This window comes from Triturus cristatus, chromosome 2_2 (genome assembly GCF_964204655.1).
Source record: "Triturus cristatus chromosome 2_2, aTriCri1.1, whole genome shotgun sequence".
NCBI classification, from domain to species: domain Eukaryota; kingdom Metazoa; phylum Chordata; class Amphibia; order Caudata; family Salamandridae; genus Triturus; species Triturus cristatus.
The window spans coordinates 575796888-575868976 of record NC_140582.1 but is presented as its reverse complement, the minus strand read 5'-3'; positions in this window follow the sequence as shown (position 1 = coordinate 575868976).

The following is a 72089-nucleotide window of genomic DNA, read 5'->3' as shown; positions in this document are numbered from 1 at the left end:
TTGATTTTAATCATTTGTCTGCTTGTATTAGCCAAAGTACTGCATATTAGGACACGTGGTCTATAAAAATAAACTCTTTTTATTTTCACCGTGTCTCTGTTGATTCTTGTTGTGGACTGATGTGAGAATAATATACGAACAGGTATTTCCGATTCCCACCATTCCTGAGTGTGTACTGAGTCGCGTGTTCTGGGTTGTCTTTTCATTGGGACCTCTGAGCTAAATCTCGGATAACGAATGGGACACTTATGCTAGCCGGATACTGGGTTCTGGGTTCTGAGGTGAGTTTCTGGTACACCACAACTCACTGAGGTCCTGGGGTTCTACGCATAGTTCTGTGTATAAGCAGAATCCCTGCAACACTACTCTGGAAGGAGTAAGGGGACTGCACACAATCTACATATTTCAGTACTGCGCTTTAGTGTCAAAGCCTGACTCATTTTATCAATGCATAAGGAATGACTGGCTTCTAATGCTACTAAAACTTGACAACATGACAGGTTTTAAAACAGTTATCTGTCAGCAAATACACGATGTTAGCAAATGCTTCTCTCACAATGGTTACCCAAATGCACACAGACTCACAGTGTGATTCTAGACAAGCAACACTATCCCTAGAGAGTTTACCAAAAGTCATTCACTACTCTGGACTGGGTAAGTGGACTGCACACAATCTACATATTTCAGTACCGCACTTTAGTGTCAAAGCCTAACTCATTTTATGAATGCATAAGCAATGACTGAATTCTAATGCTACTAAAACTTGACAACATGACAGGTTTTAAAACAGTTATCTGTCAGCAAATACACGATGTTACCAAATGCTTCTCTCACAATGGTTACCCAAATGCACACAGACTCACAGTGTGATTCTAGACAAGCAACACTATCCCCTGTACTTTACCAAAACACATTCACTACTCTGGAAGAGGTAAAGTAACTGCACACATTCTACATATTTCAGTACTGCACTTTAGTGTCAAAGCTTGACTCATTTTCCGAATACATAAGCAATGAATGGCTTTTAATTCTACTAAAACTTGAGAACAGGAAAGGTTTTTAAGCAGTTATGTGTATGCAAAGATATGAAGTACCCAAATGCTTCTCTCACAGTGGTTCCCAAATGCACACAGATTCTTAGTGTGATTCTAAACAAGCAACACTCTTCCTTGCACTTCACCAAGACACAATCACTAGTCTAGAAGGGGTAAGGTGACTGCACACAAGCTACATATTTCAGTACTGCACTTTAGTGTCAAAGCCTGACTCATTTTGTGAATGCATAAGCAATCACTGACTTCTAATACTACTAAAACTTACAACATGACAGGTTTTAAAACAGTTATCTGTCAGCAAATACACGATGTTACCAAATGCTTCTCTCACAATGGTTACCCAAATGCACACAGACTCACAGTGTGATTCTAGACAAGCAACACTATCCCCTGTACTTTACCAAAACACATTCACTACTCTGGAAGAGGTAAAGTAACTGCACACATTCTACATATTTCAGTACTGCACTTTAGTGTCAAAGCTTGACTCATTTTCCGAGTACATAAGCAATGAATGGCTTCTAATTCTACTAAAACTTGAGAACAGGAAAGGTTTTTAAGTAGTTATGTGTATGCAAAGATATGAAGTACCCAAATGCTTCTCTCACAGTGGTTCCCAAATGCACACAGACTCTCAGTGTGATTCTAAACAAGCAACACTCTTCCTTGCACTTTACCAAGACACAATCACTAGTCTAGAAGGGGTAAGGTGACTGCACACATTCTACATATTTCAATATTGCACACTACTGTGAAAGCCTGACTCATTTTGCAATTGCATAAGCAATGACTGGCCTCTAATGCTACTCAAACTTGACAACATAACCGGTTTTAAAGCAGTTATCTGCCAGCAAATACATGATGTTACCAAATGCTTTTCTCACAATAATTGCCCAAATGCACACAGACTCACAGTGTGATTGTAGACAGCCAACTATCCCTTGTACAAAATACATTTACTAGTCTACAAGATGTAAGGTGACTGCACACATTGCAGAAAATCTTCTACTACACATTAGTACCAAAATGTTTCTCTCAAAATGATTCCTAAATGCACACAGACTCACTGTGTGATTCTAGACAAACAACACTATCCCTTACACTGTACCAAAACACATTTCTTAATCTAGAAGGAGTACTACATTTTAGTGTAGAAACGTGACTCATTTTGCAAATACATAAAAAATGACTGGTTTCTAATTCTATCAAAACATTAAAACGGCACAGTTATCTGTATGCAAACACATGAAAAACACAAATGCTTATCACAGAATGGTTTCTACATGCACACACACTGACAATAAGATCGTAGACAAAAAAAGTACTCCATGCACTTTAGCAAGAGAAATACATTAGTCTGATTAAAATCAAAATAGACCACATACATCCCCTCACAATTAAATAACTCACCTTTCAAGTTGTTTTGTAGATTAAGAAGTATGTCAGTCACACACCAGATTTTCTTATACAGAATCTCTGCACTGTGCACCTGCCAGCAAAACCAAAGAATGGCAAAGTTTCCCTCTCATTTTGCACACATATACATGTAAACATCAAATCACATTCCTTCCCACATTAATTCAAAAGCTAACACACATTTCTATTGGTTAAAACAATTAACCCTTTCCAAATGACATAAATTGGAACCCGGCCCCCAATCTGCCTTCTGCCTGTTACCATAGAAACAGTTCATGGAACACTGAACTGAGCACACAGGTCACAAGTTCAGCACACAATGTTGCTAATCAAAACAGCAAGTGTGTTTGACTTTTCAACATATCAGCTGATCATATATAATGTTCCTTTCAATCAGTTTTTGTTAACCAATAAGAATCATGCATTTAAAAAACAGAAACATGCACCCTAGTTTTCAGTGTAGAAGGTTGTCAAATAACCAATCATTTCTTTTCTTTTTTCAAAACTGCATCTTATCCACCATTTTAGAAAAATCTTACTTTTCAAACTGCCATTTCATTTACAGAGACCATCTGAGTGCATCCAGACCTCCCTTCAAGATGCTTAGAGTGTGGATTGTGGGACACAGCTATATTTTCTGGAGCCAAAGGTATGCAGAAAACAAAGGCATTCACAAAGACCTAGGTTTGCCAAATCTAGACATTAAATGGATTGGACAGAGAGGGTTAAAGTGGCTACAGAGATAGGACATGTGAAGAAAGAAGAAAGAACGCACAGAAAGAAAAAAAAGAAATGCAGAAAGAAGCAACAGAAGTCCTCAAAGACGAAGAAAAGTGCAGGAAGAAGGATAACATGCAGAAAGAACAAACAGAAGAGCAGAAAGAAGCCTTGTTGCAAAATCATCCTGTACCCTCAACTTTTTCAGACGGATACTGGTGGTAACTGAGTAACCAGTCCTAGAGCCAGTGCTATGTTAAAAGACACTCAGAATACAGTGAAAACACCTACATAAACTAGGGAACATTATGCGTTGGGGTCCTCCTGTGATTAGCATGACCTCCTCTGTAAGCCCTTAGTATATAATAGGGCAGGGGATTAAAACTAACTCTTAAAACGCGCCACAGGGCGTGTTTGCACACGTCACCTCAGACCCAGTCTCCTCCCTTCCCCACTGTGTAAACATGCCCTGTGGCCGTTTTAAGTTGGGAGATTAAGTCCCCTTGAATCCTGAGGGTCCCTAGGGTCCAACTAGACCACTAGGTACCTCCAGCAAGCGCCACAGAGCTGCGTTGCAGAGAGATGTAAAAAGGGGCACGGCCTAGACCACTTCTCTGCAACGCAGCGCAGTGGCGCTTACTGGAAGCACCTGGTGGGCTAGTTGGCCCCCAGGTTCCCTCAGGATTGAAGGGAAATTATTTCCCCAATTTAAAACGCGCGACAGGGCGTGTTTGCACACGTCACCTCAGGCCCCTTCCCCTCCCTTCCCCACTGTGTAAACACGTCCTGTGGCCATTTTTTAAGTTGGGCGATTAAGTCCCCTTGAATCCTGAGGGTTCCTAGGGGCAAAATAGCCCACTAGGTATGTCCAGTAAGCGCCATTCCAGAGAGGTGTAAAAAGGGGCATGGCCTGCACCACGTCTCTGCAACGCAGAGCAGTGGCGCTTACTGGAAGCACCTGGTGGGCTAGTTGGCCCCCAGGGTCCCTCAGGATTGACAGGGAATTCTTCCCCCAACTTAAAACGCGCCACAGGGCGTGTTTGCACACGTCACCTCACGCCCCATCCCGTCCCTTCACCACTGTGTAAACGCGCCCTGTGGCTGTTCTAAGTTGAGAGATTAAGTCCCCTTGAATCCTTAGCGTCCCTAGGGTCAAACTAGCCCACTAGGTACCTCCAGCAAGTGCCACTGAGCTGCGTTGCATAGAGGTGTAAAAAGGGGCGTGGCCTCAGAACACCTGTCTGCAACGCAGCTCCCTGGCGCTTACTGGAGATACCTGTTGGGCTAGTTGGTCCTCAGGGACCCTCAGTATTGAAGGGGAATTAATTCCCCAACTTACAACTGGCCAGGGGGTGCGTTTGCAGAGTGCTGCAAGGAGGGGGCGTGGCCTCTGGCACAATGCCGGTCTTTTATTTTTTTTATCTTTTTAAGGAGGGCTGTGTGGCCCCCCTTCTTTTTCTAATTTATTGGCCCTGGGGACCCCATCCCCCAGGGCCTGCACCCTAATTTATTTTGTTGAAAAAAAAAACATTTGGCCCTCTCAAGGCCTTAATCGGCCCCGGGGACCCCAACCCCCGGGTCATGGCCTTTTTTTTTTTTATTCTTTAGGAGGGGGGCTGCGTTGCCCACCTCCTCAGGCCACTTATGGCCCTGCGGACCCCATTCCCCGGGGCCGGCCTTTTTTTATTATTTTAAAAAAATATATATTTATAGAAACACCTAGGACATGCTGGACAAACCGTATGTACCTATCACCATGACGATTTGCGTGATATTCATTAAAAGGCGACTATGCATACAATGAATCCACGTGGAATGTATTTACACCGCTAGTAAAGCTCTGACGTGTCTGACGCCCTACCATGCCTAATCCCGGCACCCCCGCCGGTGGGTACTCTCCAAGTAGACACCCTTGTCATTTATTTATACAAACATGGGTAGCTATTGACGGGCACATTTAATACACACGCACACCAAGCCATTCAAAGGGCATTCGAAAAAATTCGACCAAACTATGCAAGAAACCCCCCTCACGATTAATAAAACACACATCCACCGCCGGATGTGTAATACTTTTTTTCATTTTACTCTCTGGAAAGGAGACGAACCTCACTTGAGAGTCACAGCGTGCTCCTGGCTGAGCCCAATGCTGTGTTACACCCACCAGTGCCCGCCGAGTGCCACACACCTCTCTGTTGTATTCCACCAGCTAGTGCATATGCTATGACACTCTCTAGCCCATGTGCACTGTAACACCACCCGTGAATATGTCATGCCACACTTGCCTTCGCACGGGTTATATTGCCCCATCTAACGTGCCTTCCTCAATGCCTATGTTATAACACACAGCGCTATGCCATACATATTACAATCTGGGATCCATATCTGTGTCACAGTGCAAATGTAACATTACACTCCACAGCCCATATTTTATATTACAACTTTAGAGACTAGTTAGGTTACACAACACTACCCTGTGCATATTACACTCCATGGCGCATATCGCATAGCACGCACTAGTGCCTGTGCTATCTCGCGCTCTCCAATGAATCTGTCATTGCGCACAATGTATTGCATATTAAATTTCATGCCCGGTTCATCTTATATCACACTTTTTGGTACATAGTTTATACCATATACTATATCTAGTTTTCATTTTCAATCGTGCTCTCAGGACTATGTTCTATATAACACTGCGTACACCTACCCTTTTCACGGGCATTACATTTTGCGATGGTGGGTGGAGGGTCAGGGGGTGTTTCTGCAAAGTGAGCCCGGAGTCACAGTCACAAACGTCCTCTTCTTCCTGAATAAAAGTGAGATTATGCTGCATACTTGTTCATATTTTAAGTAGTTCGCACAGACACACATTTAAAAAACATTTTAAAAACAATAAAGTTCCTAATACCCACCTTCTCTGAACAGTTAGCTTGCTGCCCCATCCACCTCCTCCCTATCCTCTGTTGTCTTAATCCATGGACTAGCCTCCTCCCTCCTGCCATGCATGGTCTGATGTGCTGCCACTGCCCTCCATTTAGCGTGATGTACCAGTCCACTCCTCCTGCCCTCCATTGCCCAATTCTATGGCCCATGATTGACCTCCTGCTTAGCCTCTGTGCTTAGCATGCTGCCCCTAATCTCCTTTCCCCTGCCCTCCGATGTCTTTGTGCATGCCCCTGCTCCATCCTTTTTGCCCACCATGTTCCATGGACCTGCCACTCCTATCTACTCTGAGTGTTCTGTTGAGCTGCCACTCCCCTCCCACCTGCCTAGCATTGTCAGATGACTGTAATCTGTCCCTGCCACCTCCACCCTGCCTGTCCACATGCCATGACCCTATCCCCTTCCTCCTGTCCTCCATGGTCCATTTTACTGCCACACCCTTCTTCCCTCCCTGGTCTGTTGTGCTGCAACTGCTCCTCCTGCCTGCCCCATGTGGTCTGTTGTGAGGCCCCTTCCCCTGAACTCTCTTGTCTGTTCCCAGGTCCTGACCCTCCCTTCTAGCCTCCATTGTCCTTTGTGCATGCCCCTGCACCCTCCTTCTTGCCCATCATAGCCATTGTGCTGCCACTAACCCTCCCGCTTGCCATGCATGGTCTTCTGTGCTGCCATGGCCCTCCCACCTTCCCTGTGTGGTCAGCTAGCTGCCCCTAACCCCCTGCCACCTTCCCTCCATGGTCTGTGTGTATGCCATCATAGTCTCATTGTTGCTCTCCATGGTGTGTCTTGTTTCTAGTGCCCATCCTGCCTGACCTCCATGGTCATCTTGCTGCTCCTGCCCTGCCCCCTTGCCCCCAGCCCTCTGTTTCCATGTGCAGACCCCTATTCCCTCCCTCCTGGCTTGTCTGTTCCATTGTAATTCCCCTGCTCCGTCCCTCCTACCCTTTATGGTCTGTTATGCTGCAGCTTTCTCTCCTGTCTGTCCATTATGGTCAGCTAGCTACCATTGCCTCTTTCCCCTCTGTTCTTTGTTGTCCATGTGCATGGTCCTGCCCCCTCCCTATTGCTTTCTATGGATTGTTGTGCTGCACTCCTGTCCCGCATGCTCTGTGTGGTGTATTGTGCTGCTGCAAACCCTGATGCCTGCCCTGTAGGGTCAGTTTGGTGCACCTCTCCATGTCCCTCCTGTCCTCTGTTATCCGAGTCCATGTTCCTACCCCAATTCCTCCTGCGTACCATGATCCAATGTACCATACTTGCTAACATTTTGAACTTGGTAAGAGGGAGATTTTGAAAAAAAAACAGGGGTATTGATTTTCCCCTTTGAGTTACATTTAAAAAGATTTGATTGTAGACAGGAGACAGATCAAATAAAGACCATTTGAGCTTAAAAACATTGGACGTTTCCTGGCTGAAACGGGTCTGTTGGCATGTATGGTTGTACTACCACTGCCTCTTCCTTCTGCCCACAATGGTCTATTATTGCCACAGCCTCTCTTGCCATTCCTGTATTGTTCGTTTGTTGCCCCTGCCCCCCTTTCCACTGCCCTCCATAGTCTGTTGTGCTGCCACTGCCCTTCCTGCCTGCCCAGTGTGATCAAATTGTTGCCTCTGCACTCTCCTACCTGCCTTCAATTTTCAGAGTCCATGCCCCTTGCCTCTGCCTCTCAACAGTATCCCAATGAACAACTAGATTGCAAACATTCTATATTTATTACAAAAGTGTGGAACGCCTGACGTCATCTTGATGTAATCAAAACTGTAATACCTAGAGCATTTCATTTAGAAATTACATATATGAGAGGGTCTTATTTGCATCAAAGTTATGGTTCGTGCTCTAAAAAACTAAAATGAGGACATATTTTCTGTGTTTTCAAATAGCGACAAAGAACTTTTAAATTATTTGTAATCTTTATGTTTTTTTATCCAGTTGACCACTTGATTAAATGTTACACCTAGGGGAGAGGATGTGGTGTTACTTCCAGAGCTGCAGACTTTGCAACTGGGGAACCAGGTTGGAGTTTCTGCTTCAGCTCAACATTCTGTGATTCTGGTCAAATCACTTAATCTCCCCATGTCTACAACCAAAATGAATTTGATCTTGTGTGATGTAACCAATGCTCATGTAAAGCATTCCAATACCTGACAAGTCTGCACTATATAAAACTGCAAATTCACAAAAAATAAGTGTTTTGCACACTTCTGTCATTGGGCTACATGTGGGCTACATCCGGGTGATATTTGTGCTGCATTTGGGCTCTTTTGTTTCTGTTGGCCATCTTGGGAGATTTATTTGTTATGAAGTTTCCTAATTTCCTCATTTACTGCAGTCTCCTCAGTAGGAAATGCTTTCAGTTTTTTGCTTTGATTCCATCAAGAAGGTATTCAGATATGTCACACATTTGCCATAAATTCTGAATGTTAGCACTCTAGTTGCTCATTAGATCACTGTAGTAAAGCTACTGCTCACCACGGTAATCTGCTGCTGGTATTAAAAGTGCATGTTTCAGTCTGCATATCAGAAGTTTTTTAATGAAATAGAAGAGGATTTGAGAAGTCACTCAAAATGTGCCCTAATTTTTCTTTCTTCAGCACTAATCATAATTTCTATGGCAAAAAGAACCCCCTCATTGTGTTCCTTTTTAAATTAAATGTTTTCAGTGTTACCAGTTTATTCCAATCAAGATGGCTTCAGGTGTGCCATACTTTTGTCATAAGTAAGACATTAAGCGCTCTAGTTGTTCTTAAGAACACTCTGGGACATTCTGTCATTGGGCTATACTTGGGCTACATCTGGGTGATATTTTGGCTACATTTGGGCTCTTTTGTCTCTGGTGGCCATCTTGGGAGATTTATTTGTTATGATGTTTCCTAATTTCCTCATTTACTGCAGTCTCCTCAGTAGGAAATACTTTCAGTTTTTTATTTTGGTTCCGTCAAGAAGGCATTCAGATGTGTCACACATTTGCCATAAATTCTGAATGTTAGCACTCTAGTTGCTCATTAGATCACTGTAGTAAAGCTACTGCTCACCAGGGAAGTCTGCTGCTGGTATTCAAAGTGCATGTTTCAGTCTGCATGTCAGAATTGTTTTATGAAATAGAAGAGGATTTGAGAAGTCAAAATGTGCCCTAATTTTTCTTTCTGCAGCACTAATCATAATTTCTATGGCAAAATGAACCCCCTCATTTTGTTCCTTTGTAAATTAAATGTTTTAAGTGTTACCACTTTATTCCAATCAAGATGGCTTCAGGTGTGCCATACTTTTGTCATAACTCATAACTCATTTACTGCAGTCTCCTCAGTAGGAAATACTTTCAGTCTTTTACTTTGTTTCCATCACGAAGGCATTCAGATGTGCACAAATTTGGCATACATTCAGAATGTTAGCACTCTAGTTGCTTATTAGATCACTGTAGTAAAGCTACTGCTCTGAGGGCGTGGGTACGGTCCGTACCACCATTGTAGTGGTGATGTAGGGGTACGCGTGGTACGGACCGTACCCATGCTCTGAGGGCGTGGGTACGGTCCGTACCACCATTGCAGTGGAGATGTAGCGGTACGCGTGGTACAGACCGTACCCACGCTCTGAGGGCGTGGGTAAGGTCCGTACCACCATTGCAGTGGTGACGTAGGGGTACGTGTGGTACGGACCGTACCCACGCTCTGACGGCGTGGGTACGGTCCGTACCACCATTGTAGTGGTGAGATAGGGGTACGCGTGGTACAGACTGTACCCACGTTCTGAGGGTGTGGGTACGGTTCGTACCACCATTGTAGTGGTGATGTAGGGGTACGCGTGGTACGGACCGTACCCAGGCTCTGAGGGCGTGGGTATGGTCCGTACCACACGTACCCCTACATCACCACTACAATGGTGGTACGGACCGTACCCACGCTCTGACGGTGTGGGTACGGTCCGTACCACGCATACCCCTACATCACCACTACAATGGTAGAATGGACCATACCCACGCCCTCAGAGCGTGGGTACGGTCCGTCCTACCATTGTAGTGGTGATGGGTACGCGTACACGTCCACTTCCGTTGTTGCGGTACGCAGGGATTGGTGGACACGCCCCCCGAAGTGACCAGACCCTGGAGGTAATGTATGTCCTCCATATTGTATGTTTTAATTTGTGTAGGGGGTATGTTTCATGCCCCTCACCCCCCCTTGACCCATGGTTCGGTGCACCAGGTCGTAGGCTAGGAGGGCCAGGATGACATGTAGGATGGGGTCCATGGCTGTCCGTCGTGTACCGGTGATCCTTAATCGCGTCTTCCTCAATTTCCCGGGAGTTTTTGGCTGCTGTAAAAAATGAGCCGTGCGGAGTGACGTAGGCACGAATCGTACTTGCTGGTCCATAAAACGCTGCCTGACTCCGTCCGGACGTCACGTATGCGATGTCCCGGATCAGAATTGTGGGTATTTTTTAGATGTTCGTAGTTTTTTATGAATCGTACGGAAATGGTATTTCTGTACGAATCGTACTTGCTGGTTTGTAAGGAGGATTTCCTGGGTACGAGTCGTATGGAGAATACGCTCCGTACGACCATTCGTACCCGGGTTTTACAGGATCGGAATCAGCACCCAAATGTTGGTTTGGTTTTCCCCGTCCAGTCATTTGTAAAGGAAGAGTAAATAATTTTTTCTTCTTCTGTGAGGCACACAATAACTCGGAAATCTCCAAAGAATACCTACAACTTAAAAAGAACAGAAGTGTCAAAGTATATCAATGACTACAATCCAGTCATTTTAAAAATGTGGAATGCGAACATGGAGATCCAGTATGTTGCGGATAACTCAATTGCTGTTGCACGTTATGTTACATCGTACGTAACAAAATCTGCAAAAACGGAGATGAAACAAATGTGGGATGAAATTGCACAAGAGAATAGTCTTAGCAAAAAATTGTACAGCTTTAGTTTGAAAATGCTTTCCCACCGAGAAATTGGACAGTATGAATGTTCAGACCACTTGTGTTCTTCAAGTTTATATTCAAAGTCACGAGGAATCATTTTGGTAAGTTTAGGTCTTGCCTGCAAATGAAATAGAGTGTTGAAATCATTGGAAGAAATTGAACAATTAGCAGCAAATGAGCCAGATAGTACAGACATTCTTAAAACTAATATGTTGGACACACACTATCTGAAAAGGAGTCAACATCTGGAACAGCTATGTCTGTATGAAGTACTTCAACATTACAGCTTCAAAACAGAAATGTTAAAGAAAATTTAAAAGAAGGAAAGTTTGAAGTAGTTGGATGTCATGGTTGTGTAGTAAAACATGCAGAGGGTAATCTTATAAACCACAAGAAACTTGGTTGTGAAACTCCAGATAAGCGAGCATTTTTATTATTTAGCACTTCTGCAGCTGTTTAAACCATGGCGAAGCGAAAGTGAATTACTTGGAGAGTTTGACTACTACGAAGATTCTTTTAATGCTTTTAAAGATAGTATTCGATGTTGAGAACCATTGTTTAAAACTCTTCTACATGAAGACACTAAGAAATCTTTGGGAAGTATTAGAAATGTGAATCTGTGGTTACATTTTGAATATGAAGAACTCACTCAGAATATGCGACAAGCAAGAGATGAAGATTATGGAAATATTCTAAAAGATGTAAGAATTGGTGTTCTAAGCAAACATGGTAAACAAGCTTTTCAACGTTGTCTACTAAAGAACTTGTTTACAAATTAAAACACACCAGCAGAAGTAATGTACAAGAAAATGAAAGAAAAAAAGTCCATTGTTTGCTTAATGCCTACAGTGGAAGAGTGTTATACGTTTAATAGAGAGCTTATGAAATTGGAAAATCAAGAAATAGTTCACATTGAAGCTACTGATAAAATAGAGCATCAAGGAATAACAATTGTTCTTTCAGAAAAACTACAGATTAAATTGGATTCTTTGGAAAAGTCTATATCAAAAACTGCTGGCTTAGAATTTTTTTAGATGTATGTTTAAACTGTCGGGTAATTTAATCTGAATGTAGAAGAAGGTTTAGTGAATGGCGCAATGGGGACAGTTGTTGATTTTGTGAAATATCAAAATAGAAATCCAAGTGAATTTTTGAAAGTTAAATATGATCAGATTGCAGAGGTAAGACAGATTGCACGTTCTGCCGCACGTTTTTTGCTTGTAAAAGACTTGTATGTTTGTAGAAAACAGTTTCCCTTCTGTTTAGCATATGCAATAACTATTCACAAATCACAAGGTTTAAGTGTAGATCATGCTTTGGTAAATGTTGGAAAAACTGTGTTTAAAGAGGGAATGGTATATATTGCATTATCTCGAGGTAGAACTTTGTTTGGTTTGTACTTAATTGATTTTGATGAGAACAAGGTTAGTGCTGATGTTAATTATGTAAGAGAATATAATCGTTTGAGAAGGCTTTATGCTCCCAATTTAGGTGAATATCCTATTTATGAGAAACGTGTTGTGTGTTCAAAATGCAAATATGTTGAAGAGTTAAATATGGTTGAAAAGCAGAAAGAAAATCAACAGAAAAGAAAAGATGTAAAGAAGCAGAAAATACAAACAAGTGATGATGTTGTTGGATACCAATTAGAAAATGCTTCTGGTGTCAAGTGCTATGGTAATGTCATTCTAAATGTTATATTTTATCTTGAAGATGTTTGTGGTGAAATTATGGAAAGTCAGGAAAAAACTTTATGTTCTGCATTCTACACTTTATTTCAAGAATTGAGAACTGATAGAGTAAGATTCATTCTGCTTCTGGTATTCGCCAACTGTTGGATACATGTACTGGATCTTTAACGTTCAGTGCTAATATACAACAAGATGCACACGAATTTCTGATGTTTATGCTTGGAGTACTAGAAGATGAAGGAATTCAGATTGAGAGTTTATTTGGACTCAGTTACAAATGGGAACATAAATGTGAACAATGTTCGTTAACTTCAAGCACTATAGTTGACAGAGAACGATTTCTATATTTGGCAATACCTGACTGCAAATCTGTACCATTTTCCAAATTACTAAAAGAAGCAGATCACAAGATGATCTGTTCTCGTTGTAAATCAACAATGCTATCTACGTTATGCCTACAAAGATATGGAAAATATTTGATTATAATGCTACAACGCTGTAGACCAAATGGAAGAAAAGTGGAAAACAAAATTAAAAATGTTGTTGCTAGTCAAGTATCTATTTCTGGAAGAACTTTTGCAACAGTTGCTATTGTTTTCCATGCTCGAAGTACTACCACAAGTGGACATTATACAGTTTATTTAAAGTGTAATAATGGTTGGAGTCACTGCAATGATACACACTTGGAAATGAAACCGAAATTGCCTTATGAATTACCCAACTCATACTTGATATTTCTGAAACAAAGATTTTAGATACACCATTCGGCTTTGTGGGACGGTGTAAAGATACTTTAAGGAATTCATACTGGATGCTTTCAAAGCAAAATTTTTCATACATTATTTGGTGTATTGGGAAAATGTTCACAGAAACTACGAAGTAAAGTTTAGAAATAGTATTGGATGTGTTAATTGTGTTGATTTTGTATTATATTTGTGAGAATTAGGGATTTGTTTTTTTTTAACAATCTAGTTGATTGCTTTTTTACCCCTGCTGTTTATGATGAAATGACTGTGACATCACTGTGAATAGTGAAGTTAAGTAGTAGCTGATGACAGCAAAAAAAGGGAGAAATATTGTTTTCTGAATGTTAAATTATTTTGTATTATTTAAAATTATTACATTACATAGTAGTTTTGCAGTTTATTTTATGTAGTTGAAAAGTTAGAAAAAACAGTAGTAATGACAAATAGCACAATAGTAGTTCGATATTTAAAAAACCTTTGAAATTCACTGAAAAAAACATAGGTTTTAAAGACGTTATAGTTAGAAATCTGCATTTAAAAAACATTAGAAATTCACTGAAAAAACCATAGGTTTCAGGGACGTTATAGTTAGAAATTAGCATTTAAAAAACCTTGGAAATTCACTGAAAAAACCATAGGTTTTAGAGACGTTATAGTTAGTTGGACATTTGACTCATAGAAAACCAGAGAAATTCGCCTGTTATAGTTAGTTGAGCTAACTATAACTCGCGCGCTCGCAATGCAGTGCTGATGACGTCACATATTACATCACTCATGACATGGTCAGTGACATCACTCATGACATCACTCATGACATCTCAAATGACATCATTCACGTGATAGTCTGACACACCTCTTCACACTCTAATATAACCTTTAATACACCCACTCTAAAATACAGACTACCATTCTCGAAACCTTAGACGCACCAATACCAGATACTAGATACCCATCCACTGATTCCTATCTATATATTGTGAGCCGGACATACACTGATACAGCCACTCATACATGCTGTCACTCATCATTGCATCAGTATAATATCCACTCATACACCTATACATACATTCACGCAGTGCTACTGATCCATAGAGTTACTCACACATCTAGTCAGTCATGCTCAAAATCAATCACACACCCATGTACTCACCTATGCAGATATATACAAACCACCTGACATATTTAAACACACACCACTTCCCTTATTTATATAGATACTATCACATACTTACTCTCTTATACAATCACTAATACAAGTACACATACGTGTATGTAGACACTCTTGCAATCACTCTCTCTCATGTATAGTCAATTATACACCCCAACACTAACATATACTGTCTAAAAACATATATAGTTACTCACATATATACAACTGAGACATCAATTCACTAATCAACACACCTGTACACACAGTTATCTACCCATTCAGTAGCTACTCACCAACCCATGCATCTGTTACACACCAACTGAGAGACTAATAGAGACATTCACAAAGTTTAGTCACTAATCCATGCATTCAGTAACATACATTCAATCAGTGACTTATAGAGTCAGTCATGCATCTACTAAATAATCCATTCAGGCACTTATACATTGATTCATTCTTCAATAGACCTTGGTATAGATATATAAGAAAAATATTTCCAGTTTACAGAAAAACACATTCACTGGATGATGTCATCAGTAATGTCAACCGTGATGTCATTTGAGATGTCATCAGTGATGTCATGAGTGAGGTCACTGACCATGTCATGAGTGATGTAATATGTGATGTCATCAGTAGTGCATTGCGAGCGTGCGAGTTATAGTTAGCTTAACTAACTATAACAGGCGAATTTCTCTGGTTTTCTATGAGTCAAATGTCCAACTAACTATAACATCCCTGAAAACTATGTTTTTTTCAGTAAATATAAATATATATATATATATATATACATATATATATATATATATGTATATATATATATATATTCACTTAAAAAACCATAGGTTTCACACAAGTTATAGTTAGCTGTACATTTCACTCGTAAAAAAACAATGAAATTCCACGTTATAATTAGATCAGGTAACTATAACTCGCGCCCCCGCAATGCACTGCTGATGACGTCACATATTACATCACTTATGACATGGTCAGTGACATCACTCATGACATCAATGATGACATCTGAAATGACACATTGTGCATTGCGGTCGCGCAAGTTATAGTTACCTGATCTAACTATAACGTGGAATTTCATTGGTTTTTTACGAGTGAAATGTACAGCTAACTATAACTTGTGTGAAACCTATGGTTTTTTAAGTGAATTTGCAAGGTTTTTTAAATGCTAATTCCTAACTATAACGTGTGTGAAACCTATGGTTTTTTCAGTGAATTTGTACGGTTTTTTAAATGCTAAGTTATGTATTTATTTTTAATTTTTGCGCGCACGGTGCGCGCACTCTGGGCACTCGGTGCGCTTCGTGCACCAAGCGCCCACGTTGCGCATTTCGTACCGTGCACGCCTCGCCATTTTTTACAAAATATCAATTGTTTTTTTCTCCCTTGGGGGTCCTTAGATTTATATATGAAATGTGATTGTTAATTCTTTTTTTTTTTTACCGTACGCGTACGGTAAGCTTACCGTACGCGCACTCCGCGATTTTTTTTTTTAATTATTAAATTTATTTTTCATACTTTTTGGTCCTTCGTGAACCCCCTGACGAACGCTAGGGGGTCTGCAACTCTCTTCGTTGCCCCCTTTTCATGTTATCAACCTTTGTTTTTCAGTGCGAGAGACAGAAAATGGCGGCCGATACTTTCTGATTTCGACCGATTCGAATGTTTACAGTCATGTAACCACCAATCAGAATTGAGCTTGCGCACGGCACCGTACGCGTACGGTAAGCTTACCGTAAGCGCACGGAGCACGCTTACAGATATATATATTGATTTAAATGCTATTTTCTCAGGACCTACTCAACAGATTTACACCTGACCTGCAAAAGGCACATCCCTGACCTGAGGACTACCTCTCTGCCCAATTTCAAGTAATTCTGTTCAGCCGTTCGGGCTGTAGCTCGGACTAAAGGTCCTATGGGAAAATGCATGGGGAAAACGCGTTTTGGGACCCCGCTTTTTTCTCAGCCCCCGCTTGACGAATCCCCCCGAGACTTTCAGGGTAGGAGCGGAGCAGAGCGCCCCATTAGTTTTGAAAAATTCGCGAGGATTCATCAACCGGCGCCAAAGTTATTCCAAATAGAATGTTGCGGATTTCCTATGGAAACACGGTCCTAACTATAACTATCTACTGGCGACCGCCAGTAGATAATATGACAAAAAAGTGTTACCCTCATGGCCAGCACTCTCAGGTAGGTAGGTTCAAGTGCCTTGCAAGACTTGCGGTGATTACCAGCAGCGCCCCCACTAACACGCTGATGCGACGCATTTCGGGTATAAACTCTTTATCATGGATCTATCAGAGAACAATATGGCATACAAATGGTCTACTCAAAATGCCCACTTTTATTTCAATAGAACAGGAAGTCTAGCTCATGTGAGCCCTCTGCATCATGGGACAGGTAGTCCAAAAAGTGAATTCCCAAGTGGGACACATGCCGATAATGCACCTTGAAGCAAAGTTCTTTTTGGAAAAAAGAGCCTGTGATCACCACTCAGCTATAAACAAGGCAGCCTCCAGGCCACCCATACCGCAATCCTGCCAAGTGGAAAACAGGATAAGGGAAAAATGGTCCCAGAGTATACAAGCTTGTGGAGAACTGGATGGTAAACTGAATATCATGGTCGCACTGGTTAAGCCATTCATGCAACAGATTAAGTTGAGCTGTATCGCCATTCCAAATCAATAATATATCATCGATATATCTCTTCCATAAATTAACATGTTGAGAAAAGGGGTTGTTGTTAAGGACATGGCGCTGTTCAAAATTGTCCATATACAAGATCGCTAGATCTGGGGCAAAGGCAGCTCCCATTGCTACACCTTTCTTCTGGACGTAGTAGTTGCCTTGAAAATAGAAGAAGTTCCTCTTCATTGCAATAGTAAGAAGTGCTATGATGAAATCTGTGGGTACCCTCATTGGTGCTGGTCTTGAATTAAGGACTTCTCGCATAACTTCCAAAGCTGGTTCCTGGGGGATGCTGGTATAGAGTGAAACAATATCACAGGTGGCAAGTAGTTGCTCACTGGAATTAAATGATTTTTGGTCGATGATGGTAATGACTTGCATAGTATCACGTAGGTATGTTTCTGTTTTCTCAGCCATCGGTTTTAAAAAGAAGTCTATGTACTTGCAAAGAGGTTCCAATAGTGAGCCACATCCAGATACAATTGGACGTCCAGGTGGATGAAGCATATCTTTATGTATTTTTGGTAGGGTGTAGATGGTAGGTAGTCGTGGACATTTCTGGTTCAGGTAGTCAAATTCCAATTTACTAAGAAAACCGGAGTCCAATGCATCAAGAGTGATTTGATGAATTTCCTCAACCAGATCCTTGGTGGGGTCGGACTTGAGTAGAGAATAACTGACACCATCTTGTAGTTGTCTCAGAATTTCAGATTTATATGCCATAGTTTCCTGGACCACTATGGCTCCCCCCTTGTCAGCAGATTTGATTACAATGTCCTTGTTATTTTTGAGGCTCTGAAGGGCAGCTTTCTCAATCTTGCTGGTGTTAGGTATAGTACATTTGTATGTTGATAATAAGATGTTAACATCACTCAGAACCATATTCTCATATGCCAAGATTCTATTGCTCATTGCATAGGTGGACGGTACGAACTTGGATGGAAGACGTAGTCCTGTGAGAGATTTGGAGGGATTCTCCTCAGAGTTCCTAAAGAAATACCTGAGACGGATCTTGCGGAAAAATCCATGGAGTTCTGTCCTGAGATTGAATGAGTTAGGATGGGCCGTTGGGACAAATGACAACCCTTTTGAGAGAACAGTTTGTTCATCTGTGTTCAAAGTGTATGAGGAAATATTGACCACTGGATTGTTGTTGGACTTCACCATCTGTACACTTTGCGTCTTGTGGAGATCTCCCCATGGTTCTCCGGTTGGAAACGGACCTGCTTGGGGATCGCACCTCTGCCTCTGTCCCAGTTCGTACTCGATGGGTTCTGTTGGCCTCTCGGTGGTACTCTTGGCCAGTTGCCTCGACCTCGAGGTGGTCTCCATTGGCCTTCCCCTAAAAAAGGAAAATAACCTTGAGGAGGATACCAGTTATCACGGTGATTATAGTCGTAGCTTGGGCCCGGAGCCTCCTGGTCACTGTCTGAGCTCACCTAGGAATCAGAGAAAGTAGTGAAGTTCCTCCTTCCCCTAAAGGCACCTCTGCCTCTCCCTGTAAAACGGCCTGAATTTTCTTGGAAAACAGGGACAGATCTGCAGAGGATATTGCAGCGGTGCCATGCTGTGGCTGGGTTAGCAACATATTTTTGACAAAAAAGAGTTACCCTCGTAGCCGGCACTCTCAGGCAGGTAGGCTCAAGTGCCATGCAAGACTTGCGGTGATCATCAGCAGCGCCCCCACCAACACGCTGATCCGACGCATTTCGGGTATAAACCCTTCATCATGGATCTATCAGGGAACAATACGGCGTTCAAATGGTCTACTCAAAATGCCCACTTTTATTTCAATAGAACAGGAAGTCTAGCTCATGTGAGCCCTCTGCATCATGGGACAGATAGTCCAAAAAGAGCAATCCCAAGTGGGACGCATGCCGATAATGCGCCTTGAAGTAAAGTTCTTTTTGGAAAAAGGAGCCTGTGATCACCACTCAGCTATAAACAAGGCAGCCTCCAGGCCACCCGTACCTGTCCCATGATGCAGAGGGCTCACATAAGCTAGACTTTCTGTTCTATTGAAATAAAAGTGGGCATTTTGAGTAGACACCAGTGGCTGACGCTATTAAATGTTAGCATGCCCAGTATCAAGGCTGGGTAGCCTGAATCCACCTCTGGCCTTTTTAATAAACTTCAATATACTCCCAGCAACTTTGGAGCATATTTACAATCCCCTATTACCACCACAACATCACTTTCAGTGGCGTTGTGATGGTGATAGGGGCATCGCATTATTTACAAGGCACCCTTTCACGCTATATTCAGCGGGAAAGGGGAGGGCAATGGGTGTTGTGTTGGGCGTTCCACTGCAACACCCATTGATTTTGACCCTGCCCCCTATTTACATGGGCAGCGTAAATAGGAGACAGCGCCAAAATTAAGACCAGGGAAAACCTGGTCTTAAACAAGCGAAACGAGGAGAAATGCTTTATTTCTCCTCATTTTTGCTGTTTCCATGTGTTCTGCCTTGTGTAGCACATATAGGAACAGCAAATTGCCTATGATTGTTTATGTGCAGGAAGGTCCCCCTTCCTGCACTGAAACAATCATTTTAAAAAAAATTTATTTTGCAACTTCTATGTGTGTTGTATTAAGCAGCACACATAGAAGTTACAAAACAGCATTTGAAGATGCAGGCACCCTTGCACTATGGTGCAAGGATGCCTGCATTGGCACTAGGCAGGTGAACAAAGCACCAGCTCTAGGGGAAACGCAGGGGTGTGCCGCATTCTTGTGAATATGGCATATCCATGCATTTTCAGAATGGAGAAGCGTGATGTTAGTAATGTTTGCTTAACGCCACTCTTCTGTAAAAATGCCCCTTCGTCTCTATCTTGCCAGTCCCTTCTTTCTCCCTGGGTGACAGTTTTTACATCTTTCTCTTCCTCCTTTCCCGTTTGTGTGTTCTCCCTCTCTTGATCTCTGGAAGGTCTTCGGAAATGCGTGCCATGGCCTCCACCGACAACAACAACTTCAAATTAAGCCCTGTAGACAGTGAAATAAAGATGCAGACCATTTGTCCTAAATATGCACATTTTACAGATACGAGGTGCCTATGATCAGAACACAGCACAGACAGGCTAAACATCCAACACCAACCATACCTACTGAAACACTGTAGCATAGGTTGCTACATGGTATGAGAGAGAGAACCTCTGCCTCCCACCTCAGAAACTACCTTTCAACTTCCAACATTGAGCCCATACATAGACTGTTCGTAGAGAGCAGGACAGAAAGGCCATCCTCCTTATATCAACTATAAATAAACAAGGGAAATACCTCACTCTTCGCAGATCACCTTGTCACTGAATTTCTGTACAGTGTCAGCCTCACCTCAGGATACCATAGCATCTGGCACAGAGCACAAACAGAATTCAGATGACAGACACCAGTACCCTGAGACCCAATCCTTGTCAGGGCAGACCTTATTTTTAGTTCCTGGTAGATTCTCAGGTGGTAATGAAGGTGCGTGTGCTTTTACCCCTGCAGACTACTTCAGAGCATACACAATATAGCAGAAAGCAGCACTGTTGTAAGCTTTTAGCTTTTGTGTAAATTAGACTGGGTATGTGTCGGAGACTTGCAGAACATGCTGCATCTGTGCTCTGATAGATGGTGATGACATAGGAGAGTGTTAAATGTGTGGGGAGAAATATGGAATTATAGATGTGTATCTGGCAGTAAATCGGTTATTTTTCACTGAGAAGTCCTGGGTGATTTTAACAAGACAAAAAGAGTGAAGCTTGAGTTGTGTGTGATATCACTTAGAACCCCTTGGTGGAAAGGTCCATGTTTTAGACAGCTTGTCATCTACAATTTTCTGTCATGTGTAACCCCACTCCATCTCTCTTCCCCTGTGCAGCTGATGCTGTGAGTCAAGGGAAAGTGATGCTTCACATGGACTCAACACCTTCAGTTTCCAACCATAGGTACCGTAACCATAATATGAACCTGAAATACTACCATTCACCTACTCCCACGTATAGTGTCCTGCTAACCTGTCTCTTTCTGCTATGTGGCAAACCAAGCAAGGGGTCAGAAGGAAGACTATTGCCCACCATTATGCAGCTGTTCCCAGGTCTGTAGCAACCTGGGAGATGTGGGGAAATCCGTTTGTAGTGAGCACTTCCCATGATGACTTTTATTTACCCAGTGCTGTTGCAGGATAGCAGTCAACAGCCAGATACAGAATCGATATTCACACTAATTGCTCACTAGGTGAGACATGCATAACATAAAGGATAATTGTGGCAGGGCAGAAATCAAGTTAGTAAACTAGCTGGTGGCAAAGGTAGTAGAAGCAGAAGGTAACTCGAGAGATAATAAAAGACTATTTGGCCCTAACGAGACGGGAACAGTGAATGCCAGTTTCATTTCGTTTCACCAGAGTAGATGACAGCAAAGAACTTTCCTGATTAACTAATTATGGAAGAATTAACCACGTCATAGTATTCAAGAATGGGACCCCCACTGTAGTGTCCTGCTGGACACGTTCTAGTGTCTCAGAAGGCACTGAGTTTACCAGCCACTCCCTAGAGGGCTGGACACACATGAACCCGCCACCCATCCATCACAGGTGTCACAAGTGACGTGACCCTGTTAATAAAATGCCCGGGGTGCACATGCTCGTGGCCAGTTGTCCAGTACCATACTACAGTGTCAGTGTGCACTATTCACAAGTATGTGGGCCTAGCACCCACTATTCTACAATTGCAACGAGTGGGTCGATCCCCGCATGTACGACGGTAGTAGCCTTCCAGTTGGTCACCGGAGAAGTGTAGTCTGCCAATACGGCACCCCCGCACCTTACTGCCAGCGTGACAACAACCGAGGCACCGGGACGTGGCACGCCCAGACAAGGCAGAGATAAGGCCTTCCAGTGAGGGGGCCCGACAGTGTTCCCAAGCAATGCCCCTGCAGCCGCCTCACGCCTGAACTACCGCAAAAGAATAGGCAGCACTAGAGGCTGGCCATCCAGCAGGCCTGCTGACAGCGTATACAGCACATCGCCCGTGCATAAGGCGCCTGAACACTGCTAACCACTAGTGGGTGGAAGAGTCCTCCTTATGCCCACCGATGTGTCACGACAACAAGCCATGTTATAAGACAAGGTGTTGTTATGATTAGCAATGTACCCCAATATAGGCCTGGGTAGCCTCCTAAGCCTTCACCTACATTTACCCTGCCATTGTACTACATAACGGTTTTTGGTGCTGACATTTTACCTCATTAGGTGCTGAATAAATGTTGTGTGGATTTCTCCGAAAATCTAGCCTCATTTATTATGAATGAGGATTCTCAGAATCACAGCAGGATTACCATCTTCTACATAATAACTGTGTATAAGGTTCATCATTCTCGTCATCCTCGGCTGACAGGACACAGCAAGGTAGAACCCCTGAGGGTACCTTTTGGGTATATATACACCACTTCTCCACTGAGCAAGAGAAAGAAGAAAAAGACTTCCATGCTGACATGCTGACATGAGACGCTGAGGTTCCTTCACGCAGACACTCCAGCAAGTAGTGGTCTGACATCCTTTGCAGGGTGTACATCTCGAGGCCATAGACGGGGTCCTTCATTTTCTCACTTCAGGTAATGGGATCGGCTTTATCATAGGGGGATTCTTGGCTCTACACCTACATACATGCTAGGTTCACTTAGCTACGTCGTTAGGGTTAGCATCGTAGGAGTACGCATTTTTACTGCCATGTATTTATATGACTGCATATATCCATTGGTTTAGCACTATGGTAGAATTCTACCATCTATTTACTCTGTTGGTGCTTATAACCGTATACATCTGTTTCTGTCTTATGGTTGTTGCAGCACACGTATTTTACACTAGAAGGACGCTGGTTCATTAAATGCTTACTAAAAACTTCCCCATTGTTTATTCTGTGTATGTCTCTGAGATAAAGTGAGCATGAGTGAATGAAGAAAAAATACTGTCCTGTTTCCACGATCCCTGAGGGGTCAGGGTTGTCATGTTCGATAGTTGCCAGAAACTATTTCCTCCTTGGTAAGAAGGGTTCATAGTGGCACTGTGAGCTAGCTGGTATACAGGCGAACATATCCGGTGGGGGATGTCTGGAATCAGTCTGGACACCACTCCCACAGGTTATGTCGTCTAAACGAGCAGATCCTATATAGATTTAAAGGAACTAAAAAACAGTGTGAGTGGGTTAGGCAAGAGGCCCAGAGCAGTATCACCTGTGTGAGAGGGCTGAGGTCAAAGAAACTACCCACAGTGAAGCTGCCGATGTACCATCAGGCAGAAAATGAGTTGATCAGCCCACGGCTGCACATAGTGAGTGTCTCAACCTCTCCCCCTTTCTGCAGAGAAGGCGTATAGTCCACAACTGCTGTGCCCATGAGTGAAGTACTAGCACCGAGTGTCTTGCGTGTGGCGATTTGTGAGCGGAAACTGAGCCTGCCCCTACAATAAGAGGTAAGGAGCCAGGGGCCAAGGGCGCTTCTGCATTCAAAGCCTCCGCAATGGCATCTCCAGCACCCACCAATGCCACTGTGAGTCCGTGGCAGCCCGCTGCTGAAGCATCCCTCATACCAAAAATACAGCCAAAGCCAGCATTAAATGAGAGGCACTCTGATAGTCAATCGTGACACCCTGCCAGCAAGCGAAACAGGACCAAGCCCTGCACCAGCAGCAAGGGTAGCCCTGTTCCAGCGTACCAAGTGACTGTCGAGGGGCCAAAGTCAGAGCCAGTGCCATGGCCTTGAGGAGAGGAGCCACTGGGCTATAGGTAAATATACTGATCCAGCCAAAAGTGACTGCAATGGAGGGCGCCAGACGCTTCTAAAGATATAAGCCAACCCTGCCACACCAGAATTATGCATCCCCCACACCTCTAATTGAGCAATTTCACCGCCTACATAAGGTGAAAGCTCAGCAGCATAAAGGAAACCTGCTACAGCCAGAGTGAAAGGCACTCTGGGAGGTTAACTGGTGCTAAGTTGCTGGACTAGCATATTTGAAAAAAACTGCCCGCCAGTTCCCCCGCAATGTTGACCCTGCACAGCGGCTCACATTGAATGTAGGACATGAGCTCTGTGCCTCGAAGTACTGCCTGCAGAATCAGAAAATGAATGGCTGGCCCGCAGTGCATGGAGAGACTGCTCTGATCCACCCACCACAGCAGAAGAGAACAGAGGCATTGTAAACCGGAGCTGCTCACCGGATGTGATATGATGAAAACTGGCACTGCGGCCGGGGGCAGGAACTGCCAAAGAACATCAAATGGCTGAAGTTGCCAGTTAAAAGCCCGTAATGCCTCAAGTTACCTGAGCACAGCACAATGCATGAAGAAGCTGTGCAAGCCTGGCAAGAGGTGCCATGATCCCCCCGCTGGCAAGAGAGAAGGCCGTGACTGCACCCATCTCAACAGAACAGCCGCCAGCATTAGGAAAGCTGCCACGGCATTGGAAAGAGTGACTGCAGTGCCACCTAGTAGCCATTGCAGTTACTACACCTCAACACAGCACATGGCCTGCAAATAAATAATAGCCCCCACAAAGACAGTTTTGGATCGCCATGTGAAAGAAATGCATGTAGAAAAAAGAAAGAGTGTGTAGGAACACTGAGATGTGGCCAATCGTGTGACACACTTCAAAGGTTACCACAGAAGGGAGGATGGACAAGTGCTATAGCACATGAGGATAAAAGCACTGCTTGCCGCGAAGTGTAGAGATAAAAAGACTGGTAATTCCCCGCTACACTCAGCCTGCTGGGATGAGAAGTGGCACTGCCTCAAGACCATGCCCACAGCAGTGAGGCAAATGCAGACCATAAGAGACAGCACCACACACTGCCTGTATCTCTAGAGAGGGACCTTAGCAAGAGACTATACTCCAGCAAAGAAGCCCCAAGCAGCAAGAGACTGCTGTCCTCCACAAGAAGTCCAAAGTTGCCCCAGTCAAGATAGCTGCGGTGAGCCAAGGGAAAAAAACACAAGGTAATGGGACCAAAGGCAACCAGGCAAGACCATGAAAAGCGAAGGAGAACGTGCGCTGCATGCCCCCATTGGTGAACGGACACCACCGCAAGCCAGGAGAAAGGGCAACGAAAGCACCAGAAGAGGGTGACCACTAAGCGGACAAGGTCAGAGGTGCGCAGAAGGCTGAATCAGAGAGCCTGACAGCATGGACAGGCGCCCAGGAGAGTGAGACCTCTCCACAGAGAAGAAGCAATACTGAATGCAGTATGGAGAGCCTCTACATCTCCACCACACCAGCGAAGCCCCGCAGTGGACTAAAGACAGCACAGAGTGTCATCCCTCACACTGCCTCAAGACGAAGTCACCAGACAGGCAAGAGGAGAGTCAGACACTCCATGTGGCAAGCTGCCTCCGCAACATGTGCTCCAAAGACATGCGACACGTGGCCAGATGCCACATCACACAGCAAGCCAGGAGCACGGCACTGTATTACTTTGCACTCCCAGATATTAGAAAATACCGCCCTCCCACACAGAGGCTCAAACACGACAAAGCAATAAAAACAACAAAACACCACCTGGAAAGTGATTTAATTTTTATAAACTGAAACACATCAAAGAATAGGGCATGGTGTTTTATTTGTGCAACACTCTCTAACAAAAAGGCTTTCCCAGATGTTAAATGAACAACATTCAAATGTATATAGATATATATATGTATATATATATATGTGCAAGCAATAATAACAAACTTATAAATATGTGGATAATAATATGAAATTAAACACAAGCAGATAATACTGGACGTCCTGCAAGAAATCAGAAAGATATATATACACTAAATACATCAGATGATTACAACCACTAAAGACTTGGATGTGCACACAGACACTCACACATCACAATGAAAACACCTCAGGTGATTATAACCACTGGAGACTTGAATGTGCACACAAACTCACTCACACATCACAAATTCAATACTCAAAAACAAAACACTTCATTGATCGTTCACGCAACATCCTTGCCAACTCAAGCTGGAGGAGCCCTTTTACAGCCCAAGCAGGATCCTCGATCGGGACCCAAGTTCCCTTGTGACGACATTTCTGCCCCAGAAGTGAGCTCGCATCTGGATGCCAAGATCCCCCACCTTTAATACCTTTACTCAACCTGAGGCAAAGGTTCTAGAAACCTCGCCCCCTTTCTTCTGTTACAAAAAACCGAGCTGACCGTACTGGCCTGTGTCAAGATCAAGACAGAAGCTGGCCAGGCCCCTGTATTTTGACTCAGAGACAGAGTTGTACACTCCACACATTTCTCTGGCAACAATAATCTCTGCTCTGAAAGGTACCAAGCACCCTTCCCATACATTATCCCAGCGAAGCTTACGAAAGCATAAAACAACCTTGAACATGCATAGCCTAAACAACTTGAGTAATCTGGGGGTTTGCCTGTGTGCCCAAAAAGCTTAAGCAAGACAGTGTCAGAATTCTAGATGACATGAGGGCATGTCAAAGCCAATAGTAAGTACTTCATACTACTTTCCAATGTACAACACAATGCACATTTGTGCACCACTGCCTATTGCATCACACACTTCATCCCCCAATGTACAACATAATGCACATTTAAGCACCATTGCTTATAACACTTCACTTCGAGACCAAGAAGTACATTCCACACCTCTCTCTCTCTCTCTCTCTCTCTCTCTCTCTTTCTCATGCTTTCAAATGCACATACCACATAAACTGTTCCTGACAAGGCTGTTCCACTCTGTGAAAGCTCTCCCCCTGCTAAAACTACAAAGAGACACGAAAGAAATCTTAAAAGAAATTTGCACATGAAGGGAAATGATGTCGCATTTTCAGGCTAGGGTAAAGTAAAACACCAAAAGTCAATTAAAATAATGGTAGTCAATGGTCATCACTTGGTCCCAATACGTGAGAGTGCTCTAGCACTACAGTCACACAAAATGTCTGACCCCGCCAAGCATGCCTGAATGGAGGCAGGATCAGGCGCCATGATGGCCCAGACTCGAGGCGCAAGCACAACGCCCTTGAGCGAAGAAGGTGACTGCCACCCTTGTAGAGGAGCACTGCGAAAATCCCTGAAGAAGGGGACTGGAAGTCTCGCCTGCATGGTCCAGAGACCATTGAAGTTGATAGGCTCTGTTGGCCTGTTTGGAAGAAGGTGCATGCACCCGAAGGAAGAACTGTCAAGAAGTGTGACAACCCTGTCACCATGGAGAACCGGACGACCACAGGTGCGCAGGAGAGACCGGGGAATAAGAATGAGGACTTGCTCCACCACAAGACAAGAGTGCACCCAGAGACACCAGGCAGCCACCAAGGCGGACGGACTTCCCTGGAGACAGCTCAATGGGAGGACCAAATGTAAGCCGAAGCCAGTGTGAACCGCGTCCCTCTCTGACACTTCCCAGTGCGATCGTCCATCCCCGAGCATCAGTAATCTAAGTCAGGCGGCATCTCTGCTGCTGATCGCAGATGCCACAGGTGAAGAACAACCTCAGCAAGATGAAGATACCTGGCTGCAAAATCCCTCCAGACATCCTCTCTCTTAGCAAGTCGCCACCACATGTCATCCAGGTTCAATGGCAACCACATCATCATTGCCATGTGCATGCCACTGCACCCACCAGAAAATATGGAAGTGTGACTAAATGGTCTATACTAAGAACCTGACAACCAACCAGGTTCAGGATGGAAAGTTGTGAGTGGCCGGACCTGACGTTGAAGAAACCTTGAGTTGCTGAAGAAGTGCATCCTATATATCTATGAGAAAAGGTATCAAGGAAGAAATACATCAATCGTTCATGAAGAGAGCACATTTAATTACCCCTTCAAGAGTATCAAATATTCATTTAGAATACATCTGACATCGTTTTCTAAATATCACAAGAAAACAGGCGTTTGTACAATGAAAGATACAATAACATATATCACACAACATCAATTAAATACATAGCACACACCATCTACTACACATAACAATTAACCCAAATGCAAATCATTTTCATCAGTGTCCCCTTCTAAGTAACAGGCGGACCACTGGGAGGTAGTCGAACTAAAAGGGGGAAACACAAGAAAAGGGGGCAAAAATGACCCAAAGTTTTACAGGTGTCCCAACGACAGTCTGTGAATTCACTGTCGAGGGGTCCTTTGAAGGATCTTGGATTTGTGTGCACGGCCTGGTCACCATTCCTAGTTTTGGGGTGTTGTGGATATGATTAACGTTGTCCCCCTCCCCTTTTATTGTTATAGTTGTCATTCAACCCCTGTCCTGAAGAGGCCATAAGCTAATTTTGGCTGAAACGTGGTCACGTCGACAGACATTGGATGGAGGAGTCACCTGAGCTTCAGTGATTCACAGACTGTCGTTGGGACACCTGTAAAACTTTGGGTCATTTTTGCCCCCTTTTCTTGTGTTTCCCCCTTTTAGTTCGACTACCTCCCAGTGGTCCGCCTGTTACTTAGAAGGGGACACTGATGAAAATGATTTGCATTTGGGTTAATTGTTATGTGTAGTAGATGGTGTGTGCTATGTATTTAATTGATGTTGTGTGATATATGTTATTGTATCTTTCATTGTACAACGCCTGTTTTCTTGTGATATTTTGAAAACGATGTCAGATGTATTCTAAATGAATATTTGATACTCTTGAAGGGGTAATTAAATGTGCTCTCTTCATGAACGATTGATGTATTTCTTCCTTGATACCTTTTCTCATAGATATATATATTGTCCCTTATACCCAGGTATCATAGGGTGATTTGGGTATACCCCTGTTGTTTTTGACAAGAAGAAGTGCATCCTGACACACCAACAGCAAGTGAAGTGGGTGACAACCCAAGATTAACCTGGCGACCGCCCAGGGGAGACCGAGCGTAAGCTGCAAGCATGCGCGAACAGAGTCTCTTGACTCACATTTCTCAGTGTGGCCATCACACCACTGTCACCGATGGCTCAGTGGCCCACGACATCCAAGCGCATGGATGCACATGCCTCCCCTAAGAAAATGGAAGAGCCTGGCCACCCCCGCTCCAGGTGATCGACTCAAGAAACAAAGGCCTGTACCCACCACTGCAAGCCATTACCAAAGGTCATTGAGATTCACCAAACAGCTGGCCATGCCAACACACCAGTCGGTGTCAAGTGTGTCAAACACTACCATGCCTAGAGTACTGAACACGTGGACCGGTGTCCCACACCGTTGCTCTTCCAACTGACTAGAAGAACCAGAGAATACACTCTACCCTGACTTGCATCCGAATTACGGCAGAGATAGCATGTCTTTAACCAAGATCCATCCACCCCTGAAGTTGTGCGAGCGACTAGGCACTGGTGTTTCAGTGGTCTTGCAGCTGCCCCCACGTAGGCATCCACGCAGCCCCAGCACAGCCAACACAAAGTCCTCCGGCAACCAAGACAAGGGGCCTCCCCATAGCGGGAGAGTTGGACTTGACATTGCCCTATTGATATACTCCAGGATGCAGCAAGGTTGTGTAATGGAGGCTATAGTTGATCAGGCAAAACATTTGATCAGGCAAAACATTTGTGAACTTTGACCATGGACTCCAACCACACTGATGACGCACCCTGTTTATGAACTGTTATGACCTACCACAATCCTCAACATCAGCGAAGTGGAGCAATTTCAAACCGAAGGACAGGTTTCCACTGGTATGCTGCCAGAGTGTGGTTGATGTCTCCAAGCCTCAATTCGGGCCCTGAGCCACTCAGGTTAAATTCTGAGTGCAAATGAAGATGTCCTGCTGATGTCCAAGTCACCAGCCCCATGTCTGCTGTCTTCCAGCTGCACGATTCTAGAGGCTGATGGACCCAGTGGTGTTTATTTGATTTTTGTTTACCCCCTCAGGTTGGACTGGTGTTTGTTTTGTTTTATGATAATGTTTTGGAGGAATATAGGGGCATACTATCAAGAACCGGCGTTAAAATTATTGTCGCTTTAGCGGCAGGAAACTGCCGCTAAAGCGGCGATAATGGGCTTGAAAATATGCCCTTGAGAATTCCAATAGAAGCCCATGTTCTGGTGTGAACCTGGGCTTCTATTGGAATTCTCCAGGGCATATTTTCAAGCCCATTATCGCCGCTTTAGCGGAAGTTTCCTGCCGCTAAAGCGGCGATAATTTTAAAAATGTTCTTGATAATATGCCCCTTAGTTTTCTGCTGGACACGTTCTAATGTCTCAGCAGGCACTGAGTTTACCAGTCACTCCCTAGAGGGCTGGACACACAGGCACCCGACTCCCATCCATCACAGGTGTCACGAGTGATGGGGCCCTGTTAATAAAAGGGCAGAGTGCATGTGTTCATGGCCAGTTGTCCAGTACCATACTACGGTGTCAGTGTGCATTATTCGCAAGTATAGGGCCTAGCATCCACTTTTCTACTCCCCACGGCACTATCTTTGCACAAGAAACAGACCAGCTCCTTCATGTTTGGTACATCAGGCCATTAAATAAGGAGCAGTGTGCCGAGATAGGAGGAAAGCCATTGAATTATGTGGAGGACACAATGCCCTCTCTAAGGCTCAATTACGTTCAGCCTAATTAATTGCAATAGGTGAGTAAGACCTGCTATTTATTACACCCGAAAAATTCCAATCCCTGCAATGTCGGAATTTTTCAGGTGTGACACCTATAGCACCATTATCCGGGTAGGCAGTAATCAGACCCCAAGTCTTTATTGGCTACAATTGGACTGTGAAAGCTGCTTAAAAGAGACTTTAAAAAGCAGGTGAAAAAAGTTGACAGAGCTTGAGTAAAATCGTTTGTGGTCCTATTAAATACACTGGAATGTAAAAAAAACAATTCGGAAAAATGTAGATAAAAAGCATTTTACATTACGCTTTTAACCTAATCAGCAAACACGGGTGTTACTCAGTAAAAAGTTCTATATATGTATGCCTATATAAGCAAGCGCATGCATGTGTGGATTGTGTGACTTAGTGGGTGAGTGATCAAACAAATGAGTCAATGATTGAAAGAATGCATGGAGAGTGAATGGACAGAAGTGTGAGCGCATGGCTAGGTGGCTGAATACATTGAGGAATAAATTAATTGATATATCTAAATTGCACTTATGGATATATCAATAAATGACTCATAACAGAAATAGTTACATAGTACATTTACAGATACCGAGAGACTAATTTGCCATCGACGGAGTAAGATGAAAGGGGCATCTGTTTCTCACTCTTTTGAATATTATTTTAACCCACTATCCGCACCTGTATTCGCTTGTACCTGAATGCCTACAATATTTTAAGAGCAGCCACCATGATACCATGGTCAGTATTATGCCGGGTGTCAGCGACATCAGATACTGCGTGCCAAGGTAGATCTACTACAGGGGCGGTCGACATCATGTAAAGAACACCCATAATACAGAAAAAATAACAAAAAACTTCCACTATGCTCAGGCTGAATCAGCCAGAGGTAGATTTGATCATACTGCAGATGCCCACACTATAGTAAGCATTAACCAGTTACATGAGGTGCAGCAGTATGCAGGGGCTGGGCACTATCATGCCATAAATTCCATCAATATGCTAAGAATTATCATGATTGTCCGATGTCCAGCACTATGTCAGCAGAAGGTATCCTCATGTCAAGAATTATCATTATCATGCCAGTCCCATCATTGACGCAGGAAGTGATCACCGGTGGCTGATATTACATGAAGAATTGGCGCCACAATGTCAAGAATATTTATCATAATACCAGGAATACCATTATACCAGAAATGCATACCATCAAGCCTTTGGTGTCCACATAATCTCCCCAGAATGTAAAGAATTATAACCATGGGTCCAGTGTTCTGTGTTAGACTAGGGCAGGGCATGCCATGAACATCCACGTTCTGCCAAGAACTGTTATCTTTGCAGCTCTAAACAATTGGTAATGGTAATGGGCATACAGGCCAGGTGGCTTTTTGTGGTGGGTGCTGCCATAGACACAATCTGAGCTCTACTCTCACAACAAATGCTTCATTTCCTACATCAGCAAAGGCATGCAGACCCTATACCCGATACAGGAGCAACACTTCCTAATTCAATAACGGGGCTGAAATAGAAAGGATGACTTGTTTACACACTTGTGGATAGCCACCAATGGTGCTGTCACAAGTCAACATCAGCTGCGAGTAAAGCCTCCATATTTGAATAAAGGGTGCGCACATCGTAGGTTCTACCCTTATCTTCCTACAATAGAGTGGTATCTGTCCTCATGACCATGCCTAAACAGGAGCTAGAGAGCATAGGAGTGGGAGCTGTAGTGCTTGGCGATCATGTACAGTAGGACCCTTGTGGTCCTCAGTGGACTCCTTACAAAGTTACGTAATCGGTTGGGTGGTATCTGGGTGTGGTGAATAAAGTTTATGAGGTTTTGAGTTCAGTTAATTGCTGCATGTCAAGGAGTAAAGATGTGTGCTACAGAGCTCCATGTTTAGCGTGGTCCAGAGTTGAGGAGGATGCTACAACTGGCGATGAGTGTGGGCTCTGTGCCCTGAAGAAACAAGACTACTCTCCTTGGAAGTTTGCAGCATCTCTGCAAACTCCTAGTGTGTGCCACTTGCACATATTTCAATGAGAAGCAGTTTGAAGTTGGCATGTATGGAATCAAAGTGTCGCTCTAGCTCCTAGGTCCTCAAAGAAGGTGAAAACCCTACAGAGAAGCACAGTCAGAAAACCTGCCAGAAGCTTACTGGTAATGCTGAGAGAAGAGATGCTGCATCACAGTCTAACACAGAGCCATCATCCATACAAAGGAGAAACGCTAAAAGCTGCGACCATCAGGTACAATGCAAAAAGCTGAAAGCAGTGCCAAACAAGTATGAGAGACAAAGCTGTCACTTACCATCAAAAAAGAAGATGGTGCATTACGACCTTCGAGCGTGAATACTAACCCAAGTACAAGCACACGTTCAGGGATTGCAGGAGGTACAGTCCCGGAAGAGCAGCTGCCATCTCCTGAACAGCATTAGAAATGAGCACAAAGTTCGTTGCCACTATGTTTCTGAAACCACTACCACCTTTCAACACGGTGAAGAGGCAGAATATTGGAGCCAGATGGACTGCATGGATCAAGACGTTTGATGACTTCATAGATGCTCTAGAAGAAGTAGCTGACAAAACGATCATCAAGTAAATAAAGAACCTTGCAGATTATGGAGTGGGAGAAGTGACAAAGAAAATATCACAAGCTGATGAAGAATTGGACCGTGAAATCAAAGAAACTTAAAAGCCAAGTTCAATCCAATGCCCAATGTCGACTATTGAAGGTACATTTTTAACAAGGCAAGACAGCAAGCTGGATAAGTTTGTCGAGAAGCTCGATATTCTCTTCAAGCATTGAAAGTTCAGTGAGTTCAATGAAGAAGAATCTATGCGTCTTACTGTCATCGATGATTGCCTCTCCGATTCGTTCAGACAACGCATGCTGAGGGAGACAGTCTAGAAAAGGTACTCATGTCTACGAGAGTTGAGAAACATGCAGATCTACAGGCCGCTGATGTGGAAGCTGGAACAGCCCAGAATGAATCAGCATTAATCATGAAATGGAAGGAACAACACAAAGTGGAGGCCCATAGGATGATGTTGCAGAAGAAAAAGACATTGTGTTTCCGATGTGGATTCTCCTTTCCACATGAAGGCAAATGTTCCACCATTGGACAGATATGCAAAGGCTGTGGAAAAGAAAACCATTTCTTAATGGTCTGCAAAGCAAAAGAGAAACCAAGTCCGTCACGACGAGAAGAGAAAATGTTCCAGAAGCCTTCTAGTCACACCCACAGGCCCAAATGGCAACATCAATTGAGGCATGTTTAGACTAAACAAAGTTGATCATCATCCAATTTATCTTCAAAGGCTCTTCAACATCATCATCAACCAACAGTGAAGAAGATGGCTGTGCAATGGTGATGTCGCAGAAAAACGTGCACAGGTAGAATTGGGTGCTTGAAAAGAAAAACACAAGTCAAAGAGAGATCGCCATGTGAAGCCACCAAATGCGCTTGTAAAATGCCCCAAGATCACTCTAAAAGTGGACTGCTGCACTATAACTTTTGTTATAGACACTGGTTCATCGATTAATATCATGCCAGAAGAAAAATACAATGAACTGTCTCTAATACCATGTCTAACGCCAAGGAAAACAAAGGTGTACTCTTGGGCTGCCTCTACACCATTGCAAAGTTAAGGGGCATTTGTAGCGACTATGAGGCATAAGAAAATGACCGTACAGCCGTTAAATCATGTCCTCCAAATTGGGGAAACACCCATTACAACGACTCTATATTCACGCACTGCCATCGCAACGCGGGTTTTACATCGCGGGAGGCTTGACACCGCCGGTTTTTAGATCGCATGCACATTTACTTCGCGGTTTTACTTTGCGCATGCTTTTAGATCGCAAGCACATAAATGTAAATTGTTTTTGTGTGAGCGCATTTCTGAAAGTTGGTCTTGCATGTGCTCCGAAAATCCTTAAAATGACACTCTTTTACTTTATAGAACAATATGGACACACTTGGGATGCACGAGGATCCTCGTGCCCTTGGGCCAGGGTGATACTGCATCTGTGACTGTCTGCACCGAGAATGGGCGAGTGGGTTTCATACCAGAAACTAGAGAAGAAGCAGTATTTGTCTTCCTGCATTCAAAAGACGGGATTCTTTTTTCACGAAAAACCTGCTTTGCTCTTGCCAGGAATGTCAATGGCAGGTGCCATGAAGGGCAACTGGTAGCTGTACATCAGAGGCGCAACTCACAACGATGAGGACCCCTTCAGAACGTGTCGAGAGGTCCCTGGGACGTCCCTGCCCGTACCCTTGGTGGCTAGGGTGGGTCTGCGCCCTGGGGGCGGGAGGCCTTTCTGATCCTCGAAGATTAGACAACAGCTGTCTGCATTCTGTCCTGGTATTAGGGCTGTCTTAGCTCGTTTCTTAGTACTCTGAATTTAGCCTGCTAACGAAATTGATGTCCAGGAAGGCGAGGTCATTTGTCCAGGATCACTCATTTGTATTGAGAAGGAAAGGTGGGATTGAAATGTAGCGCTGTTGGTTCCGTAACCAGCAACTTAACCCCTGGTCCATGGCCTTCTCCTCACACATACCCTGCTGCTGCAGGGTTCGAATGTCAGTGGGTCAGATGCACTTCAGCATTTCATCCTCACGGGTCTCCAGTCAGCTGGCCTCTCATGTAGCCCATGTTTCTCTTCCCAGCCCAAGGGGTTCACTGTTGATAGGGAAGGGTTCTTGCTTTTGCTTCACTAGTGGCTGCTGAATGTCTGAGCCCCAGGGACTCACTGGGCCACTGGGGTTCTTGGCTCCCCGCCACTGGTCATTGCTTGGACGTCTCTCCCTTGGTTGGGAGGCTAGTGTTCTTCCCCTTCTTCCCGTGGTAACTACTGGACATATCCCCCCACCCCTGCCCACCGCCCCTGCACCTCCAGGGCTTGTAAGTCTGCCCCTCTATCTCTCTAGTGTCAGACAGGTTTGAGGTCCAGTTCTGGCACCGACGCAGAGGCTCCGGCTCGGGGGCTGCAGCCCCCATGGATCTGCCACTGCCCGAGGCGCCCCGCACCCCCACCGTGGAGGCTGCGAGTGCTTTTGTTAGACAGTGAGAGGCACAAACAGTGTAGGACTGATCGCGTGGAAATGATTGTAGTTAAAGAGAACATTCTAAACGTATTGAAAAACAGTTTGTAAATAATGTGACTTTCGATTGTAGGCAATAAGAAATGATGACGAATTTTGAAGTTTTACATTGGCCTCGGAGGCCCAGGGGATGGAAAGCTGGCATATACTTGAGGTAGGTGTGTGCAAAGTCAGCGTAAGTGGGTGTGTGAACTTTAATGGTGCTACAATTGTGCAGTCATTCTTTAAATAGAACATAAAGACTTATGCCTACCACTGAAAGATTATGAATAAGAACACCCGGTCGTGTGTGTCCCGTGACCTGTTGCTTTTACTTTCGGAATCCAGTTGTATTACTTCAGGACACCAAAATGCTGAAACCAGAAAATGTGGCTTACAGTACGAACACCCATTACAACAATGACACTGAACGTAATACAATACGAATTGCCACATGTGCGCGGCAGAAAACTTTTTGCGGGGTGGGGAGTGGATGGAGTGGGGGCTGGAGACACAAAAAAACCCTGGTTTCCCTGCAGCCTCGTATAGAGACAAAAAACCAAAAAAAACACGTTGTAATGGTAACGCGATGTATTCGTATACGTAGTAATGCTGTCTTCCATTGGGGGAAACACACTGCGGTTGAAATGGTATGCGGTGGAAAAATACGCGATGTTACAGCACTTGCGATGTAGAAACGGCGTGGTAAAAGCACGCGGTGTAACTGTTTGCGATGTCGGATCATACATCCTCCAAATTGCTTCTTCGAGTGCATGTCTACTCAGTTTCAGAACTGCTGCTGGCATGGGACCGATATCCATTAACTACAATGTCAATACCTATTCTGAAATTGCAAGTCAATTCCCGCCATTGTTTCATGGGGCCCGATTCACAGAACTAACTTAAGACAAAATCCTAAATTTACTACAATTTTGGTATTCACAGAAGGCACTTACTCATTTTGGTATTCACAGAAGTCAGGAGTCCCAACTTTAGGACTCCTAAATGCCTTCTGTGAATACCGAAAGTCCTAAAGTTAGGATTTTTCTCAGTTTAGGAGTAGTAAAGTTAGGACTCCTCACTTTAGGACTCCTAAATGCCTTCTGTGAATACCGAAAGTCTTAAAGTTAGGATTTTTCTCAGTTTAGGAGTAGTAAAGTTAGGACTCCTAACTTTAGGACTCCTAAATGCCTTCTGTGAATACAGAAAGTCTTAAAGTTAGGATTTTTTTCAGTTTAGGAGTAGTAAAATTAGGAGTCCTAACTTCTGTGAATACCGAAATGAGTAAGTGCCTTCTGTGAATACCAAAATGAGTAGTAAGTTTAGGATTTTGTCTTAAGTTAGTTCTGTGAATCGGGCCCAGTGACTAGGGAAGCTCAAGACAATAAAGGTGCAACTTCTCATTATTAAGGACATTCATCCAGTTGCTCATCAACACAGTTGATTGCTTGTTATTTGCAAGAGGCCGTTGAGAAAGAACTAGAAACATTATTAAAGCATGGCATCATTGAGTGCTCCACTGGTCCAACGACATGGGCTTCATGCCAAAAAAGAAAAGTGGAGGGGCAGTATGCATTAGTGTTGATGTATGCCAAGCCAACAAAGCAATCAAGAGAGAAAGACATCCAGGTTCAAATATAGCGGACATGATTACACAGCTGAATGATGCCAAAGTCTTTTCTCGTCTTGATTTGAACAGAGGATACCATCAACTCGAGCTGGAAGAAAACTACTTTTTCAACTCCTGTTGGTTTGTTCAGAAACAAAAGACTCAGTTTTGGTGTATCGTTGGCTTCAGAAATCTTTCAGGATGTCATTCGCCATCAGGGGCGGTGCGTCCATTGTGGCGCTGGGGGGTTTCCTCACAAGCCGCCCGCGCCCGCAGCTCCCTCGGCGTCTCTGAACTTAAGTAAACTGACTCAGTTTACTTAAGTTCAGAGACGCCGAGGAAGAACTGACAATCATGTCAGTCAGCATGACGTCGGACCGACCACCCCCTTCAGAGTCTGGAGGGGGTGGGTGGTCCGGCGTCATGTTGACTGACATGCATTGTCAGACCAGGGGCAGGCAGCAGCACAACGCACAAGTGCGCATGACTGGGGAAGGTCGGCAAATTTTTCCGACCAGCCCAGTCATGCACACTAGTGTCTGTTGTGCCTGGCGGTGCATTAGGGGAGCGAGGGTTGATAAAGGCTCAACCCTCGGTCTCCTAATGGGCAGGCGGGCGGCGAGTGATCCTGCTAAGCCAATCTTGCTGCTGCTGGAGCAGCGCCAGTATTGGCTGAGAGGGATTGCCACTCCAGTGCTGATTCTGAAGGGGCCAAGGGCTCAGGAGCAGTCAGAGGTGGCGCAGACCGGCGGTCAGGTAAGTTTTATTTTTTTTAATCTTTATTTTAATTCCCTGGCCCCCACCCCCACATGACCCCCCCCCCCCCCGCCGCGATGCGAGTCGCGACTGAGGCTGTTGTAAAAGGCAAATAAATAGGCCGCCATTTCCTCAAAGCACGTTTAGATGATTTCACTGTGTGTGTTATGCTTGGTGATTTGTGGCGTTTGTGTGGGGAGTAGAGTCAACATCCCCATCAGAGCTGTGCATTGTTCTTGTTTCAGAAGGAACGAGAATGTCAACAGAGGCAATGCCAGGGTACTCCCACAAAAGTAAAGCACAATGGTATTTACTTTTTGCCTCCCGCATTCCTTTGAGCATGGGCCGCATTAGTCTTCCCCATGCTACAGGACACCCCTATTGAAAACAAAGTCTAACTTCCTCCCTTTCCTGCTGCTCGATTATTTGGTTGGTTTGTGATGACTGCCAGCCCACTCCTATTTTCAGTAGCCCCTTACAGTCGTCTCATGCCAGCCCTAAAATCTTGTTACGTTTTTGTCTGCACGTTTTGTGCACGAACAAAAGAACCGATTATAACCATTTTCTTATCAATGTGAAATCAGCCATGTACTTCCTCGGTGAATTCTGTATGTACGAACACTGACAAAAAACAGATTATTTGGACCGGTGCGGTGTTAATGGACATTAAAACACCCGGCGGCTATACCATTTGTGCCAGGGATCTGTTGGGTTTTTTCATCCCATTAATAATACCGGTGAGCTTATTATTGTCGACAAGTTGCACAAACTGATTTTGTACCCTTTTCTATCAATCCTAGAGCACTGTTTTGCATGCGCTATTATCGGCATTGCGGTATTGTGAACATGTGCGGTGTGCACAGCTGTGCGCCTGGTTTTCTGCAACTGCAATGGCTAAAGCGCATATATTTATCTTGGAATTTCTCTGAATTAGTGCATGAGTTGTTGACACAGCACAGCTCGGAAACACAGGCCATAAGGTTGCCTCTCCCTGTTCCTGATCTGTTTTGTCTGCAGCTCAAGCACTAACACGCAGATGTTCCAAGAGAGTGCACGAGCTGCAGACAACACAGCTCAGACGCATGGAGAGACTGTCTATGTCATGTGCTTCAGTGCAACGTCGGCGCGTGAACCCTTTGTGCTGCTGTCCATACTAGTAACTGACGAGGTTCACGATTCAGCCTCTGGTAAAGAGAGCTCGCGCATCCAGGGGGGCGAGTTCTATTTGCGCGCATAATCAGGGTGAGGGCTGAAATGGGCTCCAACGCCATGTGCGCCAGTTTCTAGCAGTCTACACCAGCCCTAAAAAGTTGTTAGCGCTCTTCGAATTTTCAGTTATTTACACGTGTATTGTAGGCAATGGGCATTAGAGCTGCAGCCAGACAATCCCAGCATTGATCCAAAACGAAGAGTGTGAGAGTGTGTCATAACTGTTAACATGTTTTGGCAGTTGCTGCCGCTTTTCAGTTGTATTTTTCGTCGCCATCAGCTGACTCCTCGAGAAGCCACTAACATGACAGCTTGTGAGTGGCGCTTCAGGCTTTTTGTGCTTCCTTGAAGGAAACGAGCTCTTTCAAATGGGAAGAGTGCCGCATGGCGAGACCGGTTTTGACCCTGTTGTTGCAGGTAAGCAGTTGTTATTTGATTAACATCTCACATTCTTCATCGTGCCATGCTAATCTTTGGAGGAGCAGGGCTTTTTTTGCTACAACGATCACTCTGGCTGCTAACAGAGAGGCCTTTTTATGGCTCAACCCCCAGGGAGCTCCCTGTTCTGCCAAATCAAACAAAGGCCTATTGCTCCAACTGGGTATGTCTGTGCCCGTAGCACATACTCAAACCGAATGATAGCGCTAATGATAATTCACCTTCACACCATAGCACTATTAAATTAATAACAGGTCGGTCATCTAATGCACCAACTTGTAGCCTTCCTGTAATCCGAGCATAGCTCTGCTCTTTTGTGTGCTGGTGTTCAACATCTACGTAGCATGAACCATTGCTCTGATGCCTCAGAGTAGGTCTGTAACATCTGAAGGGCATATCAGCAAGGAACGGCGATGAATAACGCAAAGCGCACTTAGCGCTTTGTTATTCATCGCCATCTATCTCTGGAATTTATCGCCCTGGTAGCACGTTATCAACAACGCGTTGCTCCAGAGTGATACAAATTCCAGAGATAGCAGGGGAAATCACTGTTTTGCAGGGAACATCACTGGTTTTCCAGCGATGTTCCCTGCAAAAGGGCGATAACCTTGCTGATACGACCCTGTGGTCGTAGCAGCATAATCCACCCCCTATGTTAGGGATGGGTAAATCAGGATTTTAGCAGACGTTAGTTTTTGGAGAAAACAGCGGTTTTCTCCAAAAACTAACATCTGCTAAAATGCTGGGGCAGCCTTGTAAATATCACGATGTGCACATCAGCGATATTTGCAAGGCTGTACTGCCCAGTGACGCCCACTTTGCCAAAAAAGCGGAGATAAAGCCCTTTTTAATATGCCCCTGAGTGTGTACGACACGAGGGGTTAGTTCACCTGGCTCACATAAGGGTTGGTTCAGCTGTGCGATGCATTAGCCAGTGAGATAGATCTGTGTAATACAAGGGAGAGAGAGCTTGTCTGTTCCTTTAATAGTGAAAAGACCTAAGGAACAGATCTCCTGTATAATGCACCTTCTTATAACAACCAAGCAGCGTGACGGATAGCTGCAGTGTCCAAACGGACATTATTCAAAATCTATAAATCTGAGAGATGGCTCTGCTGTACTACTGTGTGGTAACTCGGCTCCGTGTTACCTTAAAGTTACCAGTGCACCCTGTTATCTGTAACTCTGGGAGGCAGGAGTATCGGGGGAGATTAGGGTGCCTTGCTAATGACACCCTAAGTGCGCTATCATCACCCCGCAACATGGAATAATACACCTCGGAGTGAGCTGTTAATGCAGTGCACAGCGTGAGATGAAACACGTCTAGGCGCTTGTCCATTAGCGCCTGTTAAAGGTTGCAGCATGAGCCCTTGTCCTGTGGCTGCTTTCATGAGAGAAAGGGAATGACCTGCGGCTCTCTTTGCACCCGACTGATAGTTCAATAGAAAAAATAGAGTTATTTTAGGCTTAAAATTACTGTTTGGCACTGAGTGCTTGCGGAAGATGCCAGAAAGCCCTTTACAGTCAACACCTTACTGGCTGACCCTGCAGTTAAAGCAGTTTTGACAGGTACGCCCCTGTCTCAAAATGTTAAGAATAGTCCCTAGTACAGGCAGCACAGTGCAAGCTTCCTCCCCCTCTGAGCAGGCACAGCGGGTGCAGTGGCAGTGTAGACGGTCACATAAATAAATAGCAATGCAAACGACAGAGATGCACACGATGTGCAGAGTAGGCGTCAGTAGTGCAAACTTTACACTCACCGGTAGGCACTTCGAGGCATATTATCAACGGCCAGCGATAATTATCGCTGGCCGCTCTTAGCGTTAAAATGTTTAACGCCGGCTATCGCAGATAATTATTGCCATGCTAGAGCTGTATTAACAATGCTCAGCGCAATGGTGATAATTATCCTAGCAATAGCGATGTTTTCCATGGAACATCGCTGGTTTTCCAGCGATGTTCCATGGAAAACGGCGATACCCTTGATGATAGGGGCCTGTGGTCTTAGCCACACAATCCACCCCCCATGTTAAGTATGCCTTAGTCAAGAATTTAACAGACGTTAAATTCCTGCATTAAGGCATACTTAACGCGATAAAAAAAATCGCTACCCTTGCTTGATAATATCGCGAAGCTGCCTTCGCAATATTTTCCCTGGTTGGTTTCACAGCCATGCCTACTTTGCATCTCATTAGCAATGCAAAGTTAGGCGTGCTGAAAAATGGGAGCTAAGTCAGCAAAACATGCGCTAGCGTGTCCTTGCTGATAAGGCGATAAAGTTATCGCTGCTTTACGCCCAAAAAACGGACGCTAAAGCGGCGATAAGTTTATCACCTGGCCTTGATAATATGCCCCTTCATGCGTGGCTGCGGGGACAACGTTTATCGCAAATACAACATGTATCTTGCGGCCTGAAAACCCATCCAGTGTCTATTTATGTAGGTATTCTGGAGTTTTGTTAGAGCGTTGTTGCCTAAGAACCCCCTCAGAGCCTGCTGCAGGAACGGCCAAGCTCAGAAGTCGTAGGATAAAGCACTACAGAGGGCAACGGGACTATCCACTGTGGAAAAACAATATGCCCTTGGTGTGCTGTGCTCCTTCCCTTTCCCTGTGGAGACATATTTCCCCTCAGTAGTGAATGCCAGTCGCGTTGACCTGTCCTGGGACGGACACACGTCATCCTGAGTAGCAGTAGTACAGTAGGCAGGCTGTGTGAGGGTAGAGCCTAGAGGTCTTGCACCACACTTTACAATTCATTACTATATATTAGTGCCTCCACCTTTTTCATCAGGTCCAGGAACCCTAAATTCCACAGTACATCCAGGCATTTCTCTTCCAATATCTTTGTTGTTCCTCATTTATCTTAAACAGCTAACACCCAGTGACAAAGCCAATCATACTGCCAATCTTTTTTAAATTTCTTTCTCAGGAGAGGGACTCTCCCTAGACCCCAGATTTGGCCATTGAACTTATTCACATCGGTAACTAGTGTTTTCTATTGGAAAGGGTAGAGCCAAAGCAGTCTTGCTTAGTACCCTAGCCCTCTTCAGAAGTCAGACTTGCTTGGCAACCCAGAAATTCTCTGAAATAATGTATGAGTTTTCTTTTATGAATGCCTAGAAGAACTGAATTTGTAGTCCATTTATCACAGAAATAGTGCTGAAAACCGCACCACAAAGATGGCAATTTTTTAAAAATGTCTTCACGGGGGAGAACCCCCCCGAACCCTCCTTATTGGTGTCTGGCTCGCTCGCTGCGCTCGCTGGCATACGTTGATTCGTTCTGCAGACGCCTCACCAGTTTCAAATTACACCAGCCGCCACTGTTCGCCATGTCATTCAACCTGTCCTACAGGCTTTTAGTGAAGATATACAAGTATTTAGGGCCACACAAAAGGATCATGACAAAGCCCTTACCCAAGTATGCTATGTTCTCGCTGATGCAGGTCTCATTTTAAATGCAGAAAAGTGTGTGTTTCACAAAACCAAACCCAAAATCTTTGGGCATATTTTCTCTGAAGGGGGAATAAATCTGGACCCCGAAAAAGTACAAGCATTGTCATCCACTTGTAGATGGAACCATGCTGCGATCCTTCATAGGCATGGCCCGCTATTGCTCCAGATACATTCGTGATTTTGCCACAGAATGTGCCCCATTAAGAGAGTTGACAAAGAAAAATAGTCCCTTCCAGTGGTCCTCTCAATGTGACCGAAGCTTCAAGGAAATCAAACACGCAATTGAAAATGCAACTGAAATGTCTTATTTTGATCCAAAGTTACATACTGAGATCATAATGGATGCAAGCCCGGTGGGGTTGGGTGTGATCCTTGCTCAACACAATGGACATCCAAATGCTCAGAGATTATTGCAGCCTATGCTAGCAGAAGTCTATCTGAGACTGAACGTGCTTATTCTCAGCCAGAAAAAGAGAGCCTGGCTGTAGCACACACTTTCCTGGTTCGAACTTGAACAGCAATAATTTTTGGTCATACTATTTCCTAAATGATAATTAAATAAAATCAGGAAATGCTTGCATTTGGTAACACAACCTAGCTGTCTACCAATACCAGCTTTTTCTTTTTTTTGCTAAGAAAAATAAAACACATTTTTCCAAACAGCAGCTTGTCAATTTAATTTTGCTCATATAAAATAATTTTTATTTTTCTATAAATATAGTTACTTAAGTACACTTTTATTGTTTTAGTATTTAAATGAACTATGTCACTTTCTAGAAATAACATGGCTTAGAAGTCAAATACAATCATCAGAATTGTTAATAAGGCAATTTTGTCTTAAAAGCAGATTTGTTTTTACTTTGAATCAATACACTATTATTGTTCCCAAACATATTTTTGTCAGTTACATGAATAATGTTCATGTTTTACTGCCTACATGTAGTAACAGTGCCTGCTGGTCCCATATACAACCTCACATGACCAGGTTTGCCTCGCTTGTTCAATCAGGCTCACACACTCATGAACTGCCTCACAGGCCCATGTGTCTCCACCTAATATAAGGGCCACACTTTGCCAGTTATGGCAGCAAGATACCAGATGAAGCCATTTTATGTATGTAATGGCCACAATATTTAAAGGAAGGTTACCCCATAGGAAGAGTGATACCATAAACATAAGTGTTTGTCAAGTATCAGGGAGGGCACCTGGCATCATGGAGGCCCACCAGATACCAAGGCTCCACCAGATACCCATGGTACCCACAGTAAACTAGGGGTCATCACAGTAGTCTAGGGGTGGTAACGTTAGGAGAGGAATGATTACTGTGTGTCGAGAAGTGGAACTGTAAGCCAGTTGTGTACATCAGAGGACAGATATGATGCCTGTTTGTTGCAGCAGTACTATCAAAGTGCCAGTGTTTACCACAGCTTGTGAAGGATGTTGAACGATGGCCAACATATGCCTGGGATTGCTATCTTATGCAATAAGGGGCACAGTATTTCACAGGTCAGAAACCAGGAGAATCTCCATCAGATTCTGTCTTACCATTCCTGTAAGGATGCCGGTGTATTGAGATTTCATCTCACTGCATTTACTTAGCAATTTGAGCTTGTGTTATGCTAGTATATTGCCAGAGAACCGATTACATAGAATCAACATGCAATGAGAATGGTTTGGTATACTCAGGGTCTGGTGCCTATTTGTTATGTGTAACCACCAGATAAATACTGTATGCACTGGACGGCATCAAATGCTAGGCCAAACAGGGATGGACATCAGACATCAGGGAGGGAGATCATCCCCTTCGCACATGTATAGACAGTGATGCACATAAACTCAGACATGGAAACGGGTAGATATACACATATAAGCACACTCACAAACTATTCCCAGTATGTCTGCAGCTGTACAGGCTAGGCACTATCTTGGAACGTTTATGTTCCATTGACCTACATCAAAGGTCTGGAAAACAGTTACACCTAGACACTCCTCTCCTAAGAACAGGCCGCCTCCCCCATGCTTCAAACATTCCCCAGCCATATTGAAGTACACAGACAGCCTACTTTCCACAGTGTTCTTGAATGAGTTTAATATAATCTACATATAGCCATATAAAAACAAAAGGCCAAGACAGCGTGGTTCTTGCATGGTTTCAGCTTATTGGACGGGCAAAATCAGTAGGCAGCACGCCCTCCCTTACACTGACTTCTTTTGACAACAAGCAAACCTGGATGCTCCTAGACGAGGACAGCAGACATTTATGATGGTGAAAGAGTCATCAATCTCCATAGGAGAACTATATCTACAGGTCCTTGCTATCACACAGACTCAACAACTCTATTTCAAAATGTATGTCGATAACATGCACACTTACATAGGAATGAAGAGTAAACAGAGCAGTCAAAGAACATTTCTAAGTCTGTAAATCATACATAACACTGCATGAAAGAAGCATTTTGCTGCCTGAACAGTAGAAAAGGAGATATTTGGGTTTTGGAGGGGCAGTTAATACCATAGATTTTGTCTGGCCCATAACCATTAGAACACCCCAAGTGACATGAAATTAAGCAAGCACCAGAGGATTCAATTTGGTACAGACCTTTAATTTGTACACTATATTAGTACCATAATCAAGACAGTCAATCTAGATGTATCCATTGTCAGAATAATCCTCCCACTTTTACAAACCGACTACCGGAAAGAGTTGTAAGGACCTAGTGACAGGGATTTCTAGGTCGGTGAAACCAATCCATAAAGGGTTCTGAATGCATCTCGCTGACAAGCTGCAAAAGCTAAACTTTGACAAAACCTTCTGAATGTGTACCCATGGCTCCCAGTGGAACCACAAATTAAAAGAAGTTTTTTGCACTATACACAAGACCTACTAGGACAAGCATTTGCAATGCAATCGGTCTTGCCTTTGGGACCTTATATGTATTTAGCTATGCAGCACATTAGCCTGGGTGCTGAAACATCTACTGTTCTTTAACATGGAGGAAAAGTAAGCACCAAACTGCGGAACACGCCAGGTATGGGAACACATGGAGATAAATGTTGCCTTCCAGCAGGAAATGGTATAATCCAAAGCTCTGTTTTTAATATAAAATCAGGGCCTTCGGTGGTCATATCACTGAAAATACAAGATTTGAAAAAAATAGTATTGTCTATGGGTGCTTGTGGAAGACAATTTCTATAGACTGGAATCTAGAGAATGTTAAAGTGATTCTGGTATTTTACTGACCTCTGCTGGTCGTTTCCTATTAAGAAAGTTAAATAGAGGCAGTTGCCAAAAAAAAGAAAAAAAAAAATTCCCGAAGCAGAAAGCAATTCTGGTGTTTTACTGACCTCTGCTGGCCGTTTTCTATCAAGACTGTTAAATAGAGGCAGTTGAACAGAAAAAAGTCCCTAAGCGGAAGCAGACAAGTCCTAGGGCTGATCTCCAGAGCCCAAAAAGTGCATACACATATAAGTATATACTAAAGGCAGTAGCCAGAAAAATAAAAATAAAAGAAATTCCCTAACCAGAAAGCAATTCTGGTGTTTTACTGACCTCTGCTGGTCGTTCTCTATGAAGACAGTTAAATAGAGGCAGTTGAACAGAAAAAAAGTCCCTAAGCGGAAGCAGACAAGTCCTAGGGCTGATCTCCAGAGCCCAAAAAGTACATACACATATAAGTATATACTAAAGTATATACAAGAGGTTTCGAATGCTCGACCTAAAAACGTGACATGTATACTTACAAAATATGGTTCTCTATAAGATCTATACAGGTAGGTACAATTATCCAACTTGCAACTGATACACCAAGAGATAATATCTTCAGATGAAAGGAAGCAGGTTACCTGAAATCCAGATCATTAAATTCAGACTTATGATGTCTACGCTACCGCAGAGTCACACAATGTAATACAATGCAGCACAAAATCTTGAAAAGGGCATTTATCTTTTTATGTTTTTGAACAGGAAAAGGGCAATTTTTCAGTACAAATAGCTCTTTGAATTGCTTTGTGCAGTTGGCACCAAGAGGTGATTACATGAGTCATAGTGGGGTATTCTAGTGCAGGCACCCATGTTTTTGACACACAATCCTATCTACTAAAATTATCAGACTGGGCTTTGCATCAATAAATTATGCCTCTTCGCATTATGCTGCACTGTACAGCATGCACCAAATGTTGTAATTTGTAGTAAATATGGCCTTACAATGCTCTCATCCCCTCATGCAATGCAGCACATCAAATTTGGTTGTGCTATATTTTAGTAGATCTGCCCCTTGAGGCAGAACAAAATAAAACGGCACTTGCATGATTTAATAAACCCACCATGCCACATGGAACTTGTCTCCCAAGGAGACAGACATTCTAGCAGGAATTTCAAGAGAGGTTGCTAAAAATAAAGTAGAACACATCTGGAAGCCCAAAGCACTGCTACTGTTTAATGCAAAATCGCAGTCAGCAAAGTAAAGTATCAAAAATAATCAAAAACAATTGTCATTTCGACTACCAGTGCTCTCATCAGAAAAACAACAGTTGAAGCTAAGCATTAAAATTCTTATGAACTGAACCTAGTAAACATACATTTCTCTAATTAAATGTCAATGTACGATCACATGATAGAAACCTGATGGTCTCAGTAAAAACTTATATAATGTGCAGGTTTCTCTCAAGGAAGCTCAGAACAGCCGTAAGAGGAAGACGTCATTCATGTATACAAAACTTGTTTCATTATTCTCCCAAAATACTGACTCCCTTGTCAGGTTTGAAAACAAGGTTACACTCTTGGAGAATGTGAAAAGTACAATACTGAGGGCAATATGTATGAAATTCCCGATTTGAGATTTCAAAATAACGAAGCCATAGAAATCACTATTTGGGAATTGCAAAACGGTCTGTATGTAACTGGCGGTCCTACAAAAAGCAATGCCGACAAATTTGCATTCGGAATTAGGAAATCGCAAAATAGGAAACTGAGCTTTTTGGATGCAGAATGATGATGTCAGACCAAGACGTTTAAAAATATAGGGTGTGGCTACAACCACAAGGGCTAGGCTGGAAGTAAGGAGTGCCCCTGCATCACTACTGCCACAGAATAACACCATCCCTGGAGAAGAACATGGCTACAGAAGATGGGAACAAGCACTCAGGGAGCAGGAAGAAGAAGGTCAAATTTAACGAGAAGGAGCTGGAGCTCCTGACAAAGGAATATGTGGCTCATACGGACCAACTGTTTGGGAAGGCGTCCTTCATGGTCCCAGAGAACCAAAAAACACGAGGATCTGGACCAGCATCCTGGAGAAGATTAACTCCCTACGAGTCACCCAAAGGACCATTCCTGAGATCCGCACTGGTGGCATGACCTGAAGTCTCGTACAAAGGAGAAGGTGGCCATCAGGATGGCTGAGGGACATAGAACAGGTGGAGGACCATCAAAACACCCCCCTCTGATTCCCACTTAGACACTCATAGAGGGACCCTGGAACCAGAGAGTGTCGTGAGAGTAGCTGACATCGATACCTCCATTCTAACAGTCATCTTCCCTTTACTTACCTAACAAAACATAATGTTAGCAACTCTACATATCACACATCACAGCATGAATAACTCTATTGAGATGCTTGCCCCACTTTGGCAATGCATCATGGGAGTTGTAGTACACCTCATTTGCTTGCTGAACTGTGTGCTGATGATTACACCAAACATATCTGTACAACATAAATATGTCACAAACACATGAAGAAGAGTCATAAAAATATTATGGGCAATCTTTAACTGTTTATTTACACAAACTATTTACATGTATTTACACAGATCACAGCCTTGACGTGCCAAGAATCATTGCAGCTGTAGGGTCTACTGACACTGATGTGGTCATTGAGGAAACAACACCACCATCCCCTCAGTCCATCACTCCAACTCCAACTGGCCGGAGAGCAACCATCTCACCACTGCCAGAGTTTCCGGACAGTGATTAGGGTCAATCACAGAGCAGGGGCCCCACAACATGGCAGGCCAGGGCACATAGACAGCGCAGAGGGCAAAGATCAGCAGTTCATACTGAGAATGTATCAGAGGAGATGTGGGAGAGTCCTTCTGTGTATGGCGGGTTGGAGAGGTCCATCATCTCTGTACATCACCTGCAGACAAAACAAATAAGAATGGTCGGTAGGCAGCTGCAACAAGTGTCTAAGCTGCTGCAGAATTTGGAGAAAGGGCAGGACCGGTAGCTAGCGGCAATGGAGAGGGAGCACCATGTTCAGAGTCAGGGGCACAGGTAGTACCTGGCAAGATTTGATTCACATGGTCCATCAACCGCTTGGCAGTAGCCACAAAAACGCTAGCAAGGCGGACTGTGAACATTCAGACTGACATGGGGCACTGCTGCCAGGATGTTGAATGTGGGTTAGTGCAAGAGACCACAGCCCTCAATAATATCCAGACCCACAACCTCTGTGTCCCCACCATCCTGCACTCACCTGAGGGTGAAGAGGGCTCTAGCCTCAGTGGCACATGCGTTCAGGAGGTATGCAGTACCAGGCGTACACTCAGACACACTTCTGGGACTGACATGTTACCAGTCCCACAGCTCAGTGTTGCTGACAAAGCACCCAAATCCCAGGGCAGAAAGAAGTGAACCACTGTACACTCAGAGGAATTAGTCACCTTAGGTTTGCTTGGCATTGCATACTTTGTTAGTTATCTTCCAACAATGTTATATCCATAAGGATACAGTTGATCCTAGAGTGAACCAATATTGTTTCTACCTGAATAAAAGGTGGTCTCTCAGTTATGCACCAAGCATTACCATCATGTGTGATTTCTCATTATTAGATGTTCTCATTTCTTTACCTTAGTTGTTGGTGATCTCTGTGCATCATGCTGCACCTGTAGTGGTGGTAACCCGTCATCAGAATCAGAATCAGGCTCTATGGAGATGTCGTGCAGACACTTCTTCATTGCAATATTGTGCAACATGGAACATGTGGTGATTATCTTGCAGCATGTATCAAGTCTGTACAGTAGTGCTTCGCTGGTCTTGTGAAGACGGGACTTCAGGATCCCATTACTATTTAACGCATTGTCCTGGGTGCAATGTTGTACTGCCTCTCACTTCTTGTCTTCAGACTCAGGTACAGTGTGAGTAGACAGGGACGTAAGGCATATGCACAGTCACCTTAAGAGCATGAGAAGGCAAACCAATAGGTCAAATTACATGCACCGTCCTGGCCACTGTATTCATTGAGTCTGTGATTCCCTTACCTAGTAGGAAGCCATCTCCAAATTTACCCTGTGCCAGTCGATTTTTTATTCCACTATGGGAGAAGATGAATGAGTCATGGGTGCTGCCTGGGAATCTGGCCACAAGGTCTCTTAGGTTACAGGAGGCATCTCACACTACCTTCACATTGAGTGAGTGCGGGTGTTTCCTGTTCCTGTATATGTATTCAGTTGCTGAGCAGGGACATATGACATTATGTGTGTGATCAACATAGCCAATGACAACGGGGAACTGTGCTACCCTGAAGAACCACAATTTGCTTTGTTGCAATAATTGGCGGGTATTGGGGAATATATTTGGTTGACTTTGCTCATCGTGATGTCCAGGAACCTGTGAAAGAACCTGGATAAGGCCCTTTGTGGCACACCCCCTGCCACTGCTATGACCCCATGGTAAACTGTCAGAAGCTAAGAGGTGTAGGCAACACAATACCTGCACTTGCGATAGGATTGCTTTGCTTCTGTGTGTTGGGGCCTGTAACTAAGGTTGTAACTCAGCAATTAAATCAAGTATTACCTTACCTCTCAATAATCTTCTCCTCTGTCTGTTCAAACAGGGTGACATTCACCTTAAATATCCTCCCATCTCTTCTTCCTTCTCTGCCTCACAACCTTAATCATCATCTTCCTCGCCAGAATGTAAAAAGCCACCGTTGTGAAAGAGCATATGCATTTTGGGTGCCTTTTAATAGTAGGCACCTGTTTACCACCTGATCCAATTCAATGTTAATTGCATTTCCTAAAGGCCAATTTTGCGACTAGTTGCAATTAGGAAACTATTTGTACATGCGGTTACCTATTAGCAATTTGGAAATCTCTATTTGCGATTTCCTATTTAGCAATTTCCAAAATGCAGTTTCTACAAGGTTGAAATCTCATTTTGCACCTCCGCAAATGCCTCTCGTACATACCAAAATGGCATTTTTCATTTCCTAATGGCCCGAAGTAGTGATTGGCACTGTTAAGAAATACAAAATGCTTTCGTACATATGGACCTGAGCTCTATGGCTTCTGGGCCTATTGAAGCCATAAACGTTTTGCAAGCATTTCAGTCTCACAGAAAGCTTCAAGCAAATAGAAGATGACATTCATATTTCACACCTGCATACATACATTTATGATTGTTAACATGTCACCTCATAGGAATATATGTACATAAAACTAACAGGTTATAAATATATTTTCACAGGGTGAGTGTATTTATGTGCAGGAAAAGAAGAGATTTCCCTTTTTAAAAGAATGTCTAGGAATTGACAGGAAAATGTGGTTGCCATCTCCCATTGAGTGGACTTAAAGTAATTAGTAGAAGTTTGATAAGAAAGAAACAAGAGCTATGTAACTGCTATTCTAAGCACTCATTAATTTTTATTTGTTCTATTTTACAGTACAGTTTTTGTCTTGCGTTACAATGATGTTATCTATGATATGATTGGTATCTTAGCCAATTTAGTATGCTTGCTTGAAACAGAAAACATCTGTTTCTTCCTATTTTTAGACTTACAGAAAAGTTTATTTTACTTCCTTGCACTGTATTGCCTTGCATTTTGCCAATTTTTACATTTCTCATGTCTCGCTGTCAGGAAACGTACCTCTTAGATGTGCACAGAGGCATATTATCCAGACATTCTCCTATAAATTAGGGTAATTATTGATATTTTGTATATCAGGTAATGCCACTTTTATCTATTTTTAATTATATAAAGTGCATTGGGTTCCCTTTCTCTTGCAGAATAGGCCATGGAAACATTTCTTAAAGTATCTGCATCTGGAAAGCAGCCTGGAATTTAATAACCCCAGACACCACTCTAATTGTTCCTGCTTAAAAATAGATTGAAAGGTATTTCAAATATGAGTTCAGTGCTCTCTGAAAGTGTGAAAATACGCAATTAACTTTTTAACCCTTTCTGTGCCGAGGATGAAATGGTTACGTCCTCCGCCACGGTGGCCATGTGCCGAGGACGTAACCATTACATCCTCTGCGCATGTCCAGGAAATCTCTGTGCTGCATACAGCAGTGGGATTAAAAAAAAAAAATTCAGCCTCCGGAGCAGGGGAAGTACTTTCTCTGCCATTTGTATTGGGAGACCTGGGGGAATGCCGGGTGGAAAGAAGTTTGTGGCTCCCTGCAGATTCCAAAACCTTCCATCACAGAAATGTTGGGAAAATGTGTTTTTTACAGTCAAAGTTTGAGGTTTACAAGGCATTCTGGGTAATAAAACGTGGTGAGAGCCACACAAGTCAGCAAACCCTGGATATCCCTAGGTTGGCTAGGTTTCCCTGGGTGCTGATTGAGCTAGGGTTCAAAATCTATGGGAAGCAAGAATGGTAGAACAAGTGTTATTATCATTTTCCCGGGCCCAGAGAGCCTTCACCTGCGTTGTTGGTTCCGGTAACTCCGACAGAGCCCAAGGGCCCCTGGGCTCTGGCCTGCTACACCACCAAGGGCCCAGGACAGGGTCCCATCAGGCCCGGGGAGGCCAACCCTGCTTTACCTGCATGATAAAAAGATGGGCGGAGTTTGCATAGCCGTACTGCGCAGAACTCTGATAAACGGTAAAAAAACTCAGCCTCGATACGTGGAATTTCACGGGGTTGCTTGTCCCACCCATCCGTGTGACATTTCTGCTGTACGGCAATGCGGATTGCTTGTTCACGGGAAAATACTGCGCCAACTGCCCCATGCATTCGCACATGGGTCGGCCATCTTGTTTTTTTCTCAGTTATGGTGCTGGGGCCTACTTTTTGAATCCTTGCTCTTGTTTATTAAAACTTTTTTTCTGATTTGTTTGTTTATTATCGTTCCTATGTCTTCCTAAGTGTATATTTTGTATTTTTTCTATTTTTTGGCGTGTTTTCTAGTGAGTTTTGTACTGCTTTTCTCCCTACATCCTTCCTAATGTTTTTACTTTCTTCCCTCTTCTTCCGGGTATTTTTTTAAACTTTGTACATTTTATTTTTTGCCCTCCCCCCCCATCATCTGGGCAGAGGAGCGTGCCACGAAAAAGGTGGCAAACAAAAGTCGCCTTCCTTGCGGAAGGAGGCGCTCGGGAGGGGTGCAGCTCGGGCCTTGTTTTCGGAGTTGGAAGTGCCACCTCCCCTCCCTCCTGGGAGAAGGCAGCAGACCTGGGTCTGGGTACGGGCTCCGGGAGCGCCAGCAGTGCTGGGCGAGGGTGTGCTGGGCAGTTTATTACTGCTCTGGGGTCTGGCGCACCCACAATCAGCTGACGCACCAGTGCTTGACCTGCTAGGGGATGAGGTCGCGGGGCTTGGTGATGAGCTAATTATTATTATTATTATCACTTGTGTGTTCTATGTTATCACTAATATTTTTCCCAAATAGCAAGCATGCTGCTCACATGCAGGTAAGTTATATTTACAAATCATTTATTATGTGATCATTATTCTAGACAGGTGCTCAGTGCTACCCAATCATACTTGTTTGCGACTATGCACACACTTGGGCTGATTATGTAAGAACTTAAGAAATGCAGACTAGGGAGAGATTCCTTTCCTTTGTCCTGTCACTTCAGTTCTTAGAACCATGTTTGTAGCTCGTACAGTAAAAAGCAACCAACCAATTTGGTGTATGCATGCGTCCACCTATGCATTTAAAGACAAAATGCAGACTTAATGAATTGGCCCGTCAAAGGAGGTTGAGAATGATTGCGAATGAAATTGGAACTTAGAAACAAACATCATTCTTTGCAATTCATTAGTATTATTAGAATAGGCTGGCTAGGTAGGTTTCAGAAATGTGGAATAAATAGATAGGATGATCTGTGATACTAGTCTACTACTAGTTGATCTGATTTAGGAAAGTGCAATGTTATTGCAGTTGCAGTTTCACGTACAAAAATCTTTTTGGAGAGATTCTTTTTTTACCACCAAATATTTTTTGTCTATTTAATTATGTCTTGCATCAGCATCCAGGGGCAAGAGGTCATCCAAAGTGGGTGCGGGAGCTGGAGATGCCTCCTAGGAAGAACTCTCCTTAGTCGATAGCTCTGCTGGACCCAGTAAGTCCTCCTGTTGTTAACATTAATATGTAATTCCCTGACTTTGACCGCTCCTTATTTTGAACTATTTTCTACCCGTTTCCTAATTTTATTTTCTCCCAAATCCTCTTCAATCTTTCCGTTTCTAAAATCTTGTTACCCCTGCATTATCCTATTTACTAAGTTATTATATATTTCTAGTGTCTGTAGTTACCTCAAACTGTCACTGTCTGTACTAGTCTGTCTGGAGCTTACTTTCTTCTGCTTTTTCACTCAGCTTTCCCTCTACCCCTATATATTTTGTGGACTGCCTAGTGGTGGTACTGTAAGACACAGAGAACCCATTGGTCATGGTCACTTACTACTACTAGTACTAGTACTACTACTCTGCCATGCAGATTGCATGCCCAAGTAAGGTAGTCTACGCATGTTTGTTGAGATGAGAAGGCTTTCTTTTACTTTTCAGTGCTCAATCAGTAAAATGAGAGAGTGGCCATGGTCACGTTGGACACCCCAAAGTTGTGTCTTCTTCTTCTCTAGGCCTAGTATTATTGGCAGCAGTTGATGGTGAACTGATTACCGTGCCCCATGGCTGTAAGGAAGTATCAGGAGGAGGAGGATGGCCCCATTGCATTTGCCAACCAAGAAGAGCTTATGTCGGCCCAGTTGGCCACTCTTATTTCTTTTCAAAAACTCAGATTTACAAATAGCTCTAGCCACTCGGTCCAGTCCTTTACAGGTTGTCTTCTTGAGAGGCTTTTCAAAAATTGCCACCAACAAAATGCCTTACCAGATATTTTTTATAGAACATACTGTGTGTATCCAAATTGTAGTGATGTGTGTGGTGTATGTATTTTCAATTTTGCTACAGAAAAAAATAAATGGGGGGAGGAGCATATGTTGCATCTAAAAATGTGTGATGTTTTTTCTAGCCGCACCAACCACCAGTGCCGGGGCCAGTGGGGAGGGCAGCGCCAAGCAGGGAGCAGATGTGGCAGCTGCAGGGGGTGAGCCAGTGGCAGTGGTGGCTGGTGGTAAGTCATATTTACTTGCTTATTGACAATTTATATACACACTGCACTGGTGTTCACTGTATTGTTGAAACTTGTGAACAGTTGAAGACATCCCTCTTTAGCATTCACAGCGGGAGTTAAGTAACTAATAGCCTCTTTTATCTTCAACTCAGCAGAGAAAGTTTTATGAAAAGTCAGACCTTGATGGACTGATGCAAAAGGGAAAGAAGGATGGAAGGGGGAAGGACGGGTGAAATGCAATATGACTGGCAGAGAGGGATGCGTGGGTAAAAGGATTCATATAGGTGGCTGATAGGATGCATGGGTGGGTGAAGAATGGATGAAAGGTGAAAGGACGCCTGCCTGTGTGGGTGAAAGTGTATGGGTGAAAGGAATCCTCTGGGGGTTTGATGGGTCAAAGCAAGGACGCACAGGTGGTTAAATGACAAATGTATGTTGGCGAAAGGTCTGTTGAGAATGAGAGCCATGTTTGGATGGATGGTATTCATAGGTGAAGACTGGATGAAGACAATGTAGAACTTAAACAATGACTGAGCAGCAAAGTCAAGGGTGAAGAATAAAAATAATACTAGAAGAACAATGCAATGATAAATGGAAAAAATCCTGAGAAGAAGGGTAAACAAGGATTTTTATTTTATCAAGGTTTTTGATTCAAAGGTTTGAGGTTGTGTTTCAGACACTCCTTTGACTCACAGTAGTTTTCAAGCACAACACATATTATGTACCCACCCATCATCATCAATCGCCTCCCTCCGAATCCCGACACATGGCATTTCGCCAGTGACAGCCATGGGTGGCCTATCTGCTGCATGGTTACAATAGAAGTTCCTCATGTGACGTACATCATTCATATATTAGCAACTATTCATCTGCTTTGTAGTAGTCAGGGTGAAATCGAGGCATTTAACAGAGCATGACCATGATAGGAAAAGAGATAATTGTCTAGTTCAGCTCCCCCACCTGCAGGCGTAGCAAAGTAACGTGACATGAGTATGTCTGTCTAGGGTGCAAGCTGAGCTGGCATGCCTACATTCATTTAGCTAAACAAGAGATAGAAGAAGAATACTTGTATGCTCCATAGTGCGGAGAAGTGTGGCTCAATGATTAGAGCGGCAGACCCTGATGCAGAGGTCTAGCCCGGGACCAGGGTTCAATTCCCCACCTCGGCGGGTCTTGGGCTCAAAAATTCCACGGACCTGATAAGTCCCACTCTGCAACTCTGGGCAATAGCTTGCTTAAGCTCCACAACGGCCCCCACAAGGCTAAGGATGCCTGGCCTCCACCTTGGGGGTGCCCAGGAGTGGACGCCTCACAGGGAAAGCCAGGATGGGTTCCACAGCGGTTTTCGTACAAGCGCCTTGAGACCCTTGCGGGTGAGTAGTGTGCTATACAAGTATCAATTTACATTTTTTAATGTTGAAACTCTAATCCATCAAAATCGAAAGGGCTGAGGAATCCAGGATGCCAGAAATTGTTATGTACTGCCAGAGGGGGGCTCCTCCACTAGGGTGGAGGAGCGTCGTCCCACTGCTTTCTCTCAGTGCGAGAAAGCCAAAACATAAATGGTAATAACTTATAGTTATTACAATTTTATGTTTATTTTGCGCATTGCCAGCAGGCGGGTGGGCTGCTCTGCGATCAGGGTAGGGGAGGAGTGGTTTACCCACCCCTAAGTGCGCATAGACTGTTTGGTCGGCCCTTTCGGGCCACCCAAACCAGTCATGCCCACACTGCCCTTCTCCATGCAGGCTGTATGGTAGCCTGCATGGAGAACATGCCCACCTCATTAGCCCCTGGCTGGGTGCCATCGCGATCAATCACAGCGCTGCTTGCAGCGTTGTGATTGGCTTAGGGGAGGGAGCCTGACTGCCTGCTTCCTGTCGGAGGAAGGAAAGCAGGAGAGCAGGAGCAGTGAAGACACGGGACCCGGCGGAAAGGTCGTTTTTTTTTATTGTGACCCCCCTCCCCATGCCACTGCCCTTCCACCTGTGAGCCATGTTTGCCACTACTGTGTACTACTAGTAATACGGTGCCACTATGTCATTTAATGTGTTATTGTTTTGCTAAGAGTAATGGTTACAATTTGTCTTTTTTCTTTCTTGGTATAGCTAGTCATGCCAATCCATCATCCTCACAACCCAATAGGCAGGAGTTAGCAGCCAGGATCCAGCAAAGGAAGCTGGAGGCCATCAGGGCTGAATACCAGCAGCTGGTGGCCAAGGAGGAGGTAGCAGCAGCCTCCAATGCCCCGGGCCCAAGCCAGGCCCCAGTGCCTCCAGTAGTACAGTGCTGTGGTCAGGCAGCCGCCCGCCGCTATTCAACCACTGCTGTTCCCCCCTATAGACTCTGTAGAGCCTTTCAGCGCTGCATGCTCCTGAGGATGGCATGTCTGGAAGCCAGGATAGATGAGCATTTCGACCGGTTGGAGAGGAATCTTCTAGCCCGTCGCTAGGCCTCTCGTGCCCCTTTTTTAATCTTTTGTTTGGTGGGTGGGACTTGTGGGGGAGAGGGGGAGAATGTGGGAGGTGGGGCAATCTTGGGGTTTTTCGTGTATTTATTTATGGACATTTCATTTATGAACAATTACACTTTTGGACTTTTTTACTTTGGACATTGATTGGGGTTAGGGAGAGGGGTGGGCCAGGTGTTGGGGATTTTCTAGTTTATATATCTCTCCTCCTAATCTCTGCAGTCTGCAACTACATTAACCCCTAAGGACTTGGAGTGGCTGTGGGTGTGTCAATTTACATTGTGTATAGATTATTGCAGCTCAACAATGAATCCCCCACAGTTCTTCTCTTACGTGTAATTACGTGAAGCAATGGCTGCATGGTTTTCCAATGTGCCATGGTGGTGGTAGAAGACAGTAGCAGCATGCTTGCATACTAGTCGAATACTAGTGAAAGCCCCAGATCCAGAAGCAAGGTTCCACTCCCGCCTAGCTGAACTCAAACTGTAGGATGAGGAATATTCATTGCAAGGAACTAAATAAATTCATATAAAATCTGATTTAATGCCATTTTATATGCAAATTTTACTACAAAAAATGAGACAGTCACCAGAGGGAAACTAGAGTACGTACTAGTACATACGAAGAAGAGAGCCAAACAAGCAAATATGATAAGCAATGCTAAAGTAAAATAATCAGAATGGTGAGCTAGTAAAAGTTACAAAATGAAGTCAACTTGAGCTATGAAGTGGACAAGGGTAACCTTTAGTGCCGGAAGGATGATGATACTAGTAATTATGAATTGCCCATTCTGATTTATCCAGATCCTGATCAACATGCTTTGTGAGAGCAGATGCTTCAGATGTCACCCTTGGGACAACTTTGCCCCAGTGGCATCCAAGAGAGTTTGGCTATACCCAGTGCCCTGAAAGCTAAAATCAGCAGAGGTAAATTATACAATTTCAGATAAAGAACATCTCTTAGCTATCAATTAAACCTTTGAGGAATTCAGGCATTATCTTTTAGGGGAAACATCTCCTGTCCTGGTGTGTACAGATGTTAGTAATGTGATATTTATTAAATCTGCTAAAGAGTCAATGGCATGACAATTGAGATGGTCTGTATTCTTCACCAAATATGATGTGTCAGCTTTTAATCAGGATGTCAAAATGGAAATGCAGATACATTGTTCAGAAATCAAACTCCTGATTTATCCATAAAGTCAGAGTCTTCAGTGCAAATAAGTTGTGCAAATAAAATTGGAGCAAATTCTAAAGAGCAAGATCCGAGCATTATAGAATTAATTAAGGAGAAATTGACTTCTGAATTAATTGTTCAATGAGTGGTAAAAGATGAAAACAGAAGTTTTAAAGATAGTTTATTGTGTTACAAATGGAGCATTTGATCGCCTACTGCTAAGTTACGACAACAAGTTCTTTGAGAAACTCATGATCCTTTGGTATCACTAAGACCAAGGAACTAAATAAAACACATTTCTGGTAGAAAAGGTTAAAAGAGGAAATGCAGAAATGCAACAATATGTATCTACCTGTGACACACATGTCAGCACAAGTGATAACATGCAGTCAATGGGCTATATACACCCACTTCCTAATCCACCATATCCGTGGTATACGGATCTGTAGATTTCATAGTTAAACTAGCTGCTGATAATAGATTCGCTACTACTATGGTGGTGGTGGAATTATTCACGAAGATGGCACATTTTATAAGTCAAAATGCAAACCTACACCGTCAGAAATTAATGAGTTGTTTCTACAAAATATTGTGAGACTCCAGAGAATCACGCTCAGTAAATATTCCAGGTTGAGGATCTATGTTTATCTCATGATTCTGTGACATTTTGCAAGACTATTGGATTGAAAATTCAACTCTATTTTGCATCCCAGCCACAATCTGATGGTAGAACTGAATGAATAAATCAAAATCTGGAAGCCTATCTATTACTCTATCAGTTTATGCTTCATTGACTCATAGTCCATTTTTTGTCATCGAGAGTATCATCCTGAATTTGTTTTAGCTTTAGACCAAGTAGTAACATCTATGCCATCTGTGGAGGAAGTTCTAATCAACATAAGGAGACTAAGACAGCATTAATGCAAGCCAAAGTACTGTACAAGATATATGCGGATAAACATCATCATAAGACTCCAACTTATCAGTATGGAAATTCATTCTGGCTTTTACTAAGCATTTGCATGGAAAATGGAAATTGTTTTAGCAGTTAAATTCCTATAAAAAAATAATAAATGATGCATCAGTGAGCCTGGCCTTACTGCTAACTATTAAGTTTCACCCAGACTTTTATGTGGCTCTAGTAAAACCGGTGAAGAACAATACTTGTCTGGTGAAGCCATCTTCATCTATTGTAGTAGCTTCGGATCAAGAATATGTGAGGAGCATTTTATATTGCAGCAAACTTAGAGGTACGCTACAATATTTAGTGGATTGGAAGGGGTTCAGCCCAGATAAAAGATTTTAAGAACCAGCTACATATATTCATGTTTGTAGACTAGAAATAAAATGTGTTGATTCCCTACCAAACCTGCCCGGCACAGCGACTCTGAGTGGAGAAGGAGGAACTGTCAGAAATAACAACATAGGATTTATTACTTGTGGTCAGAGTAAGATGGTATGAGGAGTGAATTTTCAAAATTAGATGTATGAATCTCTATATAACTGTAAGACTTGTTGATGGCGCAGCGAACAAAATCCAGTAGTTATCTGAAAGGTCGCTTTCATTAAAAGATTGGAATGCATTTCTCCTTACACTGCATTAGCACACAAACCAATAGATTAGACATCAAATTGTAATATCATCTTTCTAAATAACCAAACACTTTTCCATTATGTGGACTGGGCCTGGACTGGGAGTATGTCTTGCTAACATACACTAAACTAAGAATAACGCTGGAATAAGTGGCGTGAGCACATTTAGGTATGAAACTCTGATATTGGCCCATTCATGGAGAAAAGTAAAGAAGGACAATCTTGGCAGCTGTTTGGTGAAAGCATGTATTACAGCATACAGTGGTAAAACAATGTTTTTTAAATGGTAAACCTTAATATTTTATACCAGTTAATCAAATTATTTGAAGGGTAGACAGCCCTTATTGTTTTGGATTTTTCCACTAATCTAGACAATTTTAACCATTTCGAGCAGAAACATGCCATTAATGAAGACTTGCTTTGAACTCAGGAATTTGATGATTGTTGGGAATGAGGCTATATTAACCAAATTAGCAGAGTTGTTTCAAGACCTAGATGTAACAAAATGTATCATGACATTATAGTTTTACAAAAACTGCTAAATGCTCCATCACTGAAGAGACATCAGGACACACCATGGATCATGTTTATTTTTCTCTCCCTTGACCATGCACATGTATTTCTGGACTACATGAATGCTCCGCAAAATGTCAGCATGATTGCTGTGATATTCATGGAGGTCAATTGTAGCGTCCCGTAAGACTCGGTCTCAGTCCAACTTTATTTAACATATACATGGACCACCTTACCCCCGTGTTCAAGCTTGGGGATTTAATGTGGTGTCATATGCTGATGACACACAACTGATGTTTGATTTCGATCACCTGGATGTGACTGCTATCTTTCAGGGTTGTCTCTTGGATGTGGCAGAACGGATGCACAATAGCTGTCTTTGCTTAAATTCTGATACATCGCAGCTAATGCTTTTTGGCACACCCCCACACTAGACTTAACCAGAATCTGGCTGTCTGACCTGGGCAACCCTCCACCTCTTACAGCTGCTGCCAAAACGTAGGGATCAACCTGATTCATCTCTTTATTTTAAGCCCCAATGAAAGCTTTGAGTAAGACCCTCAAAGTTCTTCCTGAAAATATTAGGAAGGTCATCATCCAAGCCCTAATCTTGTCTCGATTTGACTATGCAAATGTCTTGCCTCTCAGCTCTCCTCAAGTGCTGATAGACAGACTACAGAGGGTACAGAACACTGCTGCCCATTTGGGGCTGAACATTCCACCTCATCAATCAATTCATAAGGGTCTGAAATCTCTTCACTGGTTACCAGGGAACTGAAGAATACAACACAAAACCCTTCTATTTACCTACAGGGTCGTGCATTTAACTGCTCCTTCCTACATTCAAAACAAGTTAAAAAGATACCAACCTTTCATAAATCTCTGCTAATCTGAGCAAAATTTGCCTTGCATTCCAAGGATATATAAGTATTGAAAGAAAGGTCTGGCTTTTTCCCATCTGGCCCTAAAGCTCTGGAACTCTCTACCCAATCATCTGCGAAACATCATCTCAGAGGACAGCTTCAAGACTCTCCTGAAGACCTACCTTTTCAAAGAAATCTAATCATCACAACACTGCCTCCTTCTCCTCTCTTTCTTTGCATTGGCAAAACCTTCTTCTCTCTTGTCTCTGGCTTATCCCCTTTTGCAACTAGCACCTGGACACTCCAGTTGGAGCAGCCATTGTGCATTACAAATTGCTTCATTCATTCATTTATTTAGGCTTTTCTGTTTATCTAGACCTATTTATTAATAAATCATTACTACACCTAGCGCAGACACTTTTATGTAACACCATTTTTTGTTATTTTCATCCTTCCATTTGATATTTAAACATTTCCTACTGCAGATCTAAAATCTATTGCCACTCTTTTTAGGCTATCTCAACTCAGGGGAGGGGGAACTCTTATACGTCTGCTGCAAATGTACAAGATGCAGAGTGTCCCAACAGCGACATATAGCGCAGAGTTGTTGGAAATTTCTAAATGCGACCCCATGCAGAACGAAGCAAATAGGTTCTGCAGAAAAGTCTTAGCGGTCCCCATCTCATCATCCCATTTTATTTGCCACAATGAACAGGGCCTTTCATATATAGAAGCAAGCTTTGTATGATTTCGCTCACACTGAAGGAATGATATCGGAGATGAGGACGTCGACTGTGGTACCCTATCTGAAGATGACAACAGCCCAGTTACAAGATATCTTTTAGGACAAATGGGTTGCTGGTGGCCCAAATTATTGTTCTGATATAGGGCCAGAACAATCAGATATATATTATGCTTCCCTCTGGGCTTTCAAAGAAATCTTGATCTAACACCTTGCCCCTGTGATGCAAGATCTGGGGCCACCACACTGCATTTCCTATTTTTTGGTGGATTTTATCCAAAGTACACTAAGCAGGTCTTACTTTCCATTATAAAGAGACATAATATTAATGAATTTAAGGTAGGTTTTTAATATGTTATATCAACTTTCTGGTGAAGAGGTAATAGTTTGCATAGGCACTTTTTGGACAACGGCAATGCGAGTCCGTAGCTCTATAAATACCGATTTATCTGGATTAATTGATTATGCTGCTAATAATTGTGATTGCACTAAATACAAAGATCATTTTAAATGATTGTTTTTTATACATTGTATATTACTATATATTTATTTGTTTTAATTGTAGATGTCTGTGCATTTATAGGAGCTATGTAGTTTTGGCCAGCATAATTAGACTGAAACTAATTGCATTGGGACCATGCAACAAGTATATATAAAGGGATTTCTTAGTATGACCTAAAGTTACCAACCAGTATGAGATGAGAAGGTATAAACCCATAACTGTACTCTATATATAATCCTTTCAGTAACCCTAATGCAAAAACACATTGATCATGAATTGCTATCAATATTTACTTTATCAATAGGCTCAATAGAAAAAAGAGACATAAATGTTACTCTTAATTGATTTTCACTGCCCATAAACTGGAGATCTTTAGAAAATGAAATTTAAACATTTAAAAATGTTCGATCCATTACAGTCATCTTTAATCCCAAGTCTCTTTCATGCATATCAAAAACTGCAAAACCACAATGTTACTTTTTTACCATGTGCACCATTCTGTCTCTGCAGAATGCTAAATGCTCAACTCCTTCCCCTTCACTATTTAACTTATGGAACCTCTAACGGAAATACTACGTTACGCAGATGACACTCAGATTTACATTAAGATTTCATCATTGGAGGAGATCAAGTCAAAGAACGAGGCATTAAAGGTGACTGTTCAATGGTTAACAAGCAATTAGCTAATACTAAACACACAAAAAAACATATTCCTACTTTTATCCCCCACCAAAAGCTCCCCTGATATAAAGGAATGGACCAAGATGATCACTGCACTAAACTGCACCCCAAACATATTGGACTCAACCAAATCACTAGGAATCACGCTAGATATGGGCCCGAACATGCAAACCCACATCAACTCAACGGCTAAAAGTGCCCGATTTTGCATGAGCTATATTAGAAAACTGAAACCATTCATCGAAACAGCAGACCTCAAATTGGCTGTCCAAACATTAGTCATCTTGTGGATTGAATATGGATGTACAACACTAGCAGGTCAACCCAAGGTCTCAACAGCTCACCTAAAAGCCTGCCTCAACACTGCCGCTAGACACTTAAGAGGTTCAAAGAAATTCAACCACATCTCTCCACACCTGAAGGCGCTGAATTAGCTACCATACGAAGCCAGAATTCAACATTTTCCAGCTATCGCAACAAGAATTTTAGATTCCATTAAGGACACAGAGGCGAGGATTATGCTTTCTCAATTTCTTTACTGCTCAACAGCAGCCAATGGGAAAAAAGTAAACATTGTAATAAAATACATTTCCCAAGAGGCTTTGAAGCACGTCTCCTTAATCAACCAATAGTAACAGAGATATGCATACAAAATAATGAAGCACCATCTTGGCTTCCTCTTTCTTTGTCAAACCAGTCTTTAAGTGTCCGAAAAATCAAACAACAGTCCTGGCTCTCAACAGAGAGCACAAACAGCAGATCCAACACTCAACAGAGACCACGTCCCAATGTTCCTGGATACGACAGCAATCGTCCGACGACGATGAGCTCCATGCAATAGATCACCGAAGCATTAATTCTGCTTGGAATCAGTTCCTAAAACAGAAACTAGTTTGAAAATAGGGAACCCCAAAAAGGTTTGAAATCTCAGGGTGGGAATAACATTGCATACGTAATCATCTTGCAACATGACAGTTGACCTCTTACCTGTCCCAACGGGTGGGATAATCCTCGCCTCCGTGTCCTTAATAGAATCTAAAATTCTTGTTGCCGTTGCTGGAAAATTTTGTATTCTATGGCAGGACTGGAGGCTCAGATTATGCTGGTTCAAAGCTCACCAACAACAACAGAAGAAACATGCATAATAGGCTTATAATAAAACAAGTTAAACATTGAATACGAAGACCAATCGGCAGCTTTCAGGATGTCTTCCAAGCGAGACACTAAAATATATGCTTTAGAGGCCATACTGTCTCTTGTGAAATGCGCACCAAAAACAGAAATGTCAATCTCTGCTTCAGACATAACCCACCTGACCCAACGTGCCAAGCTGGCCGCTGAAACTGGATGGAAAGGCTTTTGGATTGCTAACAGCAATTGACCCAAGGGGTCAGTTCTATGAGCTAACGTGCGCTCCTCATATACCTTTAAACATTTTAAAACACATAATTTGTCATTGTGAGGGAAGGCAGGATACTCAACCGAACGTGACATGGTCTTAGTCCTCCTAGATATGATGAAAGACACACCCTGTGGAGAGAAGATTCTGCCTGCCAAATCTAAAGTGTGCACATTAGAAACTCTTTTACAGGAGATCAAACACAATAACATAGTAAGTTTAGCAGACAATTGTTTCAACGATAAGTCTTTGTTATCTGGCCAAGATTCCAATAAAGACAAAACCTTAGAAACATCCCATAACATAGAGTATCTGGGACAAGGCAGACAAGCCACTCAGATGCCCATCAACTTACACACAAGGGGATGCATCCCCACCGGTTTACCATCGATGTGATTATGTCCAGCCGAGAGAGCTGACCTGAAATTATTAACAGACTGGTATGCAAGACCTGACTCAGCACATTCAGATAAAAAGCTTAATACTTCCTTCACATCCGTTCCCACGGGATCCACCTGTCGTTGAAGGCACCAACCCACCCATCGCTTCCATGACGCAGAATAAAGCTTGCGGTGAATGGAGCCCAAGCTTGGTGTATAAACTCGGCAGCCGCCGATGAAAGGCCCTCAATTATTTCGTGTCTCCTGAGACCGTCCAAATCATGAGGGATAACTGGTTCTGCAGGGCCAGAGGATGGGGGGATCCCACTGGGTCCTGGAGAAGCATTGGAAACACAGGTAGCTGAAACGGTAACTCCACTGACAACTCCAACAGTGTCGGAAACCACGACTGAGTCTTCCACAATGGTGTGACCAACACTATTGATGTTACCCATCGATGGACCTCCACCCTCGGAATCAGAGCAAAGGGGGGAAAAGCATAGTTCCTCTGAGACCCCCAATGTTGAAGGAACGCATCCGTTCCCATCGCCATCGGATCCGGTCTCCAACTGAAGAAGCGTGGGAGATGAGCGTTGAGGCGAGAGGAAAGAGGTCTATCCTGCAAGGACATCGCATAGTCATGATCTCTGCAAAAAGCGAAGGATGGAGTTTCCAATTGCTGTAGTCCCTCAGGAACCTTGAGTTCCAATCCGCTACTTGATTGAGCTTGCCCGGCAGATACTCCGCTATTACACTGATCTTCTGATCCGGGCAAAAATGCCAAAAATCCCTCGCAATGTTGGCCAACAGACAGGATTTTGTCCCTCCAAGGCGATTGATGTATCGCACCGCCGAAACATTGTCCATCCTCAGTAGGATGCCACAATTGCTCTTCAGAGGGGAGATTGACTTTATGGCGAAGGAGCCCGCTAGCAGCTCCAGACAATTGATGTGCAACTTTAACTCGTCGGCGGACCATCATCCGCCGGTGGCAAAGCCTCCACATCTTGCACCCCAGCCCCACCAGCTGGCATCGGACTCCATGATGATGTCCAGAGAGGCGCCGAAAATGGCTTTGCCATTCCATGCTTCCATGTGTTCTAACCACCAAAGAAGCTCTTCTCGATCTTCCGGAGACAGGGGGATCAGGTGATCGTAGGAGTACCTTTTTTGAAGATAATAAATCGAGTTTCTGCAAGGCCCTGTAATGAAGGGGACCTGGGAAGATGGCTTGAATAGATGAGGCCAGAAGGCCCCCAATCCGAGCTAAGACTCTCAATGAAATCATCTGCTTCGACAGTGTGGAGCGGATCTCTCTCCTTATAGATTTGATCTTGGTCATGGGCAGGAGTAACTGAGCAGTGACAGAATTTATCTGAAACCCCAGGAAGTCCATCTGTTGGTTCGGGACGGTCATTGATTTCTTGAGGTTTATCACAAACCCTAAACCCTGTAGCAAGGAGGTTGTCCTTCTTAAGTGTGTGAGAAGGAGGTTCCGATCCTGTGCCAGAATCAACATGTCATCGAGATAGACGATCATGCAAACTCCCACCTCCCGCAGATGAGTGACCACCGGCTTTAATAGCTAATAGCTTGGTAAACACCCAAGGGGCTGAGGAAAGGCCGAAAGGGAGGGACAGGTGCCGATACCATTGCCCTTTCCAGGAGAATTTGAGAAATTTCTGATGGGAAGGGCAAAGGGGAACCGTGAGGTAAGAATCTTTTAGATCCAAACGGACCATCCAGTCCTTTTCCAAAAGCAGATCGCTTAACAGATGGATCCCCTCCATCTTGAAGTGACTGTATACCACAAAAGGGTTGAACTCCATGAGATTTAAAACTAATCTCTGGCCACCTCCTTTCTTTTGCACCAGGAAAACGTTGCTGCAAAACCCGCCAGGAATGAAGGGTCCTACGGCAATAGCTTGCTAGGCCAAAAGTTCCTGAAGCTCGGAGTCGATAAAAGCTTGCTCTTGTTGGGAAAAAAGGAGAGGAAGAGGAGGGGCCACTTGACAAGGGGAGTCTCTTAACTCTATCTGGTAACCTTGAACCGTGTGGAGAATCCACGCATCTGTGGTTAGCTGTGTCCAATTCATCACAAAATGTAACAATCTGCCCCCGAGGGGGATCATTGGAAAGAATGGCATACATACCTGATGATTGGGCATCAAAGTTCTTGTAACCCCTGTTGAAGCGGCCACGGAAGCCTCGGGACCTAGAAGGGTAGAAGCCCGCTTGTTCTGGTTCCTGGGTATAACCTCTGCGCCTTGGGGCGAATCCTGGCTGGGGACTGGGGACTGGGGTTGGAGTAGCGGCCGGCCGAGCGTCCCCTGCCACAACCGGCCCTGCCAGAGACTGGATGAAAAACCCTCTTGAGCGTGGACTGGGACTTGTCCAGAGAGGCAAAATTGCTGACACACTTTGTTATGTCCTTGACAAAGCGTTCCCCGAAAAGCTGATCCTCCACCAGAGGGCCTGGTTCGGCGGATACCAACTACTCGAATTGCGGGTTGATTCGCAAAAGGACGGATTTGCGCCTCTCCGATGAGAGAGCGCAATTGGCGTTGCCAATGATGCAAATCGCCCTCTGGGTCCACCTTGCCAGAACCTCCGGAAGGATCGCCGCTCCGCTCCGGTCTCTTGTGCCTGAAGGGCTAATTCGAAGAAGGGCGCGGTCATGGATGAATCAATGTCAGGGCGGGGACATTCGGTCTTAAGGCGGGCCCTAACCTCTTTATCGCAGCTCTTGCGCAAGTGAGTTTGCATATATTCGGCCACTGCCGGGGCGGGAGCCCAATCCGAGGAACGGGGATGTACGATGTCGAAAGGTTCAAAAGAAAAGGGAGAAGGCTGGACGGGTGGGGAGGAATGGTTGCGCTTCTTGGGGCATTTGCGGGGTCGGGATTCGTGGGATGAGTCTGTGTCTCTGTCAGTATCAGTAGTATGATCAGGGATAGAGAGAGTTGGGGCAGGAGAAGAGGGGGCAGGAATGTGACCTTGGGCCTGTTCTTTAGAACTGCGCAGTTTGGAGTACACCTGAATGCGAGGCCAAGGAAGCCCAGCCGGCTCTGGGGAGGGGGCGGGAGCCAGAGCACCAGAGGGGGCAGGGTTATTACTAACTAGTTGTTCCAGACGTTGGGAAATAGGCAGTAGGGTGGAGGAGAGGACCTTATCTAATTTTAGAGCCAAGTCTCTTGTCAATGAGAGCTTCCATAGAGTCCTCGTGATAGCAATCATCCTCGTCATGGGGATCAAACGCAGCCACCTCCTGTTCATAGACTTCGCAGTCTGACATAGTGAATTTATATATAGGTTATATATATATATATATATATATGAGTCTCAAATTCTCCAGGGAGAAGCCAAATTATACAGCCCACACTCCAGCAAGAGCAGGCATCGGTGGGGAGCAAAGCTGGAGCAGAGGGGGCCACACCGGTCCAAAAATAACCCTGACTGATAGGACTAATGAAGGGTATAAACCCTGGTTGCCTACTCAGCTTCAGGGTTTCCAAAAATTCTTTTCCCCAAGTCTGGGATTGCAGGGGTTAATTAATTAAGCAACCACGGAGACAGGAAAAAATGCTGCCTGAATTAAAGGGCCCGGTACCAGCTCCGCCGTCTGCTTGCTGCATGTTAATCCCTAAGAAACCAGCCCGGGAGAGGCTTCACTCCAGCTTTTAAATTCCGGGGCTCCACGCGTGCACTGACGCATGCTGGCTTCCGACACGCACGCAGGATTCCCTGTCAGGTTCTGGCATGCGCCTCGCTCCCTGAGGGGGGCAATCCCCGGCAGCATGCAAAAGCGCGAAAGCACACAACTCGCACCGCGAGTAAAGAAGTTAGCGGGCGCAAGGGAAAATGAAATAAAACAGAACCGGGGCAACAAAGTGATGTACAGATACAGCGCAACACGCGCTGAGGCTGAAACGGTAAAGGGCGAGCTCGTGCGCGCGCCGAACACAGCGCAGCGCGAGAGCACTAGCAAAGCATTATCATACAGCAAATCGTAATTATACACAATAAATCATTAAACTAGTCATTAAACAATCGCAATACCAAGTATCACAGAGATAGCATGAACAAATAATGAGGCACTTATCTTGACTGCGGAGCAGCAAAGAAAGAGGAAGCCAAGATGGTGCTTCATTATTTTCTATGCATATCTCTGTTACTATTGGTTGATTAAGGAGGCGTGGTTCAAAGCCTCTTAGGAAATGTAGTTTATTACAATGTTTACTTTTTTCTCATTGGCTACTGTTGAGTAGTAAAGAAATTGAGAAAGCATAATCTGAGCCTCCGCTCCTGCCATAGAATTCAACTGAAAATGGCCGGTATCATACACAAAACGATACACTTCAAAACACAGACGTATCTAGCTCAGAAACTGGAGATATTCAGTGGAAGCAGATATTCTAGGAGTGCAAGAGATCTAGTGCTGAGATCACCGTTTTTCCAGAAGAAGAGAACTTTTGACAGAGTGTTCTCAGGAGCTGCGCCTAGAATCTGAAATGCGCTGCCTCCAAACATCAGAAGGATCCCGATCCACTTGTGTTTCAAGAAGGGAGCCAAAATCTTCCTAATGAGCAAATTCCTACCTTAACCATTATTGATCAATCACTCAAAGATATGTTTACAGACTATTCACATATCTCGCCAGGGGCATATATTCTGCCTGCGCCACAAGATGAAGCATTTTTAGTTTACCCAACTTAACTCTGAGAGTCTATCCGCGTAACCAGCCAGACTCACTAGCCCAATATATCTGTTAAATGTAGTTTACATGCTATTTTTGTTTGAGTGTAATAGTTTCATAAGATGATACTTTAGACTTCTATATTTGATTAATTTGCAACCGTATTTCAGGTCTGAGAAGTTAGTTTCACACTTTCCAGTATGCATAATGCTTGCTATCGAAATGTATTAACGAATTAAGGGATTACTGTGAAGCGCTCTGCTACCCATTGGCGTCTTGTTTGCGCTATATAAAACACTGAATAAATAAATGTGATTAGAAAGGTTTTCATTTGTACCTTGTGGTGCCCCTCGCACTCTGAAGTGTCCTTTTGTTGCATGAAGGTGTTGTAAAATATCGTAAATAAAATAAATACATTCAGGTGGTACTGGGATATGATACACAAATTTACTTTCTGGTATCCACCTTACCTCTCGAACATCAGTAGTGGCAAACTCTACTGCAATATTTGTTCATTATAATTTTTAAGTTTCCTATATTTATATTTTCTCCCCAATATAAACGGATTTGAGCATTTGTGGAGCACTAGTGAGCTTTAGGAACCCTATACCCTCAATGCAAATCAAAATAATATTGTTAAAAAGATCTTCGTGTAACAGTATGATCACAATGAATCACTTTGTGGGTTACCTACTCAGTCTTTGATGTCCCCGCAAAGAAGGTTAAGACGCCAATATAGATGACACACTATGACAGAAGAGATTCTCCCTTTGAAGACTCCTCTTTGAACACTTCAAACTCCTCATGAAAGTAACCACAATCACTCTCTGTTTTCAGCCATGTCCGGGATCTCTTATCCCATCCCTGATTGCCGATCTACTGGGGTTAGAAAGGCACAGGTTCTTAAATGTGTCCAGTCCTGCCACCTAGAAATTACAATAAGGCATGGAAATTACACTCAGTAACATGGGTGATGAGTCTCCAAGCCTACAGAGAATGGATTTGTCTATTTTTTTAATATTGTGAATTTTGTCTTCTTGTGAATAAATATGTCTCTTGATAGTGATCTTCATACACCACCATCTCCATTCCCTCAGGCAAATGCATTTATGTATATTTCTGGTGTTCCAGAAATCATGTTTATGTTTTCTGAAAAAAGGCTGAGCCACATCCTTTTCAATTGCAGCACCTTCTGTCACGTTAAATGGTGTGATAAAAAAATCTAATTATGACAGAATTTCCTCCCCCATTCAATCTGCAAAATGGTTATATTTTGCTTTTAACATGTTTTTACTATGCAACGTATGCATCTCTCTCTAGTAACTCTCAAGTTTC